Below are 72,089 nucleotides of genomic sequence, written 5' to 3'. Positions count from 1 at the left end.
CAGAAGTTTCCATCAAGGAGGTAAAAATTGTCAGTGGATTGTGCAATGAGGTAGGATAACATTGCTTAGCAATTTACTTCCCTTAAATCTCCATGGCAGGAGTTACATCAGCAAAAAATGCTTTTTCATTGCACTGTTCTCCTTTCTTTTCCTTCTCTTAAGTTTCTCTTAGAGAAGCCTAAGAAATGGCATGCAAAGCATTCAGAATAATGCAAATGTACTGTCACATGCTGATGAATACAAATCAGATTTTTTTTTTCTTGCATTTGAGCAGAGTGCATTTTCTTGTACTTTGGAAGTTCTTGTTTTGCAACATTTTGCGTAACATTTCTCAGGGTAAGTAGACTTAAACCAGTATGGTCATTTCTGAAAAAGAGGCCCATGACAATTCTTTCCGAATTTCCCTTTCAAGAGTCTTCTTGTGTTTAGTCTCTTGGAAAGAAATGTTGGTTGCACAGAGATCTTTTAAAGAAGGAAAACAGTGTATAAATAGCAAGTGTTATTATGTCAACCCAATTCTCCACTCCATGAGGCAGAAAACAAGCTTTCTTGAAAAGTGGTGGAAAGTGTTTATAGGTTCAGAGGAGATTGGGAATGGAGGAAGGGAGAAGGCCTGTCTCCTCTTTCCTTGCCAGGGCATTGACTGAGGGATGAAATAATCCTGATAGTAATAGCAAACATTTACATTGCATTACCTTGTGCCAAAAATTTTCTAAGTCCAGCTTTCTGTGGGTGACTCAATGAATCTTCCATATCCCACAAGGTAAGTATATTTTTATACTGATGGAAAACTCAGGTACAGAGAAATTGTAAGACTTTTAGTGATCACACAAAGAAGTAGGTTTAGCCAGTTTTGCTTATACACATAGACAAGAACTCAAGATGTGTGATACATAGTTTATCAGAAGAGAATCCTTGATAAAAATATATTTCCATAATGTTATGTGAGACTGTTAGGTCTGAGATGTGACCAATAAAATCTTCATTTATGCTGTTTATTCTAGTCAAAGGAAAGCATCAGTATAGTTAATTTTAGCCTTCTAGGCTGGGGAGGAGAGCAGTAGGGATGGGCAGCCCATGTGCAGTAACCTGCCCTCCTCTCACCATGAAGAGGCATTGCCCAAGGGAGAGAAAAGAGGTTTGGGAAATGAGCTCGAGAGACAAGCAGTTCTAAGTTTGAGACCCCTTCCTCACTTCCAAGGCTAGTTTCTTTACCTGTCTGAACTTTAGTTTTCTCTTTTGTTACCTGCTGGTAACAAAAGATTTTAGACAATTAAATTTTAGACAATTTAATTCAACCACAGGGGCAATAATAGTAATAACTGAATGTTAGGCTGCCTTGAAATTTCTTCCACCAGATTTTTAGTATATAGTGGTGAGGTAAAGTGAAGGGTTAAGTCCCAGATCCTGGCTACCTAGGTGTGAATACTAGAGCCTCATCCATTAGCTGTGTCTTTGGATACACTATTAAAATTTTCTATAACTTGGACCCTATTATAGTACCTATTGCATAGTGTGGTCTAGAAGGTTTGATTGAGTTAATATGCTCACTTAGTTCATTTTATACTGCTGGAACTGCATACCTGAGACTGGTTAATTTATAATTTATGAAGAACAATGATTTCTTTTTTTAAAATTAATTTTATATGTACATTTTAGGTATACAATATAATGACATTCATTGTTGGAGATTTGTACCTTTACATAATATATCTTGATTTTATTTTTCCCCCATTCCCCTGCTCTCCCTTCAACCCCTCCACCCCTCTATATTTACAAAGACTTTGTTTCCATTTTTTTCATTTTCTCTTATTAATTCCATTCCCTTCTTTCCTTTTCCCTACCCCTCCTACTTCCCCTTCCCCTTTGCACATTTTCTTCCTATTTCATATTATCTATTATACATTTTGATCCTTATTTACACTTTCAGTTTCTCACACTATTTCTTATTGTTCTGTAGGCTGGCAAATCTAAAGTTGAGGGACTGGTATCTGGCAAGTTCTGCTTGCTATATCATCCTGTAGTGGAAGGCCGAAGGACAGCAGAACTTGTTTGAGAGACAACAGAAGGAGGTTGAATTTTTTTCATCTGGAAAACACTTCCACAATATCTACCCACTCCTGCAACAGTGGCATTAATCTACAATGTCCTCCTGACCTAATCATCTCTAAAAGATACTACCTCTCAACACTGTTACACTGAGGGGATTTATTCTCAAACACATGAATTTTGGGGAATGTATTCAGACCATAGCTATTATGGTTTAGAAGTAAAATGTTGGGCTGGGGATTTAGCTCAGTGGTTTCGCCGCCTGCTGCACAAGCGCAAGGACCCAAGTTCAATCCCTGGTACCAAAAAAAAAAAAAAAAAAAAGAAGTAAAATGTCAGTGTTCAGAGGTGGCTTTTGGAGGTGATCCTGGATATGCTATACTTATCAGTGTATTTGTCTATTAATGAGTTTATAGGTGACTATTTTTTTTTTTTTTTGGAGGTGGGCTCTGGTCAGAAGAGGCAGGTCACGGGGGTCCTGACCTGGAAGGGTATATTTGTGTCCCTGATTCCCTGGCTGTTCCCTTTGGTCTCTACTTAATGGTCACCATTTGAGCAGTTTTTCTTCACCAGGCCCTTCTAATAAATCATTTCTGCCTTAGAGCCAGCCAACTATGGACTGAAACCCAATCTCTCCTCCTTTAAATTGAGGGTGTTGAGTATTTTGTTCTGACAATGATAAAGCTGGCTAATACAGAAAATTGGTACCAGAGAAGCACTTGTACCTGACCATATGGCTCAGAAGGTTTTGGAACTAGTTTGTAGGAGGAGTTTGGAGATTTGGGTTAGAGAAATTTTGGAATATTGTGAGCAGTGCTTGGTGGGTGATACTGGCTAGAGCTCAGAAGATCACACTACTGATAGAAATGAGGGCAGTAAAGGCCAGGCTCATGAGGTTTTAGTTGGGAACAAGGAATCTTTTGGAAAGTTGACTAGGGACTAGGTATATTGCTTTCTGGCAAAGTTTGTCAACCTTTTTCCCATGTCCTGAGACTTTGCTGGAGAGTGAGATTAATAATGGTAGACTAATCTGGTGGAGGAAATTTCAAGGCAGTCTAACATTCAGGCTGTGGTATATGTACTGCTGGATGCTTTTAGCCATATTTACAGTGAGAATTAGGAGAAAAATGCAAAGCCAAAAAATTTGAAGTTTTTCCAGAAAGGAAATATCTGCAAAGCTGGGGAAAAGGAGAGCCTGGTTGCTGAAAAGAATTGCATTTAGGGCCGGGGATTTAGCTCAGTTGTTCTGGCGCCTGCCTCACAAGCTGGGGACCCAAGTTTGATCCTCGGTACCAAAAAAAAAAAAAAAAAAAAAAAGAATTGCATTTAAAAGAAGCCAATTTTTTTGGATCAGAACAATAGGAAAAATATCTGAGGGCATGTTAGAAATGAACATGACCCCACCAATTGCAGCTCAAATATGCTAAAGTGTAAATCTTTCATTTGAAAAGAAAGCCCCTGGGTCCCCTAATTGAGAAGGTTCACCTAGGAATGGTTTTCTTGTGATTCACTTTACCTTGCTCAACCATCCAGGTACTCAGAGGCCATTTCAGCCATGGTCCAAGGGGTCCTAGCTATTGCTTAAACTGGTGGCAGACCTTGGTGTGTCAGTCATGTAGTGCTGGTTTTACAGGCATGAAGAATGCAAGAGTTATGCGGTCTGGGAGGCTTCCATCCTGAGGTCAGAAGAACACTTGGGAGACCAGGTAGTGTGACCCTTGGAAGCAGAATATGAAGCTGTGAGAGTGAAACTGAAAGTGCAGTGGAGACCTCAGGATGTTGGAGATGCCAGGAATATGGAACACTGCTGAAGAAAGCTACAGGCATCCAGGAGAGCCAGCCCAAGAGAAAGGTCATGTGGGCCACAACCAACAAAAACATAGGAATGGGACTACTCAAGCTCTTTGGAACTCACATTTTATCACTGCCCCCCCAGATGTTAGATATGGCTGTGTTTAGGTCTTGTTTTCATCCAGTTTCTTTGTATTCCTCTATTCCTTCCTTTTAGGATGGGAATTCTTACTTGGTGGCATTTATTTTGGAAGTATTTAACTTTCTTTTTCTATTTTTACAGAGGCTTATAGCTAAGAGTTTGTCTTGAACTTCAGAGGAGACTTTAGACTTTGTATTTTCAGCAATTCTGGGACTATTAAGACTTTGGTGGCTCTTAAAGATGGGCTAAATGCTTTTTGGATAATAAGATGTCCATAAGTCTTTTGGAGGCCAGATGCAGAATGTTACAGTTTAGATCTAAAATGTCTCAAAAGTTTTGGGTTCAGAGGTGGGGCTTGAGAATGTGATTGGATCAGTGGATTAGTCCATTGATGAGTTAATAGTTAATTGGGCTGTTTGGAGATAGAACCTGATAGGAAGAGGTGGGGTACTGGGGAGTGTGTCCTGGAAGAGTGTATTATTATTATTATTATTATTATTATTATTATTTTGGTACCTGGGATCAAACTCAGGACCTTGTGCTTGCAAGGCAGGCATGGTGCCACTGAGCTAAATTCCTGGCCTGAGGGAAGAATGTATTCTTGTTCTTGGATCCTCACCTTACTCTCTGCTTCCTGGCCACCATAGGTTGAAGAGTTTTCCTCCACCCATGCCTTTCTACTTTGCCATTTATACCAGCCAGACATGGACTAAACCTATTGGAAACTGTGAGCCAAATAAACTTTTCTCCTTTAAGTTGTGGATGTTCAGTATTTTATCCTAGTGACAGGTAAGCTAATACAATAGCAATGCATGAAGTGCTTAGAACAGTTCCTAGTCTATAGTATGCACTGTATAATTACTACATATTTTCATAGTAAGCAGCCCTAACATAGCAACTTCTATTAGTAAGTAAAATGTAAATTAGCCTCCTTTGACATTTTCTAGCATTTCTCTGCCATGCACTGGTATATTGCAGCCTTTAACAAGCTCTCCTTATTGGCATTGCAATTTCTTATACCAACTGTAGACAGTTTGTGTGTTGTTTTTGTTAAATTGTATTCTTATTAAGTATAAAGTTGGTTCAAAAGTGCAATTCAATGAGTAATGAGGTAAGATTTTATTCTTTCAGGTTTTGAGAAATTTTTATTGAAGAAATAAAAAATTCAACCTTTTTGTTTGGGTTGACAACCAAAGGAGGAGTGTAAATTGTGTGTGGTCTTGTTGTCCATGTTATCAGGAAATAGGATATGGTTACTTGTTTAGTCTCCTAAACTATGTGTCCTCTGACATAAATCTTTGAACCTGGGTCCATTCCAGAATTTTTTCTGTGATGCATAAACCAGGATTCAAGCCTGGTTGTCCAATATATGACTGACACACCCATTTTCAAATTCACATTTTTATTATTTTCTAGGAACCTTTTAAAATGCTCTTAGTGCAATGTCCAGCCTTTTTTTCAATGTATACTGAATGTCTTTTCACCCAAGGACAATGGGAACAAATGTGAAAAGATGGCAAGCATTTTTTCTTGGTAGTTATTCTTTATCCATCTATCTGTCCATTCACCACCTAAAACATATTTAATGAGCATTTATTATGTGCCAGGAATCATTCCACCCACTGCATATTCAGCAGTGAACTAATCAGACATGAATTTCTGCTTCCAAGATGCTTGCATTCTAGGGAAGGGTGTGAGATAATAACCCAGGTAAGTGAAGTATGTGATGTTGGGTGGTAAGGTAGCAAGGAGAAAAACAGGATAGATTGATAGGGTGCAAAGGTGGCTAGGTGAAAGGTATCTTGAAAAGTCACTGAGAGAGAAATGATGATGTATGAACAGACCTGAAGGATTAGGGACACAAGCAAAGAGGGAAGAACATCCCAGGTAGAGGGAACACCAAATTCAATGTCTCAGAGGCAAACAAAAACCATTTGTGCAGGCAAAGCAAGGAGGCCATTGCAACAGATGAAGAGGAGTGAGTAATGGGGAGAATAATTAGAAATAGAATCACAGAATGGGGACGAGACAAACTACGGAGGTCTTTAAGGTCAAGGCAAAAAATTTTGCTTTACTAAGTGTGGGTTGGGATGCTACTGTATGGTCTCAGTCTGAAGAGTAATACAACTCGATTTTCATTTTTCCAGGATCATTTGGGCTGCTGGATTGAAGGGGTAGGGAGAAAAAGGATGAAGGAGGGACACCTGTTAAGGTGTATCACAGTGATCTATGGATCAGGGTGTTGGCCCAGTGGTAAGAAGTGGCAGGATTCTAGAAACGTCTTGGAAGTAAGACGATACAGCCGTTCTGAAAGAAGTTTGGAATTTTCTAAAAGAAAAGCATGCAAACAAAACTAAAGGAAACCTATGCTTACCACACAATCTTTCATTCTCACACATAGGTTCTTAGAGAAGGAAATGTGTGTTCACACAAAAACTTGAACGGAATAATTCATAGCAGTTTTATTTGTAATATTCCTGAACTGAAAATAACCAAAATTCCCTTCCAGTAACTTCTACAGGTCTCAAGAGTATTATAAGGAGTGAAGAAAGCAACTCAATAAAAAAGTCATGTATTGAAATTCATGTACTGAAATTACAAAATTGTAGAGATGCAAGTCCTTTGTGGTGAGGGAAGGTTCTGCGTATAAACTGTAGAAATGGGGACAGGAATCCATACAGGATTAGGTGACATAGACCTTATGTTAAACCAGTGTCACTTTCCTGGTTTTGGTATGGTGCTAATATTGAATCATGTACGATGTAACCATAGGAAGCAACTAGGAAAAGGCTACATGGAACTTCTCAACATAATTTTGCAACTTGCTGTGAATTTGCAATTCTTTCAAAATAAAACAGTTGAAAAAGCATCATTAATGTGTGTGGAGGCATGGAAGGAGGAGGTGTCTGAGATATAGGCAGAGATGTGACTTATGGTTGGAGTCTTTTGTGTTCTTTAGCATCCTTGATTGTATTTGTGGCATCTTTAGAATTTGTGTAGCTGCATGAAGCTATGTTCTTTAATAATACTAGAAGATGCTGATGATAGCAAAAAATAAGTGGAGCAATTGAATTTGCTGACAGTGCTGATGTGGAGGTATAAAGGAAAAAGGAACTAAAGATGACTCCAAGAGTTTCAGCCTGAAAAACTGAAAAAAATGAGCTGCAATTAATCATCAAAGGTACTGGTTGGGAGTGTATAGCAGAGTTGTTTTCAATGTGATAAATTTAAGAGACCTGTTTGACATCTTTGATAGTCATTAGCATGAAAATGATATTTCAACCTATACATTTCAGTGAATTTATAAAAGGAGCAAAACAGAGAAGAGAATGTAGCTAGGGATATAACAACGTTTAGAGATTTCGGAGGTGAAGAGGAGCCCGAAAAGCAAGCAAGATGGAGTGTCCAGAAAAGGGGAAAAACTAGATGAGGGAGAAGTTAAGGGAAGATAGATATGATCTGCCTGAAATGCTTCTGAAATGTCAACAAGATGAGGAGGGATTGGACTATGTGTTTAGCGGGGTGGAGGACACTGGAGACCTGTGTGGAGTTTTGAAGGTGAAAGTGTCACTAGTGTGGATTCCAGAGACAGAATTAAACTGAAAAAAACAAAAACAAAAACAAAACTCTGCTCATGAGAGCTCTTGGGGGAATATCCTTTTATTATAAAGAGGAGAATATTGAAGAAACCTGGAGATATTTTTTTTAAGACAAGAAGGAAAGAACATGGTATAGAAGGAAGATTTTTGATGTGACAGGAGAAAGAATAACTGCAGAAGTGTCCTTGAGAAGGCAAGAAGGGCTGAGATCTAGGAAACAAGTGAAGCACCAATCTCCTCCAGGATGGAAGTCAAGCTGAAGGCTGCGTATTTGGATGGCTAGGACCAGGTGTGGAGGCGTAGGCATGTGGGGGTTGTATCTGAGTGGATTCTATCTTTACTGTTCTATGTGGATGAACTGTATCTTCCAGTGAAATAGTAAGCAAGGTCTCAGTAGCAAGGGTGAGAGTGGGTAGGTGGGGCTGGAGGCTTGAGGAGATAGGAGGAAGCATGAAAGCACAGAAAGAACGTACTGGGGAAACCTGGTATGGTTTCAGGAAGCCCAAAGCTCCCACCTGCATGAGCTACGGAAAGCATGGATATGTGGTTTTCCCATGCACTTCCTCCCACTGCAGCAGGTGTGTTGTGTACAATGAAATCTCTTTTCTTACTTGTCTATAGCTATCATTACAAGAATTGTGCTTGCCTGTTGACTCAATGATTAGGCAGTTCACACAACTCATATCACCTCCAGTCTCTTATAAGCCCTCCGGTGGGGAGGTTATTTTTGAAATTGTGACTATTGAAAGGAAGACAAAGAAGGGGAAGGGATATATAATGAGAAAGGGTATGGAAATCAGAACCACAAAGTTAGTAGAATAGTTTTTTGTTTCATCATTGAAAGGGCTTCTAAAAGGGTTTCAAGCCATTAACGCCAAACAATGACAGTTTTAGCTAAACAGAATAGCTTGGATATTTTTACTTGTATTATCTCATTCAAACAAATATTTATTGGAAGACTGGTGTTGGGTCCTGCTCAGTGTCATAAACTAGAATTGCAAAAGCAGGTGAGTCTTGCTGTGTGGGTGCAGAGATGTATACACTGGTAAGTGCTAGGTTGCAAGGGTGAACAGGGAGTGAGCATGATCTAGAAAGATGTTCCTTACTAGGGATCCTGGACTTGAGATTTTTAGAGGAGAGAGGGAGAGCCTGGTAACATAGAGTTGGAGGAGGGATAGCTTGGTAACACGGAATTGGAGAAGGGAGGCATTTCATATAGGTAATGAGAACCTAGGTGGTAGGGTAGAAGGGAAGAGAACCAAGAGGAGGCTGAAGCTTGAGAAATGCATCATTCTTGGGGTTCTGTGGTAAGTTCCCAGGTATCTAATGCTATCTGCAATTATCTGCCAATGAACTCTCAAAAAATTTTAAAGGGCTAATATGTTTTAAAAGATAAAAATTGTGACTACGGAAATGAAATAGCAGTCCAGGGGATAAGGCTGTTCAGCTCAGTTGGTGGGAAGAAAGTGAAAACCTATACCTACTCTCTTTCCTTCCTCCCAATTCTAGGGAGCATCCTCTTGCCTCTTCAGCTGCCTGTGGACAGACAGGAAATTCTCCATGACATGACATGTTTTGTCATACATGTCTGCTTACAGAAAGGAAACATGCTATTTGGGAGCAATTGGAAGCAGATGGTTTATTTCTGTCATATAAGGGCAATGTTATAACCTGTATTGGTGCCATACTTGACAGTGTGTAAAGTGCTCTCAGATTATAATTATGTAAACACTTATGGAACACCTATTATGTGCCAGTACATGCTAGACTGTTTTATATGTGCTGTCCCACTTCATCCTCATGAAAATCTTTTGATATTGCTTTTGCTCTTATCTCCACTTTGCAAATGAGGAGCCTGAGACACAAAGAGTTGTTTAAATTCACACGGCTGGTATACCAGGAATTTCACTTTGACTAAACTGACCCACTTTAAGCAGGAATCAGATTTCCTTTTTGTTACAAGGAAATTTTTGCTCTATTTCAAATTCAAGATGTGGTAACTAGGGCTATTTTTAGTTTTTGGTTTTACTAGGGACTCTACCTACAATATGAATGACAAAAAAGATTTTTTAATGAAAGAATCAAAACCTCTTTTAAAATTCTCTACCATGCTGTGAACCATTTCTGTAAACAATGATCTTCTCCTTTGCAAATGTCCTACAAAACAGGTCAATGGGTCAAGGGGAGAAATGACACATTTCCAAAGATCTGCTTTCCTCTTTCAAGTTATTTTCTGGCCACTTCTTTTTCCTGTTGTGTCATCAGACAAATCTCAGTCTGATGAGGCAAGTCTAAGTCGTCACACTATGGAGTTTTGGTGCTTGGTCTTTGTTGATATTTTGGAGCTGAATTTAGGTCAGAGCCTGCTGGGCAGCTTTAGGCTCTGCTTGGTACTTAGTGTGCCCTTGGTGTTTGGTAAATGCTAATTACCAGTGATGGTAGCAAGGTATAAAAAATTAGTTTTTGCATGCTGCTTAGCTTCCCTCTTAAGGGAAGGGACAGCTCAGCATAAAGCAGAAACAGTGCCCACTTCCCTGTTTAATGCAAGGTTCCTTGGGCACTGTCTGCAGCCATCCATTACAATTTAAATAATCTATTGTACTAAGAATAGAGTAACTAATTTAATTTCTACAGTGCTACTAGGATCTGCTTCAACTCATTTTAGGATGATACAGTTGCTTGCAATTGTCTTGCTAGAAAATGAATAACCTTTTGGCAAATTTAATCCCTCCTGGTGTTGCTGTTATATTTTGTTTTTAACTGCATTGAATGACATTCCTGTCCCTCAGCTTCTGAGCTCTTGATGAAGGTGCTGTGGCTAGAAGTGCTGCAAACTCCTGGGAAGTGAACACTTGCTGGCTCTACCTCTTATTTTGTTTTGGGTATTCTCTGCCTCTTAACTTACCTTGGGGTTTCACAGACTCATTCACATGGTTCTGAACCTGGGATGTATCATCTGGTATCTGGATTCTCTCACTGCTATAATTTTCCTTATCAAATGCAGTGGGGAAAGGAAATTAAATGTAATCTTAGAGATTAAGTTAGCATATGTAAATATAAATTTAAAGATATTTAAATACAGAATATTTAAAGTTAAAGTAAAATGCTCAATTTTTAAGTAAAATGATAACAATCTAGTGTTCTCTGAGTGACCTCTGGGTATATCAAAGTATCTCATTTGATTGTTTAAGGGACACAGTCTAGAAGTATAAAAAAAGTGGAATTTGTGATTGTATGAATCATTCATTTCAACTCCTGCTCAGGGCAGTGGTGAGATGAGAGGTTTCTGCTATCCATGCAGGAATGTAGGGAATTAGCATCCCATTTTTGATGTTCATGTTGGGCAGGGTGTTGTGTTCTAGAGAGGAAAAACCTATCACTGGATCAGGAACTCCTTGAGCACTGGGATTTTCCATTGATGTTTGGATTGGAGCCATGAAAACTGACTTCCTACTTGGGAAGGATGGATCAGTCCTAAGCATGATGCCCTGGAGAAAGGGGAGTAGCACTTAGAATATCTTGATGATGGGTAATGTCAGACTTCTTGGGAACTGTGATAAGTAATTATATGTATCAACTCAACTAGACCAGGATGCCCAGTTGTTTGATCAAACATGTGTGATTAACATTTGTGTTACTTAGTTCTCCATTACCTCCGTGATGGAAAAAATGCAAAAAATACCAGAGGTAAATTAACTTAAATAGAGGAAAGGTTTATTTTGGTTCAGAGTTTTGAAGGTTTCAGTCCATGGTAAATTGGGCCCATTGCTTCTGGAACTTGCAGTAAGGCAGTGCATCATGGTGGTAAAACATGGAGGAGCAAAACACTCACCTCATGGCTAGGATATAAAACTGTAAAAGAAGGGTTTGGATCCACTATCCCCTTTCAGTGCCTTCAGTGATCTAACACCTTCTACTAGGCCTTACCTCTTAAAAGTTCTACTACATCCTAATAGTGGCCAGTGGGGTATCAAGTCACATGGGCCTTTGAGGGACACTGTAGATCCAAACTACCAATATTAAAAACAATCAAATTGGAATAAAGCAGATTATCCTCCATATGCATGTGGTCTCATCTAATCTGTTGAAAGATGTCAGATACAAAAATGAAGTCTCTCAAAGAGAAAAGAAATTCTGCCAATAGACTGATTTTTGACTCCTCAATCTGGAAAAATATATCAAAGAGAGATTCCCCAAAGAACAATGATATTTATTTGGGGATAGAGAAATATTGCAATGGGAATACACTTGCCCCAGAAAATTACAGGCATATTCAATGAGGTTGAGGCAAGGGGAAGTTTTCAGAGTCAAATTTGAGGAAGATTATATCAGATATTTTGAAGTAATAATATTTGGCCTCAACAATTAATAGCCAGAGTGTGTTAGTCTGAGGTTGAACAGAAAGTTGCTGGATGGATGTCCTTGTAGAAGTACTTTTGGTGTAAGGTACAAGCTTGTTAGGGTTTGAGTCTAGATGTCCCCTCAAAGTCTCATGTGGTCAGAAGCGGCTGAATCTAGAGTGTGTGATGCTGAAATTAAGGGTGTGTGATTACTAAATCAGTACACAGATTGGGTTTGGCACTGCCCTAATCCCAGTAGCCTGGATACAATATAAGGGACAGAAAGGCTTGCCTTCTCACGTGCTTGCTTTTTCTCTGCCTGCCATAAACTGTCTCTCCTCTATGTGCCACCCTGCCTTGGAGCCAGCCAATTACAGACCAAAACCTCTACAAATTGTGAGCTAAATTAACTTTTTCTCCTCCTTTCACTTTGGGTGTTGGGTATTTTGTCTCAGCAGCTAGAGAAAAGTAACTAAGACACTTGTGGTTCTGGCAGAGTCTTTGTGATAGTTACTATCAGTCAATCATACCTAAGAAGCCTTCTTTTATAACTTCCCACCTTTATTTAGAAAAGTAACTAAGACACTTGTGGTTCTGGCAGAGTCTTTGTGATAGTTACTATCAGTCAATCATACCTAAGAAGCCTTCTTTTATAACTTCCCACCTTTATTTACTTTTTTATTAGGGATGACACAAGTAGCAGCATTTTCATTCTGACAGCATTCATATTTCTTTCACAGACTCAAGACTGCAACATCAACTCCTGCAGGAATTTCCAGGTTTTGCAAGTCTGCTCTGTAAAATTTGAATTTGTCAGGCCCCATACTCCCTAAAAATTTCCCTCCCTCTTCCTCTTCCTCTCCTTCTCCGTCCCCTCCCCCTCTCCTTCTTCCCCCTCTCCTTCCCCTCTCCTTCCCCCCTCTCTCTCTCCTATTGCTTCTCCTATTCCTACAACTCTGACCAATTCTGAAATACTGAGCTCTACTGGACCCTGTGTTGAGACATCAGCATGCGTTCCTGGGGTCACTGGAGGTAAGCTCAAATGGAGCTCTGGGCAGCCATGTGAATTCATGGAAAGTAAATAAAATTTTATGTAAGCCATAATATTAACTCCAACATAAAAGCAACTAGGCAAAATTATGTACTTAATGTAATATACAATTATGTTGGGATATATGCAGGTGTTTTGTCAAAATATGAAAAACACAATATTGCTATTATACATGTTGTGTGAAAACAATTGACCTTTCTCAAAAACATTCACAAGCCTCTCTCTCCACCAAATATGAAATAACATCAAACACAAAAGCATCTTGTTACACAGAATATGGAGTATATATACCAAAAAAATTCAAATCAAAGCTAGTGGGAAATCCCAACATTAAAAAGCAATTACCAAACTTTACTTTTTAATGGTCTATTCCTCCAAATTGTAAAAACAAAATAAAATAAATACTGCACAAATACTCACCCTACTTGGAAGTGAAAACTACACTTCAATTCACCTTTTTAATTAGGAGACACCATATGTTAAGTTCAGAGACATTGGCATACACAAAAATATATAATTATGTCAACTCATTTTTTTTCATACTAAAGACCACGGATACATCAGATATTTACAAGTAATTTACTGTAAAACACAGAATAAATATGTTTTAGGATATTTCCATCTGAGAGTATATTTTCTAGAAAATCAATGAAGAATGATATCAAAATTTTCATATTATTTCTACAGGTTCCATTACATGAGTAATTTTCACAGAATTTTCAACATACGCATATATATATATATATATATATAGTTTATATACATATACATATGTAGGGTTTCTCCCCCATGTGACTTCTTTCATATATTTAATAATACCTGTATAAGCCAAATGCTTTCCTACTTTGCTTACATAGGCTTTTTCTCCAGTGGCACCTTGTTCATGTGTTTAGCAGTGGATCAGATAAACTTTTTCACACATTTCTTACATAGTTACTTCTTAATGAGAATTTTTTGTCTACAAAATGAAGAGATTGCCTCAAATCTTTTCCCACTCTGCCTACATACATAGTTTGCCAAAGTGTGCCTTCTTTCATGTATTTGATGGCACTTTAATGTACTGAGTGCTTTCCCACATTGCTTACATACATAGAGTTTCTTCCAAGTGTGAATTTCTTCATGTGTTTGACCAGAACTCCATTAGCTGAAGATTTCCTACATTACTGATACACATAGAGTTTCTCATCATTATGACTTCATCCATGTATTTGAAAATATTTTTGTGTAGGGTATGTTTTCCCACATCATTTACATACATAGGGTGCCCATGTTGTGAATGCTTTCATGTCTTTGACAGTGACTGAATGTGCTAAATGCTTTCCCACAATGCTTACACACAAAGGTTTCCTTTGACAATCACTCTTTCAGGTGAAAGATTTCCCACAATGCTTACATACATAGGGGTTCTCCCAGTGTGAATTCTTTAATGTATTTGACAAGCACTGTTTCCATTGAAAGATTTGCCACAATGCTTACATATATAGATAGGGTTTCTCACCTGTGTGAATTCTTTCATGTATTTGATAATCTCACTTTTGGTTGAAAGATTTCCCACAGTGCTTACATACATAGGGTTTCTCCCCAGTGTGAGTTCTTTCATGACTTTGACATGGACTGTATGTGCTGAATGCTTTCCCACATTGCTTGCATATATAGTGTTGCTCCCCAGTGTGAAATCTTTTGTGTATTTGACAATATCTCTTTTGGTTGAAAGATTTCCCACAATGCTTACATACATAGGGTTTCTCACCAGTGTGAATTCTTTCATGTATTTGACAATCTTTCTTTTCATTGAAAGATTTCCCACAATGCTTTCATACATAGGGTTTCTCCCCAGTGTGAATTCTTTCATGTATATGACAAGTGCTCTTTCGGGGGAAAGATTTCCCACAATGCTTGCATACATAGGGTTTCTCCCCAGTGTGAATTCTTTCATGTATTTGACAATCACTCTTTCAGGTGAAAGATTTCCCACAATGGTTACATACATAGGGTTTCTCCCCATTGTGAATTCTTTCATGACTTTGATAGTAACTGTGTGCTGAATGCTTTTTCCACATTGCTTACATACATAGGGTTTCTCCTCAGTGTGAGACCCTCTATGTCTTTCAAATGAGAACTTATAACCAAATCCTTTTCCACATTGCGTACATACATAAGGTTTCTCCCTGGTATGAGTTCTTTCATGGCTATGACACTGAGTGTGTGTGCTGAATGCTTTCCCACATTGTTTACATACACAAGTTTTATCTCTAGCATGATTTTCTTCATGTATTTCATAACAAGCCCATGTAGTGAATGCTTTTCCACATTGCTTACATACATAAAGTTTCTTCCCAGTGTAAATTATTTTTATGTTTGTGAAAGGAATGACTATGAGATAATGGTTTCACACAATCCTTAGTTACATAGGGCTTCTCTCCAGCATGTATTCTTTCATTTACTTGAATATAGTATGAAGACATAAAAGGTTTTTCACATTGTTTATACCCATATAGATTCCCTACACTATGATTTCTTTCCTGGATTTGAACACAACTGGGTATGCTGGAGGGTTTCACATTTTTCTTACCTAGAAATGTTTTCTCTCCAGGATGAGTTTCTTCACTAAGATCAGAGTAGGGTTTCCCACATTGCTCATACTGACATTGTTTCTCTCCAGTCTTTCTCATTTCATATTTCTGAAAGGACTGGGAATCACTCCAGTTTTTTCCATGTTCACTACATTTATACAGCATCTCTTCAAATCTCAAACACTTGTCTGCATCATTTCTTAGATTTCTTGAACAAGTTTTGTCTGTTCTTCCATTTGCTGGTTACCACAGGTTCTTCCTATAGCAGTCATATGCATACAGGTTTCCCACATCACATCTCTGTAGAGCTTCTTTTGGGGTGGATTCAGCAAAGCCCATTCTGCCTTGGTAAAGTTCACAGCTACATCTTCAAAGTCACAGTCTCCTAGATATTGATATGTTTCTCATGGTGTACACTTTGGTGCCATGATACAGGGAGGCTTTTTGTTTTGCCTGAGCTGCATGATGTATATTAAAATTTCTGGGGTATGAATTATAAATATGCTTGGACACTAGACATTCTTGTTTCCTCTAAGAAACTAGTATAAGAAGCTTGCCAGGGATTTAACTCAGTGGAGCTGCACCTGCCTTGAAAGTGCAAGGTTCTGAGTTTGATCCCTGGTACCAGAAAAAAAAAAAGGAATTGAAGAAGCTATCCAAACTTGTCCCAATTTTGGCACCAAATCAAAGGGCAGGTTGGCCAATGGAAATGGCCAGTGTATCACCCCCTAAGGGCCAGGATATGGAAGAACCACAGAGTGACCCATAAATCCAGCTGCATGTTTAATCTAGGATCAGATTAGTCCTCAAGGTTAAAGATTGACCCCAGCACTCACAAGAGTCTTTAAAAATCATATTCTCTTAGGTTACTTGGAGCCAATTGGGAATTTCCTGGAAGGTCCCAGAAACTATTCTTAAGGTCATTTTTCTAAAAGTTCCCCAAGTCATCATGAGTTTCTAAGGCAAAGTTTATAGTGGATTGTAAAATAATTGCAAATTTCTTTTCTTTTCTTTTTTCTTTTTTTTTAAAGGAAACCATTATTCCTCTTATGCTTTAAGGCATTGTAATTACATTTACCTGAATATATTTGACAGAGTCAAATATAAGTCCTAGTCCCAAAGAACACAAATCCAAACCACATGATCTCTAATAAGGCGTAAGAGTATGTTTAATAATCCAATTTCTTTAACATTATAGCATTTATTTTAAATAGAACAGTGTGCTACCTCCCTCTTATTGGACAAACATCACTAAATTACTGAGATCTCTTCATTTCAGTGGCTCCCAAATGATGGGGTGGGGTAGTAAGGTTGACTGATGCTTAAATATATCTCAATTAGACCATAATGCGATGTGCTCTCATATTTGTACTTCTCATGAAATAAATCCAAAATTATTTCCATATAATCTTATTCAAAGACCATTCACATGAAAGTTGGGATACCCAGCAGATTTTCCATTTTATACAGAACAAACATGACAAAAACCCCAATGACAAAAGATAAAAGTAGACATAGACTTGACTTAAAAAAAATGAACTGGTTCTTCTCTCATGCTTAACATCTCAGGAAATTACATCAATTTACCCAGTTGTCCAAATTAGAGGAAAAAGACTTACTTTGGCATTCTTTTATCCTTCTACTTTCACATCCAATGCTCCAGCAAGCTTTCAGCTGTCTATTCAAAATATATCCCAATTCAGGCCTTCTCTTCTCACCTCATCTGTTACTATCATGACGTGAGCTACAATAATTCTTTTTTTAAATTAATTTCTTTTATTGGTACATTGTAGGTATACAACACAATTACATTTCTCATTGGGAATTATACCTTTACATAATGCATCTTGGTTCTTATTTTTTCCCCATTCCTAGCCCTCCCATCACCCCCTCCACCCTTCCCTATTTACAAAGACTTTATCTCCATTTTTTCCATTTCTCAGCATTTTTCCTTTCCCTTCTTTCCTTTCTCCTGCCCCTCCCACTACCCCTACTCCTTTGGACCTTTTCTTCCTATTTTACATTATTGATTATTCATTCTAATAATTGGTACATTTTAGGTATACAATATAATGACATTCATCATTGGAAATTTGCACCTTTACATAGTCTCTCTTGGTTCTTATTTTTCACCCTTGCCCAGCCCTTCCTTCAACCCCTCCATTCCTCCCTATTTACAAAGATTTTGTTCCTCTTTTTCCATTTTCTCATATTAATTCCATTCCCTTCCATCCTTTCCCCTAGCCCTCCCACTTCCTTCCCCTTTGCCCCTTTTCTTCCTATTTCACATTACCTATTATACATTTAATCCTTATTTACACTTTCAGTTTCTCACACCAGAGAAACTATTCAGTATTTATACATATGTGTCCTATTTATTTCACTTAAGAGTATTCCCTCAATGTGCATCCACTTAGCTATAAATGTCTCTAATTTCTCATTTTTGATGGCTGAGTAGTGCTCCATTTTATAAACAAACCACATTTTCTTGATCCGGTCTCCAGTTGATGGGCATTTGGGCTGTTTCCAAGTTTTAGCTATTACAAACTGCGCTGCTATGAACATGGGCACACATATATCACTGTGGTATAATCCTTTGAATTCTTTGGGGAAGATCCCCAGCAGTGGAATAGCGGGGTCAAATGGGACTTCCAGTCCTAGTTCTTTGAGGTGTCTCTATACTGATTTCCACAGTGGTTGCACCAGTCTACACTCCCACCAGCAGTGGAGCAGGGTTCCACTTTCCCCACAGCCCTGCCAGCATTTGTTATTGGTTGATTTCATGATAGCAGCCATTCTTTCTGGAGTGAGGTGGAATCTCACTGTTGTTTTCATTTGGATCTCTCGAATGACCAGTGAGGTTGAACATTTTTTCATGTATTTATTTGCTATTTCTACTTCTTTGTCTGAGAAATGTCTGTTCATTTCAGATGCCCATTTTTGGATTGGGTCTTTAAATTTGGGAGGTCTGATCTTTTTAAGTTCTTTATAGATTCGAGATAGAAGACCTTTGTCTGAGGAAGAGCAGGTGAAGATTTTTTCCCACATTGTGGGTTGTCTCTTCACACTGCTGGTGGTTTCTCTTGCTGTGCAGAAGCCTTTTAATAAGAAGAGATCCCACTTGTTGATTGTTTGTGCTAGTTCACGGGCAACTGAGGTTTTGTTCATAAAATCTTTTCCTACACCGATGTCTTCAAGGGTTCTACCTAACCTCTGTTCCAACTGGTTCAGCATTTCTATTTAATATTTAGATCTTTAATCCATTTTGATTTTAGTTTAGTGCATGGCGAGAGATATAGGTCTAGTTTTAATCTTTGGCAAGTTGAAACCCAATTTTTCCAGCACCATTTATTAAAGAGGCTGTCTTTCCTCCAGTGAGGGTGTTTGGGTCCTTTATCAAAGATGAGATGGCTGAGTGTGTCTGACATTGTTTCTGCATCTTCTAATCTGTTCCACTGGTCCTCAGCTCTGTTTCTTTGCCAGTACCATGGTGTTTTTATCACAGTAGCTTTGTAGTAGAGTTGCAGGTTGGGGATTGTGATACCCACTGCCATGTCTCTGTTACCTAGAATTGCTTTTGCTATTCTGGGTCTCTTCTTGTTCCAAATGAATTTTTGGAATGTTTTTTCAAGGTCCATGAAGTATACTGCTGGGATCTCAATTGGAATTGCATTATATCTATATAGCAGTTTTGGAAGTATGGCCATTTTCACTATATTAATCCTTCCTACCCAGGAGCAGGGGATGTCTGTCCATTTTCTGATATCATCTTCAATCTCTCTTTTCAGAGTGCCATAGTTTTCAGAGAAGAGGTCTTTGATTTCTTTCATTAGATTGATTCCTAGGTATTTCAGTATTTTGGATGCTATTGTGACAGGAGTTATCTGCCCTATTTCTCTCTCAGTGAGTCTGTTGTTCGTGTAGAGGAAAGCTATTGATTTTTGTGTGTTGACCTTGTAACCAGCTACTTGACTGAATTTGGTTATTAAGTCTAGAAGACTTTTGGTGGACTTCTGTGGGTCTTCTATATAGAGTATCATGTCATCTGCAAATAATGATAATCTGACTTCTTCATTTCTTATCTTTATTCCTTTTATTTCTTTCTCTTGTTTAATTGCCGTGGCTAATGCTTCTAGAACTATATTGAACAAGAGTGGTGATAATGGACATCCTTGTCTTGTTCCTGATTTGAGTGTGAAGGATTTCAGTTTTTGACCATTTAGTATGATATTGGTTGTTGGTTTTTCATAGATGGCTTCTATCAGATTGAGGTAGAGACCATCTATTCCAATTTTTTGTAGGGTTTTTATCATAAATGCATGTTGGATTTAGTCAAATGCTTTTTCTGCATCTATGGAGATAATCATATGGATTTTGTCCTTGGCTCTATTGATGTAATGTATTACATTGATTGATTTGCATATATTGAACCATCCCTACATCCTTGGGATGAATCCCACTTGATCAGGGTGTATGATCTTCTTGATGATCTTCTGTATTCTGTTTGCCAGTATCTTATTAAGGATTTTTGCATCTATGTTTATTAGTGAGATTGGCCTATCATTCTCCTTTTCGGTTGGGTCTTTCTCTGCTTTGGGGATCAAGGTGATGCTTGCTTCCAGGAATGAATTTGGGAGTATTGCTTCCCTTTCAATTTCATTGAAGAGTTTAAACAGTAGTGGCAGCAGCTCCTCTCTAAATGTCTTGTAGAATTCAACAGTGAAGCCATCAGGGCCTGGGCTTTTCTTAGTTGATAAGTTTTTAATTACATTTTCAATTTCATTGGTTGATATTGGGTTGTTCAGAATTTTTAGGTCTTCTTCATTCAACTTTGGTAATTCATATGTATCTAGGAATGTGTCCATTTCTTCTGTGTTGTCCATCTTATTAGCGTACAGGTTCTGGAAATAGGTATTGATGATCCTCTGGATTTCTGCTGAGTCTGTTGTAATTTCACCCTTTTCATTCTGAATTGCATGGATTTGGGCCTTTTCTTTCCTTTTTCAGACGAGGTTGGCTAAGGGTTTGCCAATTTTGTTGATTCTTTTGAAGAACCAACTCTTGGCTTCATTGTTTTTTTGTATCATTCTCTTAGTCTCCATTGCATTGATTTCTCCTCTGATCTTTATAATTTCCTCCCTTGTATGAGCTCTGGGGTTGTCCTGTTCTTCTTTTTTCTAGAAGCTTAAGGTGCAGCATCAGGTTGTTTATTTGGGCTCATTCTGTTTTCCTAATATGTGTATTCACTGCTATGAATTTCCCTCATAAGACTGCTTTCATTGTGTCCCATACATTCCGATATGTTGTATTGTCATTGTCATTTAATTGAAGGAACTGTCTGATTTCTTCTTGAATTTCCTCTGTGACCCATTGGTTATTCAGAAGTGTGTTGCTCAATTTCCACTTGTTTATGTACTTTTTTGAGTTTCTTTTGCTATGGATCTCCAATTTCATCACACTATGGTCTGATAATATACAGGTGAAAACTTCAATTCCTTTGCACTTACTTAAACATGTTCTATGTGTGAATATGTGGTCTATTTTGGAAAATGACCCATGTGCAGCTGAGAAAAATGTGTATTCTGATTTTGTGGGGTGGAAGACTCTGTAAACATCTGTTAAGTTCATTTGTTCAAGAGTTCGATTGAGTTCTAGTATTTCATTACTTATTTTTAGTCTAGTTGATCTATCTATTTGTGACAGTGGGGTGTTGAGGTCCCCCACTACAATTGTATTAGTGCATATATGACTTTTCATGTCCATTAGTATTTGTTTTATATAGTTGGGTGCACTAGTGTTTGGTGCATAGATATTTATGATTGTCATCTCTTCCTCTTGGATTCTTCACTTTACAAGGATGTAGTGTCCTTCTTTGTCTCTCTTAATCAGTGTTGGTTTGAAATCTACTTGATCTACAAAGAGGATAGCTACTCCTGCTTTTTTTGGGTTCCTGTCACATGGAGTATTGTTTTCCACCCTTTAACTTTCAGTCTATGAGTTTCCTTTTGAATGAAGTGTGTTTCTTGTATGCAGCATATTGTTGGATTTTGCTTCTTGACCCTTTCTGCCAGTCTGTTTCTTTTGATTGGTGAATTGAGACCATTAACATTGATGGTTATAACTGAAGCGTATTGACTTGTTATTGCCATGACTTTTTCTTTTTGTTGGGTTCTCCCCCTTGACATTTAATTTCTTGCCATGCCAGATGGGTTCATTCTGCTTTGCTTCCTGGGGTTGTGATCCTCAATGTCTGTTCCTAGGATATTGTGTAAAATTCTTTGGAGTGCTGGTTTTGTATTCACGAAGTTCCTAAGGTGCTCTTTGTCATGAAAGTATTTTATTTCTCCATCCATTTTGAAAGATAGTTTTGCAGGGTACATCAATCTGGGTTGGAGGTTGTTTTCTTTTAGGGCTTGGAATATGTCACTCCAAGTTCTTCTTGCCTTGATGGTTTGTGTTGAGAAGTCTCCTGTGACTCTGATGGGCTTTCCTTTGTATGCGATTTGTTTCTTTTCTCTAACTGCTTGTAATACTTTGTTCTTCTGTTGAGTTTCTGGAATCTTAACAATTATATGCCTATGTTTAGATATTTTTTGATCAAGGCTATTTGGAGTCCTATATGCCTCACTTATCTGTATGTCAAGCTCTTTTCCCCTGCTTGGGAAGTTTTCTGCCATTATTTCTGTTAAGAGATTTTTTTATGTCATCTGCATTCTCTCCTGTTTCTTCCTTGTCTCCAATCAGTCTTATGTTATTCTTTTTTGCATCATCTAGCAGCTGCCGGATTGATTTCTCATGTTCCCATATAATTTTGAAGCAATTTTTCTTTTCCTGGTCACTAATTGCAATCTTATCTTCTATATCTGAAATTCTGTCCTCACATTGGCTCATTCTGCTGTGTAGACTTTCAATGGAGTTTTTCATGTCCTGGAAATCTATTTGCATCTGTTTTATGGATTCCATTAGTTTCTTATGTTGGGATTCCATTATGTTCCTGAGCTCCTCTCTAGATTTATTAATCATGTCTTGCACTAGGGGCACAATTTCTCCTGTTATCTGAGAAATTATTTCTGATTTCATTTTTTCCAGATCTCCTTTTGTTGCCAGTTCAGTGGGTCCAGGTTGTTGAGTATCAGAGTGTTCCATCTCATTTCCCTTTGGAGTTGCTGTAGGTGATCTGAAAATCTGGTTTTGAGACTTATTTATGTGTTTTCTCATTTCAACAGGTGGGGGGCTGTTGGCGCCTGCATGAATTACCTCATCTGAGCTGGGAGAGGTGGGACAGGGTCCGGGAGCAGCGGTAGAGATGGTGGCCCAAAAGCCTTTTCCTGTGGGCTGGGAGCAACGGGAGGGATAGTGGCCATGTAGCTCCTTCCTCTGGTCCAGGAGCAGTGGGATGGTGCCTCAGAAGCCCCTACCTCTGGGTCGGGAGTGGTGGGAGGGATAGTGGCCTGGAGGCCCCTTCCTCTGTGCCAAGAGCAGGGGGACAGAAGATGGCCCAAAAGCCCTTTCCTCTGGGCTGGGAGCAGCGGGAGGGATGGTGGCCGGGAAGACCCTTCCTCTGGACCAGGAGTAGTGGGACGGCGGCTCAGAAGCCCCTACCTCTGGGCCGGGAGCAGCGGGACTCAGTACCTTGGTCTGGTGGTCTGGTGTCCTCTGTGTCTTTGTAATGTGGAACCAGGTGGCTGTACAGAGGAGCAGGGAGGGGGGTGTCCAGTGGATTGTTGCCTGTCTGCAGCGGGCTGATTCGGCATGTTCCACGTGACTCCATTTGCAAATTTCTTAAGGACAAAATCATGTGCATATGAGGTTAGTGTCTAAGTTGGTTTAGCAAGGATGTCTCAACATTCAGTGAATTATAACTTATTCCTCTGTTAAGTAACAGCCCAGAAGTAAGCATATCTACCACCAGGGTTTTCAATAGACCAAGTTCCATTGATCTTGTTGTCCCACCATTCCCTAGAGTGATGCTCCTGTGTGAATGATGAAAGTTGGCTCACTATTATGGGAAGGGGAAATGCTTAGGGAGTATATGATCAATAGTTTAAGGCATGTCATAGAAATTGCACATATCACTTTTGCATACTTCCCATTTTTGCTCAAAGTCATGTGGATCCAATTGGCTGCAAGGGTTAGTCTTTAGCTGGGCTAAACTTTTGGAGCTTCTGTTATTAAAAGGAGGAAGTGGAAAATGGATACTAGTGAATAATTTTCTATCACTATCACAATTTACCTTGGAGTGATAGAAAACTTCAAGTACTCATGGCTTAAATAGGACACAATAGGTTTTTTTTCATTCATGTTAGAATAGTTAATTTCAGAGGGTTTCTCATTGTTGTTAGGGACCCAAGGTCTTTCTACTTTTTCTTTATCACACTTAACTTTTAGTTTTTGCCTCATGGTCCAAGATTTTGTTATCTTTTAGCCAGCAGTAAAACAAACAAACAAAGGCTGAAATTGAAGATGTATACTTTTCTCTAGAAATACCTCTAAAAGTTGTTTATAAGGCTTCCACTTCCATCTCACTGACTAGAATATGGTCATAAGGTCATAACCAAATCCAAAGAGATCTAGGCAGGTAGCTTAGAATCAATGGTTGTACTACTAGGAAAGAGAGAAGAACAAATGCCAGGAACACTAGAAGTTTCTGCCACATCTTGCCCTTTGATCTTTTAATTATTTCTTCTTTATACACTTACCTTCTCCCCCAAAGAGATAGAAGAAGATAACCTTCAAATTTCATTTGCATTAGTCTGTTAGGACTGCCATAATAAGAGACCACAAGCTGAGTGACTTAAAAACAGTCATTTGTCTCATAATTCTGGAGGCTAGAAGTCTAAAATCAGGTGTTGGAAGGGTTGTTTCCTTGTGTGGGCTGGGAGGAATACTTTGCTCCATTCCTCTCCTGTAGCATCTGGTTGTTTGTGACAATCTTTGGCAAGTAGAAGCATCACGTTGACCTCTGCTTTCATCCTTATATGACATTTAGTCTATGTGCCATCTGTGTCCAGATTTCTGATTTTATAATGACATCTGATATTAGATTAGGGCTCCACTCTGCTTCACTAAGACATCATATCAACTAGTTATATCTTCAATGACTCTATTTCCTCACATTATCAGGTACTGGGGATTAGAGTTTCAATATATTAATTTTTAGGGGCATAATTCAATCAGTTGACTTCATCTAATAATAAGTGTATTGAACTACGCTTTTAGAAAATCCATCTGGTATACATGCAGCCTTGTGTAGCTCTATAGCAACATAAAAGCTAAACTATGTAGACTCACCCAATATTCTAAGGTAAAGTAGGAAAAACAGAACTGTGATAACAAACCTTATTTAGAAAAATAAGGGGAAATAAATGACTGTAATTGTTCCACAGTGGTTGTCTTTTGCTGGGCATAGGTTGGTTTTCCCCTTTGGAAGCCCTTCATGAGAGAATATCTCTTGCTCTTTCTTCCTTCTGACAACTAGTTTTGCCATCTAGTTCTTTCTTCCTTGTTGATTTATCTCTATGTTGATATTGAGGTGAGATTGAAGAGAATTCATAACCTTTCTGGCTGGTGTAGGTCCTGCTGTCTTTGGTATAGGACTGAGGCTTTGCTTGGAGGATTCATTTTTCCCTGGATTTTTATTGTTTAACCTTTACCCTACTTTAGCAGCATAAAAAAGCTTCAGGTCAGTTTGCCTCTGGTCAGTTCCATGTGTGAGAAATCTCTATAGAGATGATTGTCCCTGAGCTAAACTAAGCAAAAATGGTGGCCAGAGGGCCAGGGATTTAGCTTAGTGGTGCTGCTGCCTGCCTTGCAAGCACAAGGTCCTGAGTTCAATCCCCAGTACCAAACAAAAACAAAAACAAAACAAAACAAAATGGTGGCCAGAGAGTGAGCTTTAAGGAGACACACTTTCTCAGGTGTCCACTCTACCCTTGCCTGAGCCTGAGAAGAATGCTACAACCATTTAGATATGGTTTGACCCCCAGAGTTCATGTGTTTGAAGTTCATGTGGTCCCCATTGGGGCAGTATGAAAAGTGGTGGAACCTTTGGGATATGGGACCTAGTTGATGGTGCTTAGGTCATTGGGAGTGTGCCCTTGAGAGAGATTAATGTTGGTTTTACTAAGTGAGCTAGTTCCTGCAAGAATGAGTTGTTGCAGGAAAGCAAGACTAGTCTTCCCCACTCTCTGTCTCACCCTGTCATCTCTCCTTCTGACATGTATTCTCACTCTGTTGCAATCTACCATATTGTAATGTGGGTAGACAGGGTCCTCAGTAGAGCTGAGTAGATGCTAATGCCAGGCTCTTAGACCTCCAGAACTGTGAGTGAAACAAATCTCTTGTCCTTATATATTACTCAGCCTTGAATATTTTTTTAAAGCAGTGAAAAATGGACTAAAAAGAGGCCTTCTTAAATTTTGTGCCCTGGTCATACTTTTCTGGTACTAAGAGATCATACTTAAGCCTGAAGTCTCTGCTTTAACTTTTTTTGTCTCTTTACTCTGCCTAGTCCATCCCTCTTCTACCCAACTAAGTAGTGGCTTTAACAGTGGATTTATTTGGGAAAAGAACACTGCTGGTTTTGCTAGCAAGCTTATCAAGTTTGTAGGGCAGGACAACATTCTTAGTTCTTGCCAAGGCTTTGCTAACACTGCTAAATCCTTCTTCAGTTTGGGGTGCCTATGATGACTTTTTCAACTCTGCCAAATTTCAGATTATGATTTCAGTCAACTTGTAAATGAGACTGAAAGGAAAGACTGCTTCCTTTAGGCAAGTGATATTTTCTTCCATCTCTGCTGTGGACTCTTTAGCTCTAACCTTGAAAACTTTTGCTAAAGGTGGGAAGAAGAAGCTATCAAATATTACATTTTTTCTACACTGTTGGATGTCTGCCTTTTAAGATCAGAATGTTTCACTTTAACCAAATGTTTTGCCACTACAAAATAAATGCCACCAGCTCTTTAGTCTTCTGTATGTATGCCTTCAGTGTTTACTGTTTGATCACATCTGCTAAGCCACTGCAATATTTAAAAACTGTAGCATACCTCTCCAATTTCAGGTACTAAGTTCTGCATCAGATGTTATTACATCTAGCTGGACTTGATAGATAACTAAAATTTGCTTAAACATGTAGAACATTTTCTCTCAACTATAAAAGGTTAAGAGGGAGGCAGTTTGCAGTAGGTATAGGATACCCTAAAGGTCACGGGTGTGGGCCACTTTTTCATCTCAGCTCCATATATCTTAAGGTGCAGCCTTTAATCACATGGTATAAAAGAGTGATGGCTGTTCTAGTCCTCATTTCTGTATTTTGTGCAGTAGGATGTAGGACAAATGAAGAAGCAAGCTTCCTTCCTCTAAGGACACTTCTGAGAAGTCACACACAACACCTCTGCTTAACTCCCATTGGCCAGAACTTAAGTATCCAAGCAAGCTGAATTTCAAGGGAAGATGGGAAGTATTATCCTTAGTCTTGGTAGTCATGAATCCAGCTAAATATCAGCCGGCTAAACAAGTGGGGATAGTGGCTATTTTAGGCAGCTAGCAATCCCTTTCTTCACATGTTATTTTGTAGTATTTCAGAATATGAATTCAATGTAAGAAATACTGAGCCTCTATTGTATGCCCCAATAAGATCTGATACTAAGAGAGAATTAAATTTGACCACCATATACTGAGGACTGATCAGACCCTCAGGTACCTTTTGAGGGGAATGACGAAGAATGAAAAGAAAGAGATGGAGACAATTTTCAAGATATAAAGGGAGAACTGGGAGAAGACCTGCCTCTAGTGGACAGACTCAAATAAAACTCCACAGTTGGCTCACTTTTATTAGCCACTGAGAAGCACAGGGGGAGAGGTATTTCATGAAACAGCAACTATAGAGAATGGGTGGATAAGGATTAAATTAATGAGGAACCAGATTTTCTCTACACTCAAATGCCTATATATTGACAACTGTCCTCAGCAGATGATGTCTTGCCTCAGGAGTTCCCAGTTATCAGCATTCGCCCCATAGCCAGGGAGTATCTGGCCTTCTGCATACTTCTCTGTTCCTGAGGAAAGATAACACAGACCTCAAGACAGTGAAATCTGTCATGTAGACTAGTCCCCAGCAACCTTAGGTGACCACATAAAGTTATAAAAATAAAGATGCCATAAGAGGTTAATGCAGTGTTATTTTATAAACCATTAAGAAAGAAAAACTATCAATTTTTGAGTCAGATGTGGTGGCACACAAGTATAATTTTAGTACTTAGAGGCTGAGGTAAGTATTGCTGCGATTTCAAGGCCAGCCTATGCTACAGAGTGAGTCAAGGCCAGCCTTCACTATATAGTGAGCTCCTGTCTCAAAAAGCCATAACCAAAACCCAAAACACCACCAGCTTTAGTTATAATAAGGTTTTTGTTTTAGATATGTAAACAATTTCAAAGATGTTTAAATGTGAAAATATATGCCTCAGAAATAATATGATTACATATGTTGGAGTATAGACTGGTATCAGAATTTGGGGGTTTCTTTTTTAATCTTTCTAAACCTCAGCATCCCTATCTCTAAAACAAGGATAATAGTAGTTTCAAACTAATAGGGTTTTGAAAGGATTGAATAAGATAATCCACATGAAGCTCATAGCTTAATGTCATAGTAAGTGTTCTTTACGTGCTGGCTTTGGTTTTAAACAGTGGTTCCTATCCTCAAAATAGCTTACCCTCTAAAATCTCCAGCTTATGTGTTCTGAGTGAGAAACACACTGTGTTTGAGTGTTGGCTGCTCTTGCAGGGAGGCATACTTTGTTTCAAAGAGGACAGTTGGGAGAGTACTTTAAATAATTCAGTTTTAGAGGGCTAATGTGTGATAAATATTATGTCAATTTAAATGGTCTGAAGACAGTTTTTTTTTTTTTGCTTAAATTCTTTTATTGATACATTTTAGGTATACAATACATTTGAATTTATCATTGGGCATTTGTACCTGTACGTGATGTATCTTGGTTCTTATTTTTTCCCCCATTACCTGTGTGCCCTTCACCCCTTCCACCCTTCCCTATTTACATAGACTTTGTTTCCATTTTTTTTCTTTTCTCAAAATTTTTCCTTCCCCTTCTTTCCTTTCCCCTTCCCCTACCACTTCCCCTACCCCTTTGGACCTTTTATTTGTATTTCAAATTATCAATTATTCATTTTAATCCTTATTTACACTTTCAGTTTCTCACACTAGAGAAACTATTCAGTATTTACACATGTGTGTCCTATTTATTTCACTTTAGAGTATAGCCTCAATATGCATCCATTTAGCTATAAATGTCTCTAATTTCTCATTTTTTATGGCTGAGTCGTACTCCATTTTATAAAAAAACCGCATCTTCTTTATCCAGTTTCCAGTTGATGGGCACTTGGGATGTTTCCAAGCTTTAGCTATTACAAACTGTGCCACTATAAACATGGGTGCACATATATCACTGTGGTATGATTATTTTAATTCTTTGGGTAAGATACCCAGCAAGGGAATAGCTGGATCAAATGGGACCTCTAACCCTAGTTCTTTGAGGTTTCTCCATACTGATTTTCACAGTGGTTGCACCAGTCTGCACTCCCACCAACAATGGAGAAGGGTTCCTTTCTCCTCACAATCCTGCCAAGCATTTGTTAATGGCTGATTTCTTGATAGCAGCCATTCTTTCTGGAGTGAAGTGGAATCTCAGCATTGTTTTCATCTGCATCTCTTGAATGACCAGTGATGTTGAACATTTTTTCATATATTTATTTGCTGCTTTTACTTCTTTTTCTGAGAAATGTGTGTTCATTTCAGATGACCATTTTTGAATTGGGTCTTTGAATGTGAGGGGTCTGATTTTTTTCAGTTCTTTATATATTCTAGATAGTAGTCCTTTGTCTGAGGAACAGCTGCTAAAATTTTTTTCCCACATTGTAGGTTGTCTGTTAGCTCTGTTGGTGGTTTCTCTTGCAGTGCAGAAGCTTTTTAATAAGATGAAATCCCAGTTGTTTATTCTTTCTGTTAGTTCCCATGCTACTGAGGTTTTATGCTACTGAGGTTTTGTTCATAAAGTCTTTTCCTCTGCCAATGTCTTCAAGAGTTCTACCTAACTTATCTTCCAGCAAGTTTAGTGTTTCTGTTTTAATATTTAGATCTTTAATGTACTTCGATCTTAGTTTAGTGCATGGTGATAGATATGGGTCTAGTTTTAATCTCTGACAGGTTGAAATCCAGTTTTTCCAACACCGTTTATTAAAGAGGCTATCTTTCTTCCAGTGAGTACGGTTGGCTCCTTTGTCAAAGATGAGGTGGCTGAGTATGTCTGGAGTTGTTTCTGCACCTTCTAATCTATTCCACTGATCCTTGGGTTTGTTTCTTTGCCAGTATTATGCTGTTTTTATCACAGTAGCTTTGTAGTATAGTTTCAAGTTGGAGATTGTCATACCCCCTGCCATGTCTCTGTTGCCTAGAATTGATTTTGCTATTCTAGGTCTCTTCTTGTTCCAAATGAATTTTTGGATTATTTTCTCTACTTCTGTGAAATATATTGTTGGAATTTCAATTGACATTGCATTAAATCTATATAGCAGTTTTGGAAGTATGACCGTTTTTGATGTATTGGTTCTTCCTACCCAGGAATAAGGGATGTTTTCCATTTTGAAGACAATCTTCTTAAGTAGCAGGGGACAAATATTAATCTTCAGACAATATTTGTAAGTCTTCCCACCTCAGTTTCCACATCTTCCTTGGGTAGAACCTTCTTGAGAAGGCTACCTCCTCCATGTTACCTCAACATCATTACCTCTTGAGTGTGGCTAGAGCAGAGAGAGGCTCTTCTTGCTAGACTTTCAGAATTTTTTTTCTGCAAATTTCTCACCTTTGCATCAAGAACTAGACACATACATTCCCAAGGGACATTTTCTTTTGACAGCAAAATTCCCACTGAGAGAGAAAATCTCTCTCTCTCTTTTTTTGAGGAAATGTTGACTATTGCAATAGAATGCAATCATTTTCCCTTTCACACACAGAAAATATTAATTATAATAAGCTTCATGATTCTTTGAGAAAGCATTTTTTCCCAGTGCATTTTCTCTTTTTGCTGTGTTTGATCTAGAGCAGGCACAATTCATCTCAAGTGTATTTATTCCTTCTGGTTAAGTGGTGTCCATGACATTTATGGCTTTGGAGAGTAACATATATGTGTTATGTCTTGAAGAAAACAACCACCTGAAGCTCATCAACTTCTCTCCTGAGACTTTTTGGCTTCTTAAATTAGCTCATGTGTTATTTCATTGAAGTTTGGGGCAAAAATGTTTTATTCACATTTTTTGCAGTCCAAATAAAATTACAACATTTTTTTTTTATTCTTTAGGTTGAGGTTGTGAAGAAGCTAAAATTGTGATAAGAAAAATAAAATGGAGTTTAGATATGTAAAATGCTAAGAAAATATCGACATTTTATTGTGAGGAGTGGATATTTATTAAGGAAGGAGGATATGTTCTATATAATAGATCACTTTCCCCAGCTGGCTTCTAGTCATGGAGAGATGATCCCACACAGATCATTTATAATAAAAGTAGTGAATTTAGGGGCTCACATTTTTTATAGCTGTGCCCCGGCACTTTGCTTTCTTTGTAGGTATTTTTCATCAGTTCTAAGCTCTTTAATCCTGTTATTCTTTTCAGCCACTCTTTTTGTTCAGAGTGCTGCATGAGTCACTTTGAGACCAGTGCCATCTTTTCAGTTTCTCCTCATGCATTATTTCATATGCTTCTGTAACTTATTTTTCTCCCTTTCTCTATTTTCCACATTGATTTAGGTGTGGTAGTTAAGGGTAGACCATAGATCCTAGTTCTATTACTTGCTAGAATGTGACTTTGGGGAAATTACTCAAACTCTCTAAGCTTCAGTTTCTCCATTTATAAAATAAGCACTATAATGTCTATATTGTATGATGTGGAAAGGATTATACGAAATAATACAGATAAATCCCTCGGCAGAGCCAACAAATGCAAGATGATCAATAAATGGTACCAACTTTTTTTTTAAAGTTTCTTCCTTTTATTTGGGTTGCTTCACACCTTTACACGAACTTTGGCTCAGTGGAATGGGAGATTTACAGGGAAATTCCAATGGTAAACACCAGAAGGAGAAGATTTACAATAATTTGCATGTTTGAACACAAAAACATAGGGCACCTCTTCAGAGATATACTTCCTTAAGGAAGATAAGCATTCTTTCATGGACATTACCAAACTTTAATGAAGTATACGTTATCTTTTCCATGTGTGGATTTTGGTACTATTTCCATTTTCCAATGGAATTGAAGTAATTATTTAGAGCATTAACTATGTATAAAATACTTAACAAACAAATTTCTAAAATACTACCAAAACAAGAAACAAGAAATTCAAGCCCAGTCAATCTTCATTCAATAATTTGGGCATTCTGTACTCCTGCTTCCTTCTGACTCCTCCATTATAAGTTTGAGCAGATTTGAGATTAAGAAGATTTCCTAATGTTATGTGGTTTCTATAGTGAAGAAGTCAGCTTGAATATTAGGAAACATGACTTTAGGTCCTTCGTGTAGTTTATTAACAAAGAAAAATGAAAAAGAAAATAAATCTGTATTAAAGAAAATAGAACAAGTGAAGCAAGCACAGAGGATTTTTAGAGCAGTGAAAATATGCTGGATGATATGATAATGATGGCTATATATCCTTATATATTTGTTTAGATTCGTAGATTCTGCGGCACCAAGAGTAATCATAGTGTAAACTATAGATGTGGGGACATTATGATGGGTCTATGTAGATCTATCAATTGTAATAAATGTACCACTTTAGTAAAAGACATCGATAATAGGAATGTATGTGTGGAGGCAGAAGATATATGGGAAGTATCTGTGATTTCCTCTCAAGTTTATTATAAACCTAAAATTGCTCTTCAAAATAGTCTTTAAAAAATAGAGCCTGAGATAAATGGAGAAAAAAATGAAAGATCCATTCAAGGCATTTATGTCCTAAAGAGAAAAAAATCAAACTTTTCATAGAATTGAAATAATGAAATTGTTCTAACATGTTAAGAAAGCAGATTTTTTTTTTTTTTTTTTTTTTTTTTTTTGCAGAACCAGGGATCAAACCCAGGACCTTGAGCTTGCCAGGCACGTGTGCTGGAGCCACTGAGCTAAACCTCCAGCCCTGTTCTAACATGTTAATTGCTTTCTGTCCTTATTCCTTGTTGCTCTACTTGGTATTCTTGAAATTCTCACAGCATTTCCTTTCTCACACTTTTAATCATGCTGTTTTCAGGCCAGAGTCTTCTCTCTACCTCTCCAGGAACTTAATTCTTCAAGATCTTGCTTCCACATTTGGTCCTCCTGAGAACTCCTTTACTTCTGGCCCCTTCACTGCTTTTTAAATTGTTTCAACTAAATTTTGTACTGTGGAGGAATAAGTATTTCTTATATATATTTTATAAATGCCATATTTTTTTACAGAGCCTGGTTATAGTTCTGGATACATAGTAGGTATAAACTGAATACATATTGACTATTTCAAACCTTTTAGACTTGACCAGAAAACAAGAAAAACAAGAAAATTTTGCAGTCTTTTTTTTGTTGCTTTCAAAATATGTCCAGTAAGTGGGTTTCTGATGTTTAAAAATGTTTCCGCTCATTTTATTCTTGTGTTAATTCAGAGTAGCCTGACAGACTAAACATCAGGTATAATGTTCTATACAACAGGGAATTTCCAATGCAGTTGAAAGCCATCTGGAAGAGTTAAGGTGGTAGAAACACCAAACTTGAAAATAAATTTATAAATAGTCGAGGTTTTGTTGTTAGCCCGGAGTACTATCTCAAATACATTAGGTAACAGCCTCAAACTCTTGGGATGCCAAGCCAGGAGAATGCTGGCAAGTAATAACATTTTTTTTTTTTGGTACCAAGGATCGAACTCAGGTCCTTGAGCTTGCACAGCAGGCGGCGAAACCACTGAGCTAAATCCCTGGCCCAACTAATAACTTTTGATTTGCCTGTTTTTCTTGACTCAACAAAGAAAACAACATGTAAATGGAATGCATGGTAGTGGCCAAAGGAAAAAGAATGTCGCAAATGTAAAATGACCTATTAGTTCCTCTTTTTTTATATGCTGCTGTTTTCAACTCAGGAAAGACAGCTTTATATGTTGTCACTGCTAAACCTGCAAAAATGTTTGTGTCCTTTAAAAACATCTCTCAACAGTTGTTGTCTCCTGGAAAACAAAACAAAACAAATGAAATGAAACAAAATGAAATGAAATGAAACAAAACAGCACAAGCCCACTGATAACTCTCCTTGCCCACAGCAAACTAAGCATACCCTGAAATCAGGAAAGAACAATTCTTTCTTTGTATTTCTGCATGCACAGTGGTAGATTTGGGTGTAAGTTTATGTCTCTTAAGTCCTCTTGTTTTTAGGGTACTTATACTATATTCTTTTCTTGCCAATCCACATCTGATAGTATGGATAGGAAAGTTTTCTGCTAATTATTGTGTAAATCATCACAGTTGCTACACAACAAATATGGATTTAAAAGTGAAACTATCATTATTTGTTATTCCCTTGGAGAAATTTTAGTTACTTGAGATAAATAGGTTTGGTTTCTTGAGTCACTGATTTAATCCCTCTTTTTCCTTTCTTTGCTCCTTACTTTCCATTTCTCTTCTTTTTCAGTCTGCTAGGCAGTGCTTCCAAAGTTTAATAACCCCACAGTGTCTCATATTTGACCACTCAATACAAGAAGCAGTGCACTGGCCTGGTCTTGCTGCTTTCTTTAATATCTACTTGTAGGCTGCATTTTCCCTATAGACACATAATAAAAAATTTAAAAAGTTTGCTTCCAATGTCTAGCTACACTCAGTGTGATCCTCCTTAATATCTGGCTTATTGTGTCATTAAAATTTTCATGTATTTTAATGTACATTTTTATCCAGATCTTCTTAAATTAATTTTCATTGCTCTTCAGTTCTTGATGATTCTTCTTTTCAGGAATGGTATCATGTGAAGTTAAAAAATAATCTGAAAAATAGTTTGACATTTATAAAGTATGCTTTGAATTTACAAAAAATGGATGCCCCCGTTCCTCACTATTTGTGAAAAATTAAGAAGCAAAATAATAACTAGTATGTGTTCTAATATGTGATGAAGAACCCTCAATATTCACATCTATCCTCCCTGGCATTAGCCTACCATGATGCCAAAAATAATGTATTCATAATATTGTATAAATACAGTAATTTTAACTAGAGTTAGTGATTTTGAAAATAGCTTTAAAATTCAAGTAGAACAAATAAGAGAATGAAGGCCCTACAAGATATATTAAATTGGGAATGAGGGAAGAAACCAAGGCAGTTTAGCTTGCAAAAGAGGAGACAAAAATGAAATGTGAAAGAGGAAGCTGACTCTTTCACATTGTCCCCCAAGGCCTTCTAGAAATAGTCCAGCAGAGATTAGATTGAACTTCAGGAATGTTGCAAACGGAATTCTTTCCTTGGGTGAGAGTATGGAACAAATAGTATCTATGGTCTGACAATTAGACATACAGAGGATTCTGAGTTGGATAAAGTGCAGAACATTTTTGGGCAGATGATAGAAATTTGACACTGAGCTTTTCCTGTGGCTTGGTCTCTATTTCACCAGGTGGCACTGCAGCTTCCTGTTTGTTGTGAGTTAGGAGCTTGTACTTCCTGGTGGTTGAAGAAGTTTGAGGCCTGCAACGGAAGAGTGGGACCTCAGGGAGCTGGGCAGGAGCATTCAGCAACATGGGCCCGATCATTTTGACTGGCCAACTGAGGAGACAATTTGTTTATTGCTACTAAGCCTATATTATTCTTTTCTTTTGTTAATTTTAGAGAAGTTGGAAGTGTGAAAGTAAAAGCATTATGGAGGTTGTTAAAGAACACACTTACGCAAGCTTCACATCCTCCTAGCGAGGTCCAGAGCACAGTGTGAACAGAATACAAAGCATTATTTGAGACCTTGTGTGTTATCCAGGAGCACAGCTTCTGTGGAGATTTTCACTGCATTTTCAGTAAGATGTTACAGAGCTAGCCTATTCTTGTCATGGCTTTGGCGTAGCAAGTTAACAGGAAGTGAAGAAAAGCCAAAGGTGAGCTTTGGAGAATGAGAGAAATGGTATGAGAAATACACAAATGTACTGGGGAAAAAAATCATTGTAGGATGGGACTATAGAAAATGAAAATAGAAGGAACATAGAAGTTTTCTGTATGCTAACAGAGCAAAGAACAGGACTAGAAAATGAGATGGACTTTTAGAAATATAAGTTCAGATTGACTAAATAAGAGGAAAAGCAATGAAAATGATTCTGTCCCTTGTACAATAGAAATCTTCATCAATCCTTGCTATGCCCCATCTTCCCTGTGAAATAGGATTCTCCTTTGGCAAAAGTCTAAAAATAATGCACAAATACCCAAAGAATGAACATCTAATGATGATTAGTTTTACCCTTGTTGGCAGCTGGAAGGGCAGCCAGTGTAGGATTTCTGTGAAACATATGGAAGAACTAAATTTAAACCTGTAGATTCCTGGGATCCACCCTAATGACTCAAAACCTTGACCAGTTGATGTGAAAGGATCACCGGCCAGCTTCATACAAAGAGATGCTGCTTTGATAGAGGAAGAGAAAATGGATCTATATGCTTCTAGAAGTCTGCTGCAGACCCATCCCATCAGAAACGAGAAGTGAGGAAAGCTCTGGCCCCTTCTAATGTATTTGTGCATTATTTTTAGAAACTCAGGTTGGCTTTACTCTCCAAAAGAGAGAAAGAGTATGGGTTTCAAACTCCATTCTGAATCCCCAGTACACACATGTTATAGTGATTAAGAATTTAAGTGAACTGAAGTCAAATTTCAGTGCTGCCCTTTGTTCACTGTGTGAGCTTTGTCAAATTAAATAATCTCTTAGAGCTTCAATTTTCTCTTTTTCAAGTATAGGAAACAACATTGTATCTTCGTGGGTTTCAGTGAATATTACTTGAAATGGAACAAGTAAAATTAATAGGGTACTACATTGTACACAATAGCTGTTCAGGATAAGGTAATTGTTAGCAGCTAACTGTCTGGAAGCAAACAAGCTTTCAATTTCAGTTGCTGTACTGCTTAAATTTGAAAAATCTGAAAAGTATTTTTTATTTGTTCTAGGGATGTTGATATTTGGAGAAGCAATTCTTTTATAATAGTAACAAGTAGTTAACTAGATTTACAACACCAACAAAGGTTGTTATTTGTCTCCCTATCATCTCTTTAGCGAATCTTCCTTCAAAAGTCCTAGTCTGTGAGGTTTGAAGGAGTTGGCCTTATGCTTGCCTTAAGACGTTGGTCCGAGACCCACATTTGGTTAAATAGACTTTGCCATTGGCATATGGTACAAGCCATTACACACTGAATTGTGTACCTGAAGTTCATATCTTGAAGTCCAAGTACCAGGACCTCAGAATGGGGCTGAGGTAAAGGGATAAGTTAACAGCTAGTTATTAGGATGGATAGTAATACAATCTGACTGATATCCCTATGGAAGGGGAAATTTGGACACATAAATGTATAGGAGGAAGATAATATGCATGAGGAGAAGGTGGCCATATGTAAACTCAGGAGCAAGGTCTGGCTAGGACAGATGTTTCCTTTGCAGCTATCAGAAGGCACCAACCCTGGTGACAGCTTGCTCTTGGACTTACAGCCTCTGCTACTGTGAGAGAATAAATTTCTGTTGCCTAAGCCTCCTCCGTATGTGGAACTTTTTGTATGGCAACCTTTGCTAAATAATGCATACAGACAATTAAAACCTTGCCTAGCCTGTAATCCCAGGACTCAGGAAGCTGAGGCAGGAGGATTGCCATGAATTTGAGGCTAGCCTGGCTACATAATGAATTCAAGGAGCAAGCTTGAACTACACAGCAAGACCTTGTCTCAAAAAATCAAAACAAAAACAAAAACAAGAAACCCTCAAAAGAACCCAATCTTTTCTAGAAACTTTCAGGAGTGAGTTATGATTCTTTTGCCAGGAAGTCTAGCTAAAATGCATGTACCAAATATCCAACTCTATCTCTCCACCATATCTTATCTTTGATCCTTTATCTGACCATGAGTTTTATCCCATTCCCATTATGAAGGCTCTATATCGATATTATGGTTTTTCTGCTATAAAGAATTTAACATTCATTCTTTATTCCATGACTTTAAAAAGTTGTCTTCTTAACAAAGAGATCACTGTATAGTTTGTGTGATAAATATGCAGATCCTTCTGTATACCATACCTCATCTTTATCTGATCTAGGAATTATTCTTGTAACTCACTCCGTCCTGGCCTGCTCTGTATCCTACTATGCCCACCTCAGAGGTGGAGAAGCATTTAGGGATGATATCTTTACATACTCTTTCTCCTGTTCTTTCTTCAAGAACAATTGTGACACAGGCCTGAAATCACAGCACTTTTGGAGGTTGAGGTTGAGGTAAGATGCAGGCCAATCTGGGTAACTTAGTGACTTTGCTAGATCCTGTTTCAAAATTTTTAAAAAGGGCTGTGGATATAGCTCAGTGCAAAGGCCCTGTGTTCAATTCCTACTGGCCCCCACCAAATGCATATAAGCTAAACTTCTGTTGTCTATCTTTTGTATTTATTACTTTTTCTTTTTAATTTATATATTATTAATTTCCATTTAATTTTCTCAGACTTATTTATTTTGGCTCATAGGGTTTTTCCATTGTGTGTGTTCCTTTCTTCACATTTCTTCTAGAGTAGTTTTCATCTCTGGAGGGCTTTTTTTTTCTTGTCTGTTTCCTTACCTTTGCCTACTTGCATATAATATTCTTCTGAAGTCTAACAAGCTTTTTTATGAACTATTCTTTGGTAGGAGGAAGGTTGGGGGAAATTCTAAATAATTTTATGGATCTTTTCTATGAGATCAAGGAGATCTTTTTGCCTCGTATATTATAGATAGCTAAGTTAGATAGAAATTAATAGGCAGTCAGTCAGCCCTGAAGGGAGTTAGTGCAGAAGATGAAGACACATTATATTGTTGCTGGAGGTGCATCTGAAAAAGGTCAGACCCTTGGAGATGGAGATGCAATAGCTAGGTCTGCAAGCCTCCCTAGAGATAAACAGGACTTTGAGATTACACTGTAGTTAGCACCATCTGGTCCAATAAACCCAGATAAGGCATCAGATGTGTAGGGTGGGTAACCAGAACATCTGGGCCCATACTCCAAACCCTTTCCAGTTATGGCTTTGTTCTTTTTATGATAGACATTATAGATAAGCTAAAATAATGATGCTAGCCATATACTCTTGTTATGTGCCTCACTTCCCTATTGGATTGATATTAGCTAAGTGACTGTACTTGTAATCTTATTGGTTGATTATGGTTTTACCCATGTTGTAATTTTGCTGTATAAAATATTCTTGGAGAAAAAGCCTCTGCAGCAACCCACTTTAAGGATCCCTTGTGTCTCTTAGGAGCTTTCTATCAATAAACCTTTCCTACTCTTAACCTTCTTTGTCCTTGAAAATTCATTTTTCAATATTTGGAAGACACGAACTCGGCATATGTGACATCTAATGGGTTGGAGTTATTTTTCCTTGTCACATTATCTCTTCATCTTTTTCCTTTCTTGTATTGATTCCTCATTTTTGATGGGACCAACTGTTAGTTGACAAACAGGTGTGTGTGTGTGTGTGTGTGTGTGTGTGTGTGGTGAGGTGATGGGGCGATGCATTTGTGACCTTAAGGTTTCTTGTCTTGAGATCTTTCTCTCTCCCTAAAGTTACACTTCTTTCACCAACAGCACAATTTCCCTTTGTTTTTCAATATTCCAAGGTCACAATAGTCCTGTTCACTGATCTCTGCCCATAACTATTTCCTCCCCTTTCCTCACTTCTGGCTGTTTCCATTAGATAAGAGGCTGGATCATCCCACAGGAAAGACAAGATGTCATGCTTGTTCCTGTAGCTCTTTCTGCTCTCCAGTCTTGTGATGTGATGGTGTGAATGTTCAGGAACATTTCCTGCCTCTCCCTCATGTTAACAACTCAAGGTTTCAGTTCAGAGATTATTGGCTTCACCTCTGCCTTACCGCAGGGGGCGTCTTCTGAGGAGCAGGGCTATGCTCTGAGACTGGCTACCTGGCACAATGAAGACTGTGTAGTACCTGGTGGGTTAGCTTCTTGGTATTGGTTTTGTGGTTGTGACAATTTCCATGTTTCCCTGAAGTGGGAGATTTTCCACTGAAGTTTCAGATTTATTTTTGTGTGTGATTTTTAGGGAGACAAGCTGAGGAAATATGCTTTCATGCTATATTCAATGACAGTACATTCTTAGGCACATCGTAGGTACACAGTGGTTATGTATTAATTGTGGGTATAAGTGTCCGAACTGTAATGGTGGCAGAGTGAGAAAGTAGATGGGGTGATTCAGAAGGAGACACTGTTGCTGTCAAGGCTGTGACTTCCACAGAGTACAAACATTTGCTTTTTCTGTATCCTCTAAGCTGAAATCTTTAGGGGACTGATAAAGAAGTCAGGGAACTTCAATTAGCTTTTCATCTTCTCTCTTATAAAGAAGTAAGGTTACAGAGGGCTTTCCCAAGGCCAGGGCTAAGGATTCAACTATTGATAAAGCATATGAGTTACTCTTATGTGACTTTTTGCATTGCCATTTCCAGACATAGATTAGCTGGGGTGATTCACCAAAACACCCAGTCACTTCATAGTTTGTGTCCAGCTAAATATGGTCTCCTTGGAGCCAGAGTGATGGTGGACTGTATCTTTCTCAGTCTCCTGTTTGGATCGGCTAGGTGCTTAATAATTGAAATAATTTTTGTTTTAGTAAAATAGGTTACAAATAATTTAACTTACATTTTTAATCAGAAGAAAGATGCAATTAATCAATATAACTTCAAATCACAAAATATTCAGGAAAAATGTCTTTCTGAAAGTTGGTAATTTTAGTTCTATTCATCTTTTTTGGGTTTTTTTTTGTCCTAAATAATTGTTAACAATTGACTGACAGGCCTTTTGTCAACAATGTGGCAAAAATTAAAGAATTAGTACTAGAAAAAATTAATTTTTGCCTGCTTTAGTAAACTTTTTCTTGTCTTCTGTCACTTTTCCTTTTTCCTTTCTCCATATATTGCTTTAATTACTGTATTTTAAAAAATGGTTCCTCTTTTCCTTCTCAAGGAACACCGAGCCTAGGAGTTTTTCTCCTACAGTTCTTTCTTATGAAGCTCAACCTTCATCATTCTTGAGATGGATTATAAAAAGAGCAGATTTATAATTCATTGTCTGGTCATAAATAAACATTGCAAAGAGAGTTGTTATTTTTTGGGGGGGGGCACTGGAGATTGAACTCCAGACCTTGCACTTGAGAGGCAGGGGGCAGCACCACTGAGCTAAATCCCTGGCCCTAAAGAGAGATTTTAATGTAGTTATATTAAAATATTTGTTTTAAAAACTCCATCATTTTGCTTCTATGGGAATTTCTCTATTAAATTTGCTTTAGCAAATAATGACATTGATAAAAAAAATTCTCAGGTATTTTAATAGAAAGGAAGAGCCAACACATAGCATTTTGTATCCCAATAGCAACTGCTTCGTGTTGAATTTGCTCCTTTGGTTTCCAGTGCTTCCCCTCCTATTCTGTGCATACACCCACACAGCGCACAATGCATAAGGCACACACACTGATTAGAGTTTGGTTTATTTTGACTTTCTGATTTTGTTTTGCTCATCAAAGTACTTATTTAAAATAATAAGGTTAATGGCAGTCACTCTCCTATCATTCTGTCCCATTTCCCAATCTATATTTCCAGTGTAATAGGAACTTGTTGTTCCTCTCAAATAATTCAATTGTAATTGGTAGTTGCAGTTGGAGATAGTAGGTTTTCTTTGTGACTCTGAGTAAAAGACAACTACTATAATGGCTTGTACAGACACAAGAAAATCGTTGTTTATTGCCTTTATAAAGTAGTAAACTCTGTGGCTCTCTTTCTAACAGTCTTTTGAAATTCTTCTCTAAAGGATCGGGGATTTAGCTCAGTGGTTTCGCCACCTGCTGCGCAAGCACAAGGACCGGAGTTCGATCCCCGGTATAAAAAAAATACAAAAAAACAAAAAGAAACTTCTCTAGAAAATCTGTTCTGAAGAGCAGAATAGTAGACTAGTAGACAATGTAAGAGTTGATGCTCTGGACTTAGATCTGGGATTAAATCCTGACTGCATCATATACTGTGGGGCATCAAATAAATTACTGAATCTTTCTATTTGCTCATTTATCAAGCAATTATTTGTGAAGACAAAATGAAGCAGTGCATGAAATAACCTTTGTCAAAAATAAAAGTTTGGTAAAATGTAACTCTTATTGTTATTGTCCTACTAATACTAATTTGTATTTTCAAGCCAATTTACTATTTCTAAGGTATTTAATCTTTTTAATTTTAGAAGTTAAATTTATTTTTATTTTTACTAGATTTCTACCTCTATCTTACAAGACCAGTGCCTTTGTCTACATTTAGCAATCACAGATATTTTTTGAGTGTTATAATTGAAACAATATAGGATTTGGCTCTTCAGGTGTTAGTAAAAAAAAAAAGAGAAGCATCCATCTATTCTCTTAATATGCTAAATATCTGCCCAGTTGAACTTGAAGGGTGTGGATTTCAGTAGAGGAGAGAAACTTCTTGAAGAAAAGAGTGTATATTTTGAATTCTAAGAAGCAGGGAAGTCTTTCCTCATTTCATGAAATTGACCAAGAGTTTGCAGACTTGTATTTTAGTCCCTTCTCCAACACTAACTACATATCTTAACAGTTAATTTTTTGAAATGTAGGTCTTTCCATTAATCGAGTTAATTTTCTAAGAGACCTGCTTCAATCGCATTGTCCAACTACTTAAAAGTCTCCCTTTTGCTCACTGAATTGCTCATGAAACTCTGTTCATGGCATTCATGGTATTCCAGAGAGATGGAATCAATGAGACAGACAGACAGTCAAAGTTTATATGAAAGGGATTTATTAGGGGAACTGACACACACCATTGTAAAGTCTGAGAAGTCCTATAACAGTCTTCATGGGAAAGCTTTGGTAGTGTGGCTCAGTTCAGGTCTGAAAGCCTCAGAACCAAAGAAGCTGAAGGTATAACTCAGTCCAAGGTTAAAGGCATAAGAGGCTCAGGGGATGCTGGTGAAAATCCTGGAGTCCCACACCTATAAAACTTGGAATTCTGACATCTGAGGGTTGAAGAAGTACTCAGGCTAGGAGAGCAAGAGCACAAATTTGGCCCCTCCTCCTCCTTTTTAGTCCATCTGAGCTCCCAGCCAGTTGGACAGTGCTGCTCAGACTGATACATACACAGAAACAATGCTTCATCAGTTCTCTAGGCATTCCTTAGTCCAGAAAAGTTGACACACAGAGTTAACCATCACAGGTGTTCAGCCTACTTTCTCAGATCCACCTGCCATGATGCACTGGATGGACCCTACCCTCTGTCACAGTGGTGTCCTTGTGCACTGAGAGCTTCCCATGCTCTTCTGCCAGGGCCCAGCCCAAATGCCAGTCTCTATCTCTGCATTGCTCTCCGACTCCCTTTACATCCAGCTGCCAATGGCAAAAGTTTTGTTTTCCCTATCACATTCACTTAATGTTCCTCATCAGTCAGTCATTTGTCACCCAGTTCTATTCTTTTTTTCTGGTTAAAACGTTTTTATGCATTCTCTGCATTTCCTTCCTTAGGTTAGACCACTTTCATATCTTGCCAAAGTATTACAGTAGCTCTGTGATGGTTAATTTTATGTGCCAACCTCACTGGGCTGTGGGAGGCCCAGATAGTGGTCAAACATTGTTTCTGTGATGATGATTCTAGAATTAGCATAGACTTAGTAAAAAGGATGGACCTGCCCAGTGTGGGTGGAAATCATTGAACCCACTGAGGTTTGAGTAGAACAGAATTGCAGAAAGTTGAATTCTTTGTCTCTGCCTGACTTCTTGATCTGAAATATTGATCTTGTCTTACCCCTAGACTGTAATTTCTCCAGTTCTCAGATGGCAGAGCATAGCCTTATTAGGCTCTGTAATCATATGAGCAAATTCCTTAAAATAAATCTCATAGCTTCCTTCCTTTCTTTCTCTCTCTTTAATTTATTTTTATTTTCACTAGATTTCTACCTCTATCTTACAAGACCATTGCCATTGCCTACATTTAGCAATCACAGATTTCTTTCTTTCTTTCTTTCTTTCTTTCTTTCTTTCTTTCTTTCTTTCTTTCTTTCTTTCTCTCTCTCTCCCTTTCTTTCTTTCTTTCTTTCTTTCTTTCTTCTTTCTGCTCAGCTCCTTGCCTTATTTGAATACTTGACTAATATATCTTCTCTTGCTTTTTTGCTTTATTTGTTTTCCTTCAGTCTGCTGCCATCCTACTAGTTTAGTGAGCTTTCTAAAATGCAGTTACAATCATGTCACTTTCTTGTACACAATCTTTCAATGCTTTTCTGTTAATATGGATAACAACCAAAATCATTTCTTAGACCTATTTGTGTTATTGTTTTATGTACTTTTGTTTTGTCTTTCCTTTTTGATTAAAAACCACCAGAAAGCAGAAACTATGTGTTGCTCAGCTTTGTATTTCTCAAATCTGTAGCTGAATAATTACTACAAGATTCTACCAAATGGAGCTAATACCATGTATTTTACCTTTCTCAGGTAGAATGTGATGATTAAATAATGTAATATGCAGAAAAACATTGACAAGATTAAACTACCTCATCCTCAATAATGACATTAAACAAGAAAAGATCCTGGGTGATTTACATGTTCATAAGTCCATCTAAGAATATCACTTGCTCAACAAACTATTCAATAAAGATTCATCTTCACATGGTTAACGTTGGAGAGGTGATAGTCTATTGGGACTCTAAAAGACAATAGCATAACTTTATAGATAGAGGCCAAAAAAGATAGAGGTGGGATGTAGTCTCTAAAGCTTTCAGCCTCAAATAGAACGGCATAACTTGATGAAGCTTACGACTCTGTACAGACAATGAATGAGCATTTAATGAGCATCCCAGAGGGGTTTAATGTTCCATAAAGTTACCCAGGGACCTTTATTTATTTTTTCTTGGCTAAGATTACTTGGTAAACTTACACAGCCAAGTGGCCTATTGCCAGGGTTCAAATAGTCTCTCTCTTGTCAATTCTTCCCTCCCTTTCATTGTCACAAGGCATGGAAAAGAGGAAATGAGATGAGGCAGCTCTCTCATCCTGGACTGAGTCAAGCACTGTTTCACCATAAAAATAAAACTCTCCACTGCTCCTCTTAAAGAGATGAAAACTTTTCTGCTTAGAATTCACTGACTCATTCCACTTGGACACAACCACATTCTTTCTAGGGTGGAAACCCTGAATTCAAGTACAGCTGGCCAAGTTGTGGAAAGAAGTTCAAGCTAGTTCTGGGAAAGAACTTTAAGACTTCTCACTGATTATGAGAAATATGTTTTGCTTTTTGTAAAGGATTGGAAGTATAAGTGTGCTAACAGTGAGCAACAATCTTGGACCTAGCTAAGGAATGCTTGGGAGGTGTTTGATTACCGTTAAGTTTTTTGTTTTTGTGTTTTGAAATGTCAGCTTCTAAGTTTCCACATTCTTTTGATCAGTTTAGCTCAGGAAAAGCTTCAAAGGAAGAAGTACAGACTGGAGTGAAAATAGAGGTAGATTGCCCGATATTTTTATATACTTTTATAATAAGAAAAGTATCTTTTTGCAAACTGTTTTGTAGCTCAAGTTAGCATTTTCAATGCTAGATGTAGTTGGGGATAGTTACCATATGTGAGTGCTTATTGTATGCCAGGAAGCAAGCTAGGCACTTAGCCTGCAAAATTTTATCATTCCCCTCATACACCCTATATGATGAGTGGACTATAATTGACAAACTGAACCTACATCTTCCAGAGAGTCCAAAGGACATTTATTTAACACTGTGTAGTGACTAACATGAAGCCATAGCAAAGGAGAAAAAGTACAGCACTTACAGTAATCCAGCATTTAATAGAAGCCCAATGAGAAAGGATATTGAAGGAATAAGCTCTCTTAGGCATCTCTTCTTTTATATATGCAAAATATGTTTAAGTTGTTCTGGTTTGCATGCTTCTATAGTTTAGAAGTCTTTTAGCATCACTTTTGCTATGCTCCCATCCAGGTTAAAGGGAATTTAGAAAGAATTAATTAGTCACATTTTCCAACCTTTTGAAGTGGATCTAAAGGCTCCTATCATTTAAGATCCCAGGAGGCTATAAATGAGTAGCTAACCAAGGCATTCTTTTGTGTATATCTTGCCAAAATCCCTTAAGAGCATCCATACATCTTGACAGTTTTCAGGACAAAACCTTTTCTAGTGAAAAATAAACAAAGATTTAAAAATCTTTCCTTCTGTTCAGACAAAATTCCAGCTGTCTGCTTCTTGCTTCCCTCTAACAGAAAGAAAATAGGAGATTGCATCCACATATAGTCTACAAAGTTTAATCTTTATGTTATCTCACAAGATGTGCTTCTTCTTCTATATTTTCTATTTTATGAGCTCTTCCATCTTCTGCATGATCTCTTGTTTTCCTCAGTGCTTCTCCATACTTCTTGCAATGCCAGTAGCTCCAGCCTTTATTAGTTTCGCCATTGCTCTCACTTACTAAATGATGTTCCATCTTGCTGCCAGTTACCTTTACAAAACATACAAGTGTTTCCTGCTTTAGACCTGCTCGAAAGTGGTAACAACCCATACCATGCTCTAAGACTTTCAGGATAAAAAATCAATTCCTTGGAGTTGGAATACGAGATAGAGTTGAAATTCTGATCCTTCTTCTTTCCTTGGTTCTGCATCAATTATAAATTCAACAAACAACCCAGATGAGTATGAAATGGCAGTTCATACTGATTCAATTTTGACAGTGTTGCATTTGGGGCTTGGGCCAGAGACAAGCTAAAATGTGGCTACTGTAATCATTCCCCTAAACTTACCCAAGTTCAGGAAGAACTGCTGGGCACTGTGCCTCATTACCTTTTGCTGCAGGTTTGGAGGTCTAGGAATTGCATTAGAGTTGAATAATCAATCATAAGATTATTTTTAAGGCTTGAGGGGTATATTAGTCATTTTCTGCCACTGAGGCAAAAATACCTGGCATCTACAATTTAAAAGAAGAGAGGTTTATTTGGCTCACAGTTTCCAGTGAGTTCAGTCCATGGTTGGCTGGTTTCAAGGCAGAAACAGCATGGTGGAAGGACATGGCAGGGAAAAGCTGCTCATCCCATGGCCGCCAGGAAGCAGAGAGCAAGAAGAAGAAGGGAGGAACCAGGACAAGACCATACCTTTCAAGATATGCCCCCAATAATCCACTTCCAACCAGGACCCACCTCCTAACAGCACATCCAGCTAATTTATCAGTGGCTCAATTTACTGATGAATATAGCACTCCTATGATCCAATCATCTTCCACTGTGGTTAAGAAAGGCATCTTTCTTCCACCTCTTCCTCCTTTGTGCCCCAGAGGTAAACACATGACATAAGTCTCAGACCTGAATAATAGAGCAATCTATCCTTCTGGCCACTGTAATTGGTCAAGGATATTAACTGGCCGCCAAATTCAACCAATCAAACTGATTGGCTTCTCCATCAAGCTCTCTGCAATATAACAGATATAAGATCTCTGGGAAAAAAAAGAGTTTTTCTTTCCTTACCTCAGAAATAGTTATTAAACTATAGTTTGTCTAAAACTAATGATCACTGGTATCAACAGCCAAGATATGGAGAAAGTCCTCATAATGTAATTTATACCCCTGGATGCAGCCAAGCCTGAGACCAAGCCTAAGGCCTGAAACTTCTTGGACTTAGGTTGACCTGGATTTCTCTTACTTACACCCAAAATAATCCAGATCAGTACCCAGAAGTGGGATGTTGGAATTAATAGACATTAAAATATGGATTAGTGTGAAGACAGATGGGATCCTGGGCAGTTCGCACTGCCTTTCTTCGGTGGAGCAGGTCAACAGTGATTGTTTTAAAAATGGTAGCAAACAAGCTGAGCAGATTTTTCCTTGTAGTGTTCTAAGACTCAAACCAGTTCACTTCCATATGTCTGGAACTCTGGTAACAAAATTCAGATGAGTTGACCACATTTTCCAGCCTTCAAAATTCAAGAAGCTGATACTACATTGCCTGTAACCAAAGTCCTTTTTAGTTACTCTCAGAACTAATTCTATGATGCCAATAAACTAGTTTGGTAGACTGACTGGACTAATGGTCTGGATTTTTCATCCTTTCTTGTACATATGCTCCATGCAATGTGAAATTTTAGTATTTCCTATGAAGAGGTGGAGTTTACTTCCTTACCCTGAAATCTGCACTGACCTGGAATTTACTTTAGCTAATAAAATACAGCAAGTAGGAAGAAATGCCCATTTTGAGCTTGGGTCCTGAGAGTTCCTGTTGATTCTATTTGATCCTAGTCTCTGACACAAAGACAAGGCTAGAATGGTCTGCTGGATTAAGGGCTGCAGGAAGCAGGCAGCAAACATCCCAACTGAACCTTGAAGCCAAAGGACATGAGCCAGTGCCCTCCTGAACTCCCAGCTGATGTAGACTCATGAGTGAGACCAGCCAAGGTGAGGTGAGTCTGTGGCTGAGCAGCAGGGCACCAAGGTAGATTGTTGACTTGTGGACAAAATAAATGTTTGTTATTGTAACCTGCTGAGGATCTGTAATTGTATTTATGTGGCAGTGTTTTAGGAACATATAACTGATACTGCTGGGTCAGGGTAGATTGTGATACTGGTCATCTGGTGGCTCAGATTCAGTTTCATTTCTTCAAGTTTTCAGACTGTGCATTTCAGGACTTGTGTTATATTTTTGCAACCAGCTTTAAAGAATATTTCTCACAAGAGCCATCTTACTTTATCTGAGTGAATTTGAATAGCATCCTAAATGTGGAAAATTATTTCTCCTATAACACATGGTAGTCCTGGATGTTTTTGTAGCCCTTGGAGTGACTCTTTTGGGCATTGAATGCAGTGGGGGTCACCGAATATGTCTCCAGGTGTTTTTGTCTGTAATTCCTAGGACAAGAAGTCTACAATTATTTGCTCCAAGATTTCGCTTCTGTGGATATTTTCCAAATAAGCTGTCTGTATTGGCAGGGTTTTCTGCTGACTATGGTGGGTACAAGTCTGGAATTTAAATTTGATGTCTTCAGCCATCTTAGAGCTAAAAGAAAAAAACCCCTTTTTCCCAGGGTATACAATGTCATTTTTAAAAAGTATTCTCAAAACTGTGGGGTGCTGCTTTGGCAATGAAAACAGTTTCAAGGGGGCAATTATACTGAAAATATAGTGCTCATTAATCAACATTGCCCTTTTGATTTTGAAGCTAAGTTCTGGTTTCTCTGGAGAATGCTCTGGTCTTCTCCTTTAAGTGGCCTTATGTTTATCTTCCGTCCTTTGCACTCTCCTGGATTCTCCCTACTTTTTCCAAGGACAGTGCTGGTTTCTCTAGGATTGCAGAGATGCACGTTACATTAATTCGAAACTTTTCTTCGTTCTTCTATCAGAAAATACCTTGCTTCTAATTCCCTTGGAGGGATGTTTCCAAATCTTGTAGATGGTAAAGCAAGAGAAGGAGCTGCTGTGTGTTTCTGAGCTCTGACCAGTAGCAACTGCAAAGCTTGATGCCATCTAGTATTACTGCCCACTCTACTCCAGACTTCAATGTTTTAGCCCCACTTTGATAAGCACAGAGGTAAATGGACAGCTCATAACGCAGACCAGAAAAGCCCTCGGTTCCTGATGCAGGTCAGTCTGTTTAGAGTAAGAAGTTATCTGATTTACATAAATTCAAAATTACCATGGGTCAGACTTTAAACAGGAGAGCTATGTTCTTTTCCTCTTGTCTATTTTACACATCACAACGTTTTAATCTTCCCATTTTAAAACAAAGAATTTGATGGAAATGTCATACATCAGAACCAAAACTTAGGCAAGTAAACTGCCAGTTCATTTGATTACTTCATCCAAGACTTCAACATGATTCATAATATGACCCTAACGTATGATCAGAAAGAACAACCACACACAGTGCTGTGAGATTTTGCCCATGACATAAGACGAACACTTTACAGACTGTTAGTCTGGCTGCCCTTTGTACTTTTTTTCTTTTGCATGTCTTGTATCCTAGTCTGCAATGAATACATTCCCAGTCCTTTTAATTCTTAAAGTGAGAGGTGGCCTGACTCATGATTCTTGAGAGGTTTAAACACAGAGGACATCACTAAATTGGAAAGGTTCTGTTGTACTTCAGTGTCACATGTTTTCTGAGATCTACCTTATCTCCAAAGGAAAAAGGTTGTGATATCCCAAGCCAGCATTAACCATGGGACAAGGTATGGAGCACCTCTGAGGTCTTTTCACGGTTTTCAATCCTTTCCAGATTCTCTTTAACTAGGTGAACATGAGAATGGTTCTCCTTTGGGCTGCAGCTCTCTGCACTTACCTACTTTCTCCAGCAGATGTGGGTAAATCCAGAGCCTTTTTTTCTGGGATTCATTAGGATTCCTCTGCCCAAATCCTTAGCACTTTGCCTCTGAGTGGCCACTACAAGAGTGCTGACAATGGCTTTTGGAAGCTCCTTGTGTCTGTGGTTCTTCCAGGGTTAAATCTTCACCAATGGCTGCTGCTTAAGCCTTCAGGGTGTAAGTGTGCCGTTCAGCTACTGAAAGAGATTAGAGAGTTAGGGTTCTCCCTAAGCCCTGTCATTCTGTGTGCTTAAGCAGGCCTAACTATTCTTCCTGGATTTATTATTCCATTTTTTTCTTTTTTCATATTTTCATCTTGTATAAAAAATTCAAAAGACACTTAATCATTACAAAACATAATAGAAATGTATAAAATATACCAACCCCCCCCCCCTCTTTCCCAGAGGAATTCTTCTGTGTACCTGAATGACTGTTCTCAAAACATTCTTTCTTAAAATAGACATACTACAATTATAAATGAATGTGTACACAGATTCAAAGGTCAAATAATTTAAGAAGACTTGTAACAGAAAAACAGCTTCTTTTGCTCCACTCCTCCCTACTTCTGAGCACCAGTTCTCAGAGGCAACTTCACCTGGCTGTGTGTCTTGCTTTCTGATTTTTAAGTTAGAGTCTTTTCTTAACTGTTTATTTTGGTTTATAGCTAGATGTCCCCCTGCCCCAAGCCTCCTGTGCTTGTAGGCAGGGCTTTTGAAAGGTGATTGGATTGTGAAGGAATTATAGCTAAATGTGATGTTAGGAAGGGGTCCTGGTTGGAGGAGACAGGCCACTGGAGGTGTAATGGAAGGGTGTATTATCTCCTTCCCTCATTTCTTCCTCCTCTACTTCCTGCCCAGCACAACATAAGCACCTTTTCCTCTGCCATGTCCCTCTGCCATGCTGTCCTGGTTTGGAGACAGCAGACTGTGGACTGAAACCTCTATAAACTGTGAACCAAAATAACCCTCTTCTCCTTTACACTGTGGGTATTGTCTCTCAGTGACAGAGAAAGTGACTAAGACACTGTTCATTGTATTTTGGCCATGCTTAATTAAAAGTAAGGTACTCTAAAGATGATTGGGAGCCTTTTGACCACGGATGGGGGAAAGGTCTTATAGACCACATGCAGAAATTAGGTGAGGTTCAGTTGTTTTGCTGGGTTCTTCCAGAAATTTTCATATACTGATTGCTCTTTTCTCTGGGGCTCTTCAGTTTGTTCATGAAAGAATCAAACATAGGCACTGGGTAGAAAGGAAGATTGTGTACATGTCTGATGTCATTCTGGGGGCAAAGCTACACAAGAGACAGGGAGTTGCTGCTTAGGTGGAGACTTTCAGTCTTTTCAGTCTTGTCTCTTCCCATCTTTTCTCCAGCATCTGCCCCCACCCCCGTCACTTTTTCATCTCTTCTTCCAACAAACTGGCCCTCACTGGGCCTGTGTTGCCATGTCTGAACAACCTTTTTCAACCTACGTTTTCTGAGACTATTAATCCTTGTAGAAAATTATTTGACTGTTTTCTCAATTCTCCAAAGAGTGGTGCATAATTATTACTATTTTCAGGTCCGTGTACTATGTGCTGTGAATGCCATAAAGCATCAGGGCTACATTTTCTCCTGACATTATTGAGAAGGGATGATCTTGGGTCCTTTGACTGAGTTTCTTCATATGATAAATATCTAGTCTCCTTGAGACCGGGGAAGGGTAGTTGCCTGAATAAGCCAGGTAGGGAAAGGAATTTAGAAATCTACCTCCCTCTTACAGACTCTCAGATACTCCCATTGCAGGCCCTTGCCCAACTTGTGAGTAGCTGGTGCCTCCAGCACCTGAATCTTTCTGAGTTTGATGGAAAGAAATAACTTGCTTCATATTTGCCTCCTTATTCACATAATTGGTGTTCAGCTTTCTCAGTTCCTTATCACTTTTTCATTAGTGTGTTTATATCTATTTTCCACTATGTGTCCTCTTAACATCTTACTAGTCCTTGGGGATTTGGATGTAAATTTTGTTCCTCTTGTTTCATGTTAGTGGGTTTTATAGAAAAGGAACACCCAAATTTTATCTGTAATGAAGGCTGAAATCTTCAGGCATTTTAGGTTTTTATGAATATATATATTGCATATCTCAATAATATATTCTTTAGGAATCTTGTCTTGCTCTTAAAAATTACATCATGAATTATTTTACTATAAAAAGAAGTTGGAGCTAAGGATCTTAGAATTTTAAAGCAAACTTATTTTCTTTCTATAGGAATTTCAGTTAACTCTTCTAGGATTAAGAATGCTGTTGGGCCTAGTGGCACATACCTATAATCCTAGCTACTCAGAGACTGAGGCAAGAAGATCATAAGTTTGAGGCAAACTTAGGCAACTTAGCAAGACCCTTTTTCAAAAATAAAATAAAAAGGACTTGTGAGATGGCTCAGGGATAGAACACTTTTCTAGCATGCATGAGGCCTTCAGTGCAATATACAACATTGAAAAAAAGGCAGTAATATTTAAACATCATTGGGTACACCTAGGATTTGATTGCATACAGTGTTTGTTCAAGAGAGTGTCTTTTTTTCTTATCACTGTCAACACAGCTCATATTGATATCACATTGATAGCTCATTTTTTTAATTAATCTGATAAACAAAGCAGGAAGTCAGAGAAAGGGAGCTGCTCTGGGCTGCAGATTCTCTTCTATGAGCCCAATCAGCTGTGGTATCCAGGGTAGGATATGACCATCACATCACATACCCTGCTCTCACATGCAAATATTATTTTTAAATATAAACGGGATCATAACACATACTCTGTTTTGCTGTTTGCTCATTTCTCTTTATAGCTTATGAACCCTTTGTATGTCAGTACATAAAGAGCTAACTCTTCTTTTTCCTAAAACATCTTTTCCTGTTCAGTTTTAATTTTTCTGGCTATTTAAAGCAATGTTATAATAAACAGGATTCAGTATACTCTCTTGGTCATTTGTTTACAGATTTCCATATGATTTTTCTTCCTGGAAGTAGAATTCTAAGTCAAAGACTCTGCACCCTTCACACTTTGATAGATAAGGCCAAATTGCCTTTCAAAAAGCTTCCATCTGTTCATGCTTTCCCACCAGTTAAGTGTCAGAATGCAACGCTTTTATTTTCTCGCCAAGATTGTACTTATCTTCTCCTTTTGATCTTGCCTATCTGATGCATAAGAGTATTGTCTTAGTTCACTTTCTGTTGATTATTGGGGAGACAGCACTGCTCTTCGGTACAAATACTTTCTTCTCATTTTTGATACACAGTTGAGGGGTGACTTGCTCAGCCCTAAAGCTTTCACTTATTCCAGATGTGTGTTCTTTAAGAGGTAGCTGTCTTTGATAACACAAGTGACTAGAATACCTTATCTGTCTCTTGGTTGTGTCATTCTTTGTAGTATCATTGAAATATACCAAATCAGGGGTCAAAGGCTCTCTCCCTGACTCCACTTTCTCCAGGGTCTCTGAGAGGGATTTGATCTCTTAGTAATAACTGTGTTTAGCTATGTGGAGAATAACCTCTTTAGTGCCTTTGTTGGCACTTTGTCCAAGCTTTGGGAGGTGTGTGTGTGTGTGTGTGTGTGTGTGTGTGTGTGTTTCTGTGGGTGTCAGTTCCTTGAAGCAGCCATTAGAGATATAAACTGCCTAACCTTGTCTGTGGCTTCATATTAGTCTAGGAAAGTAAATGGGATGCCTATTATGAAATTCTCTGGATTTCACCCCAGAAACTGCTACAGTGACCAGTTGGAGGCTTCAAGGAATTTTTGAAGGTTAAAAACTGATTTTATCTTAGCTTGATCCTTTTGCTTCGTGTTCTGCAGCTCCTCTGAGGCTGTGGCTTGGGACGTCACAGAACTCTGCATGGCACTAAAGCACATGATTTCTGGGTTCATGGGGGAGTTAACACTCTGGGGACAACTTTTATAAATAGGGGATGACGCTGCCAGATGAATTTGTCCTTCTTTCTTCCTCTAGGTGGATACTTCTGAGGTTGATTCATAAGTCTATTTACCAGATCTGCAGGAATGAATTGCCCATAGCAGTAGCCAATGCATCTGCAGTGAGCTGGAAAATGATACCAGAGGAGGGCTATGTTCTGATCTCAGATATCTGCAAGTGTGCTATTTTGCATTATAAAAGGACTTTTAAAGGATTTTGAGATCGGTATATTATCCTGGGCTGTCCTAATGGGACCAATATACTTATAAGAATTCTCACATGAAGGAGGCAGTAGAGTTAGAGGTAATGAAAAGTGTGATAGAAACAAGAAGTTGAGTAATAAGAGAAAGGTAGCATTAGCTGAGGAATACTGAATGCAGAATCCGGAAAAGGCAAGGGAAAGGGTTATACTGTTAGAGACTCCAGAAGAAACAAGCCATGCTAACACCTTAATTGTAGACCATAAGATCCATTTCAGACTTCTGATCTTCAAAAATATGAGATAATAAATTTGTGCCATGTGTGATGGCACATATCTGTAATTTCAGCACTCAGGAAGCTGAGGCAGGAGGATTGTCTCAAGTTCAAAGCCAACCTGGGCTACATAGTGAATTTAAGACCAACCTGAACTACATAGTGAGGCCCTGACTCAAAAACCAAATAAACAAAACACAACAAAACAAAACAAAATACTCCAATGAATAAGTTGGTATTGTTTAGGTTTTCTACCATGTTTGTGGTAATATGATACAACAGTAACAGGAAACTGGCTGGGCATGGTGGTGCATGTCTATAGTCCCAGCACTCAGGAGGATGAGGCAGGAGGATTGCCTGGACTAAATAGTCCAAGGGCAGCATGAACTACATAATGAGACCCTGTTTCAAAAAACCAAACCAAACCAAACCAACCAAACCAAACAAAAAAACCAGAAAACTAACACAGCATCTGTATTTTATTCCCTCATTTGCCATTCTTATTTCTTGGGATCACATTTTCAAATTAAGTGCTAATGCAGAAGGCTTTGTCTCAGTCTGCTTTTGGGGGTCCTCTGGCTAAAGGCACAAAGTAACTGGGCTGTTATTAATAGTTTCTAAGTTACATTTATCCTGTGGACCAGACCAAAGACATGTGATGTTGATTTATCTTGGATCCCATCCAAGATGGTCATTGGCAGGGATAGGAAACCTCAAGTCTAAGTTGATCAAGCATTCCCAGTGACCAAGGACATCAGGAGAAGTGGTAAGTGGCAAGCCAGAATATTCTCCTGTTATGGCTTGTATCTAGATGTCTCCCCAAATCCTCATGTGCTCATAGGTGGAGATTGTGTGAGGTGGCTGGATCATGGGTGTGTGATACTGGAATTAAGGATTTGTGGTACTGGATTAGTCCACTAATATGTTTAGAATAGCTCTGGGTGTGACTGAATGGACTTACTGAAGACAGAAGCACCACTGTGGATGTGGGAGGCATCAACTAATAGGCTTGTAGCCAGGATGGAATATAAAAAAAGGGAGGCTCACTGCTTCTGCTTTCTGCCTGGTCTACCATGGACTGTTTCTCCTCTGCCATGCTCCTTTGCCATGAGGTCCTGCCTTAGAGCCAGCTGACTATGGACTGAAACTTCTACAAACCCTAAGCTTTCCTCCTTTAACTCTGTGTGTCTGGTATTTTGGCTCAGCAATGAGAAAAGTAACAAAGTCATCTTCCATGTCAGATAATTGAGAATGGGGTCCCTATTTTTTAATTAGAGAGGCAATGTATATATTTTGAATATATGAATAAAGGTCAAAAAAGAAAAACAAACACCATCAAGTATTTACAATGGAAGTTTACTGCAGGGAACTTTTTAACACATGTGACAGAGAAATGAGAATCAAACAGGACACAAAGAGGTAACCCAACGAATGGCAAAGACCAGGGAGCTCCCATATCCTTAGGTTGGAGGGGCAAAGCAGTAGGGGATATTCCTGGTTCCTGTGGGTGGGGGCCACTGGAAAGAAGGTGGAATCAGGATGGGGGTTTTCAGTAGGAGCTGAGATTCAGAAGGTTCACAGACCCTGCTGGAGAGGAGCCCAAGTGGTATGAGAAGCACTCTTGGCTGCCCTCTTTCCTCTCACATTCCATTTCTGGCTAGTGCCACTGCCTAGCCAAACTGAGAAGAAGCCTGCTTTGAAATGCAAAGATACAGTAAGGATGTAACAGAGGGCAAACAGATGCAGGACTGGTCAAGCAGCCACAGAACCTATGAAGAAACATCTGTGAAAGATACAATCCATTTTAATCATGTGCCAATATGTGGAAACAATTTCCAGACTAGCAGCACTTGAACAAAGAATTTTCCTGCCTTTCACTTCTCTCTTCCCAAGTTTCAAGCTCAGAGGGGTCAGAAGCTCCAGCTACATTTTCTTGGAGATGCTGTCAAAATAAATAGGGGAGAATCTGCTTGCTCTGTTTTTCCATGGCAGGCTTTCTATCCACTGTGGTCTTGGTCCAGGGAAGGTGGAAGCTTTAAATGAGTGCAATTAGTACCTTTGGTTATGTTAGAGCACACATACATTATCAAAAGCAGCTTGTTTTAAACACTAAAAGAACAGGATGATGTTGTATTTTCTGAGAAAAGCCAGAAAAACTGTGAGGACTGCCCTAGGTCATCTAATGTAATGGGAGTAAATAAACCTTCTCTCTCCATTCTGAACAGTTATGCAAAGAATCTATAGAAAAGGACACAATTAATTGAACCCCTCACTATCTTTTGTGCATGGAGGGTTCTAACTGGTCTTGTTGAAGCTCTTCTCAATTAACCAGAGGTGACAAGGAAGATTTCATACCCTACCCTTTATATTTACTAAGGAGTTAGGGACCAGTGGACAGCTGATTAAAACAAAAATCTACTTCTGTTATAGGAACTGAAATGTGGAAATGGTTGACTTTTGACGTTTATTGTTTTAAGGCTTTAGCCACAACCAAATGGAAGCATGCTATTTTAACATTCTTGAACACTCACACGTGGAATGATTATGCTTTTATCATGAATAGGAACAAAGAGTTATGAGATGTATTGAGTTATAAAGATATGAAGAAAGTTTTACCTATACACATGAACTTTTAATGATTGCTAACATTCATACCTCTTACACAGGCACATTTGGAATTCTTTTTCTTTCTTTCTTTTTTTTTTCCTGGCACTGGGGATTGAACTCAGGACCTTGTGTTCCTGAGGCAGGTGTGGTACCAAATCCCTGGCTCCACACTTGGAATTTTGCCAAATAGTTGTATGAGGCACATCTGCAGAGGGCAAGAACTGAAACAAGTCAGCCCAAAGTGAGAGTTGTGACCCTATGGAAAAAATGGTGTGTGGTAAGGAATCAAATTCTCATAAATTGCTGTTGATTTTGGAACAAAGTCTGTCATAAGACAGTGACTGAAAGTGTATCATGGTAAGGAACAAGCATGATAATATCCCAACTTCGGACATGGAGGTGCTGAAAGCAATGAATCCTGCTGAAGAGGGAATGCTGCACAGTCTTAGAGGAGGAGTATGGAAGCCTGCAGCATATTAAGGGAGGCTTTGCTTTGAAGGGAGGGATTGAACCCTATAACCAAGCAAGAAAAAATTCCTAAAATGAGGAGGTGGAACATTAAAGCTGACTTGGGAGAGTTGTGTGAAACCAGAAAGGGGCCAGAGAGTGTAGCTTACACTACCCCTTAATCTAGAAGGTCATGCAGAGAGGCTCAGTGACTGCTGAGAAGAGGAAATGTCAGGAGATTTGGCTGGTGTTTCATCTGACACTTCCAGCTCCTTTTATTGTGCAAGGACTTCCTGAAGCTTGTCCACTGTCAACGGAAGAATGTCAACATCTGGGCATGAGTAATATGCGTTAGATGGTTGTGGGTGAGTAGGTGACATTGAGGAAAAAGAAATCCTCTTGAGAAAACAAGTAGTGATTCTCTACTAGAAAAACATGAGCACTTCACTGGGATTTAGGTCCAAACTCCATGCTTTTAGGTATCCTCATATTCTGAAGAAATAAATTCCAGATGTTAACTGTGTTCCACCTTCTGGGAAGAGCAGTTGTACAGGGCACACTAAGACATCAGCAAATGCCATTTACAGGGATGCACGGCTTTAATGAGGGAGATGTGAGGAAGCCTCCCCCTTCCACACGCACTTAGGGAAGAAAACAGATGAGGAGGTTTGATAAAGCAGATGAGTGCAGTCAGAGCTGTGGGGTGGTGTTGGAGGAGTTTGCACAGACTGTATCATGTGAGGAGCTCAGTGGACCATGTGGTGTGGGTTACAGTCTTGGGGGAACCACACAGAGAGGAACAGCAGAACTTTGAGAACCTGCCTGGCTTCTGTCATGTGAACACAACTGGAGACGTGAGAACCTCCTCAATCCCTGATCATCTGGGCAGGAGTGATGCCTGTTTAGTTCTCTCTGAAACACCCAGTGTGGATTGCTCCCTTCTAGTGACTCTGTTGTGGTTTCTATCTGTATGTGCCCCTAAAGCTGTGGAAGGTGATTGAATTTTGGGGATTCTAAAATGTTAGTGTTGGGAAGTGGGGACTGGTTGGAAGAAGCAAGTCACCTGGGTTGTGACCTAGAAGGGCATATATGCCTCTCTGGACACTCTCTTCTCATTCTGCTTCTTAGGTGCCATGAGGTGAGCAGCTTTCCTCAGCCAGCCACTTTCAACATACCTCCGTGCCTTGGAGCTAGCCCTCTATGGGCTAAAAATGTGAGCTAGAACCTTTTCTTCATTAAGTTGCAGGTGTTGAGTGTTTTGTCTGAGGTATGAGGAAAGCAGCTGAGACAGACCCACGTACTTAAATTCCAATATCACTCCTGACCTGACGTATAGAATACAAACAAGCAGAAACTGAGATTGTTGAAAACTTCACAGATTTACTTGATGTGACTGAAAAGAAAGAATTTGAATTTTCTCCTCCAGAGTCAGAACATGTGGAAACATGAATTTGCGTGTACCATCTCAATTATAGACCAACAAAATGTCATTTTCTGAAACCATTGCCTTATCTCATAACTCACATTGCAGTTTTAATGAAGCCCAAAGAATATTCTACTTCAATTTTATTTCTAAAGAAAACCCAAAATATGAGTGTCAACAAGATTTTTTGTCATGTGCATTTCTCTTTGACATGTGAAGAGGTATAGTATACATTACTTCCCTAATCTCAGTATTACCAGATGTTATCTAGTAGTTTATAGGTGTTGCTAATGCTGTTCACAATAGGCAAGAAATGGAAACAACTTAAGAGTCCATCAACTGATGAATGGATTAAAAAAAGTGATACATGTACACCATGGAATGCCATTCAGCATTAAAAAGGGTGAAATCCTGTCATTTGTGACAATATAGATGGAAGTGGAGATTATGCTGTTAAATAAAATAAGCCAGGCACAAAAAGAAAAGTGCCACATGATCTCAGTCATATGTGGAATCTAAAAATTAATATCATAGAAGTTGAGAGTAGAATGGCAGTTACCAGATGCTGTGGACAGTTGGGAGTCTTGGGGCTAAGAAATAGGGAACAGTTGATCAATGAGAACTAAATTCGGTTAGGCTGGAGCAAGAAGTACTGGTGTACTATTGCACAGTACGTGACTGTGGATAACAGTTATGTACTGCACATTTCAAAAAGTTGTAAGAAAGGATTTTGAAAGTCATTACCACAAAATAGGATAAATACTTTTTTCCCCATTAACTTTATTGGTACATTTTAGGTATAAAATACAGTTACATTCATCATTGGAATCTTGTACCATTACATGAGTCTCTTGGTTCTTATTTTTTTTCCCCTTCCCTTGCCCTCCCTTCACCCCCTCCACCCTTCCCTATTTGCAAAGACCTTGTTTCCATTTTTTTCCTCTTCTCAAATTTTTTCCTTTCCCTTTTTCCCCTTCCCCTACCCGTCCCAATTCCGCTGCTCTTTTAGACCTTTTCTTCCTGTTACACAATATCAGTTATACATTTTTAAAATTACAATATTAAGATCTAGGAGACATTACCACAGATTTTACAGAATTTAAAAGGATATAGAAAGCATATTGCAAAAATCTTTTTTGAAATAAATTTGACAACTTCTAAGAAGTAACTTAGAAGACTAATTAATGAAACTAACTCTGGAGGAAATAAATAAATTTGAATAGCACCTATTAAAGAAAGTATATTCCTAGCTTGAAAACCTACCTATATGACAACAGCAGGCTCATAAACATTTTAACTGATAAATTTTATCAAATATTTAAAGCAGAAAAAAGAAGGAACACTTCTCCCCTCATTTTAGGAAATCAACATTATGCTAATCCTAAACCTGGATAAAGATAATAGAAGAAAAAAGTATGAACATAGATAGAAATCTGTTTAACAAAACAAGCTCTTAGAAGTCAGATCTGGCAGGATGTAGAAAGTGGTTTTATTCTAGGGATGGCAGTGTTGGTTCAGCATTGGAAGATCCACCCCCAAAAGTCATCATTTTAACAGAGGACAGGAGAAAGCCATATGATCCTGTCACTAGTTGGAGAAAGAGTATTGGACTAAATTCTACAGCTGTTCATGGTAAAAGCTATCAGGAGACTAAAAGTAGAACAGAACCTTCTCAACAGATCAAAGATATGTACTCCATACTTCCAACAAAAACTCCTTCTATGAATGGAGATGATACAATGCTTTCTCCCTAAAGTGGGGAACAACGGCGTATATGCCTACTCTTCATCTGTCCATTAGACTTTGAAACATAGGTCTAAACCAAAACAGTCTGGCAATAAAATGACACAACTAGGATAGGACTGTCACGGTGGAAGCAAAATCTTTATATGTAGATGAAATGATCATCTACAGAGAAAATACTAAGAAATCTCTAGGAGCCCCTAGAACTTGTACTTGAATTTAGCAAGATTAGAAAACACAAGGTATATATAAAAATTCAGGTCTGTGTATACTTGCTATAAATGAAGAACTGGATATTGAAATTTAAAAGTTATGTAGGAGTACAAAGGACCCAGAAAAGCCAAAAACAAAAACAAAAACAGTGTTGGAAGACATTTAGCACCCAATTTTAAGACTTCTTCTAAAGCTACAGTAATCAAGACAGTGTTGGTGTAAGGAAAGACATATAGATCATTGGAATAAAACAGAGAATCTAAAAATAGAACCACACATATATGGTCCACTGAATTTTGAAAGATTATTTAACATTAGCATTTTATAGAATATAAACTGGATTCAAGAGCCGAGGAAGAGATAGTATCTTCAGCAAACGGCACTAGAACACCTGGTATCCATATATAAAATTTAACCTCAACCCTTTTTTTCCATACATGAAAATAACTTGAAGGGATCTATGAACCTAAAGAAGAAAGCCTAAAAATAAAAAACTTTGAGAAGAAATTATAAGGGAAAATGTTTATGAGTTCAGCGTAGGCAAGAACTACCTAGGATACAAAAAACATGATGTATAAAAGAAAAAAATTGATAAATGAGATTCCATCAAAATTTAGAACTTTAAATGACATCATTAAAATGAAAAGTAGTCCTTAAACAGACCATATTTACAATGCATATAACCTATGACCAGAATATATAAAGGATTCTTAGAGCTCATTAATAGACAACCCAATTAAAAAGTAGACATAAGAAGATGATAAATAGCCAGAGTAGCAGAAGGAAAGGTGTGCAACTCTAGAATCAGAAAAATTCTAATCAGTACAATAACAAGATTGAATTATAAACTCATTAGGGAGATGAAGTCAAAAGTTTTAAAAGCCTTGTCATGACTTTTTCTTTTTGTTGAATTCTCCCCCTTTGCATTTAATTTGTCACGCCCAGTGGATTCATTCTGGTGGGTTTCCTGGGGTTGTGCTTCTCATTGTCTTTTCCTAGGGTATTGTCTAAATTTTTTTGGAGTGCTGGTTTGGTATTCATGAAGTTCCTGAGGTGCTCTTTATCATGAAAGTATCTTATTTCTCCACCAATTTTGAAAGATAGTTTTTCAGGGTACATCAATCTGGGTTGGAGGCTGTTTTCCTTTAGGGCTTGAAATACATCACTCCAAGCTCTTGCCTTGAGGGTTTGCATTGAGAAGTCTGCTGTGATTCTGATGGGCTTTCCTTTGTATGTGATTTGTTTCTTTTCTCTCACTGCTTGTAGAATTCTATTCTTCTGTTGGATTTCTGGAATCCTAACTATTATATGCCTATGTCTAGATTTTTTTTGATTAAGGCTAGCTGGAGTCCTATATGCCTCACTTATCTGTATGTCAAGTTGTTTTCCCCTCCTTGGGAAGTTTTCTGCCATCACTTCTGTGAAGAGTTTTTTTATGTCATCTGCACTCTCTCCTCTTTCTTCATTGACTCCAAACAGTCTTATGTTATTCTTCTTTGCATCATCTAGCAGCTGCTGGATTGATTTCTCATGTTCCCTTACAATTTTGAAGCAATTTTTCTTTTCCTGGTCACTAATTGCAATCTTATCTTCTATATGTGAAATTCTATCCTCACATTGGTTCATTCTGCTGTGCAGACTTTCGATGCAGTTTTTAATCTCTTGTAAATCTGTTTGTATCTGTTTTATGGATTCCATTTGTTTCCTATGTTGGGATACCATCATGTTCCTCAGATCCTCTATTTTTTTTATCTGTGTCCTCTCCAGATTTATTAATCATGTCTTGCACCATGAGCAAAATCTTTGCTGTTATCTGAGTAATTATTTCTGATTTCATTTTTCCCAGATCCTCTTTTGTTGCCAGTTCAGAAAGTCCAGGTGGTTGAGTATCAGAGTGCTCCATCTCGTCTCCCTTGGGGTTGCTGTAGGTGATCTGGAAGTCTGTTTTTGAGGCTTGTTTATGTGTCTTCTCATTTCCACGGGGTGGGGGGTGGTTCTGGTGCCCACGTGGCTCACTTTCTCTGCCCTAGGAGCTTGGGATGGCAGTGGGGGAGCATCCTTCTGGGTGCTGGGACTGGCTCAGGTTCTCTGTTCTAGGAGCTTGGGATGGTGGCGGGGGAGCTTCCTTCCGGGTGCTGGGACCAGCTGAGCTTCACTGCCCTAGGAGCCTGGGATGGAGGTGGGGAGCTCAAAATAGGATAAATATTTGAGGAAAGAAATATGTTTAACCTGATTTAAACATTATGGAGTATATACATGTATTGAACATTGCATGGTACACCACTAATATATACAACTTTTATGTTTTTGTGTATCAGTTAAAATTTTAAAATATGGGTTTTGCTAAAAGCATATGGTTTCCTCTCCCACATCTGGCTTGAAGTATAGTTGATAAGTAGTTGAAAAATTTACTTTGAATGATTCAGAAATAAAGGCAGTAAAAAGGCAAAGATTATTGTGTAATTATTATCAGTTTGTGAATATTTAACATAATACCACATTGGACATAGAGTTCCTTTTTTGTTTTAAAGGTGCTTTCAACTACAAATCTAGAAGTACATTTGGCCCAACTCTAGAGCATTTACACTGAAGACAGAGCAGACAGCTCTGCAGTTGTTGAATGTGAGCACTGTCTTGGGCAGAGAAGGGAGGAGCTCAGGTTCTCTAGCGTGATCTGGTACAGAAAGACCAGTGAGATGATCCTTGACAAGTGATTCCACAGAGGACTCGCTGTCACTGTGCGGAGGTGGGTGTTCTATGGTAACCTCTTGGGCTCATAGTGAAGATAATTAGGGAAGTGCTGAACTTGGAAAACACCAGAAATTCTCTGTATCTACTTGTTTTTGTTGTTTAAGTAGATAAATCAATTAGGCTGCTGATAGAAGTAACTGGCTTGCCAGTTTCAATTTTTCAAAACTAATCTCTTTTAAGCTATATGAATACAGACAAATATAAACTTGCCAAAATATTTTTAACTAATTTAAAAGTTAGCTAATTTTTAACTAATATTTTAAATTTGAAGTCTCTTCAGAGTGAACATAAACTTTTAAATTAGGTCTTAGAGAAAGGAAGAAAAATCTTGGTGAGGTCTCAAATAGAAGAGATAATTTTTTTAAACCCCCAAATCCATCTGTCTTTGTAAGCAGAAAGAAAAAGAATTTCCTTTTGGGAATTTCTATCTGAAACTATTCTTATATTACATCTTGCCAGATTTTTAGATATATTATGGCAAATTTGGTGAAGTTTCAAAGGAACTAAATATTTTTAAATTTGGGGGAAGGAAAAGAGGGAATTTTTATTTTTATGTCTATATTCTTATTTCCCTCAAATGTAATTCCAAGGTTATAAAGAAAAATGAACAGATCTGAAAATCAGAAGTGAGGTCTTATGAACTTGGCAATAGACACCCCTCTAGTCCCATGTTAGGGTGTATTGGTTGCTACCAATGGAGACAAGTTCCTTCAAACTTAAGCAGGTGAGAATTTAACTGCAGCATATGAGGAAGTCTGGGTAGCTAACAGATTCCAAAAACTTGCCAAAGCATCATGCTCTGATAGGATTTTCCAGAGAATTGGGGGGAGTTCACTGACAGTGTATTCTTCAGGCAATGTCTTTGGAAACACTCAGCTCCAACAGTTTCTATATGTTTTTCCTCCTCTTATCCATAGATACAACTTCTTAGAAAAAAAAGTCAGTTGGTCTGGCATGGATCAAACATCTTCCTTTTAGAGCAGTTGGGACAGACCCATGGAACCAGAAGAAGTGGTAGAACTGAAGTTCTTATCAGAAGAAGAGGGGAGGGAAACTGGGTGAGCATCCACTGTACAGTGGCAAAGCAAAACGATCAGATAAAATTTTATTCCCTGTTTCCTTACCACTAAAGTCAACATGAATTCAAGTAGACAGATAATGTTAGATTAAGAATCTGCTTCACTGACGTATTCTTTGTGTTCTTCTGATGTTGTTGTATGTGTTCCCAGGGGAACATTCTGGAAGGAAAAGCACTGAGTTGACCTAAACACAGAGATTAAGGAAAGTTCAAGTGTACTGACAGCAATAGTACCTCTCTTCTTTTTCAAACACACATCCGTCATTGTCAGAAGAACCAAAAGATATTACTTTCTATTTTCTTCCATAATTATAAAAGTAATAGTGTGCTCTATAATTCATGCAAATTTTTGATAAATTTTCATATGGGTAACTGGAAACCAGTGCAATCAACATTCTATATATATTTAACTTGACACTGGGAATTACTGTGTATTTAAATGTAATGACATAAACTGCTTCTGTCTGATTATAGTAACATAATGAGATGGCTTCTATATCAGGCACATATTTAATTAAAAGAATGTACCAGTAATGAGCACATTGGAAATTACTTGGATAATTAATGATAAACACTGACTTTATAAACAATTTTATTTTTATAGATTCCCATCCCCTCTCCACTCTACCCAGAATTCTGGGGTTCTTATCATGTGATGAAAAGTCTTGCATAATAACATGTTATTATTTATTTTTTTGGGAAAAAGTCTTCACAATTTGACTGTTTTATAGGCAGACTGTTTTATAGGGTTTACTTTGAAGTGAATGAAACTTTAATTTCAGTATCCCTCATTTTTTTTCCACTCTTTTCAAACTCTTGTAGCTAATTATATTTTTGTTCAACTTTTCTTAAAGATAATGTATCAAACTGTATCAGTTTTAGGGCTTACAGAACCTAGTCCTGCTCTACTTAGAGATTTTGTATATATAACTAACCTAATTTCAGCTGTTGCCCCCAGCCACACCTAGTGTGTTAGTTACTTTTATCTCCTTGCTGAGACAAAATACCAGACACCCAAAGTTAAAGGGAAAGGGGTTTATTTGCCTTACAGTTTGTAGAGGTTTCAGCCCATAATCAGCCAACTCCAAGGCAGAGATGACAAAAAGGCATGGCAGAGCAGAAACAACATGGCACATAAAAGGCAGCAAAGGTAACAAGAGTGTTAACAGTGTCTCCCTTTCCCTTTTATCCAGGATATTTAGGGTGGGTAGCACTTACACCCTTAATCCTGGTGACCTTGGGCCTAGCATTGCATCATGAATCAATTCCAGCTTCACACAGTCTAGATCAAGCCTATGACCACATGGGGGGGTCATCTAGATCTGAACCATAGCACCTAGTGTTCATCTTGCATCAATGCAGATTTGGAACATTATATATTGAATGGTTTTATCAAGAAATCCAATAAACAGCAAGGATTTTGGTGTATGTGTGTCTTTTTTGTAGTGCTTCTTGTATATACAGTAGGACATGAGGTAAGAATTGTGTAGGAGTAGGAGTCCTGCCTTAAGAAATGTAAAGCATTAAAAGAAATGTGGTAGATATTTATGTTCACTGGACTTCTTCCTTGGGCTTACCTCCACCAATACGATACTGCTCTATACAAGTTATTCCTAATAGCCTGACCTATTATAATGAGACTGCTAATCCATCTTTTATCTCCTCCCTAAAAACATTCTCCTCCTTTTTATACTTTTTCCTCACTCTTTCTTCTTTAGATACTCTTTCTTCTGAATTTTCCCAGAGGTCTTCACAGTTGGACTGATTTACAGGCAGGAGTGGATTTACTTCTATTACACAGAGTGGCCAAACTCTCTCAAGACTCCTCCCTCCAGCTTGCTTTCTCATCTGTCATAGGACCTAAGAAAACATGGGGACATTTAATTTGATTTCTCCTCTAAAGAAGACACTTTAATGAGTTTGCTGTAAAATTCTTAAAATGTTTCAGATCTCACTAATGTGACTATTATAAGTGTTTTCCAAAAATGTCCAATTTCTCTTGAACCAAGAAGAATTTTGGGAACGGAAATTCACTAACTCTATCTTTTTGCATGTGTGTTTGTACACTTCACCTGTAATTTATCACCAACATATGGGATTGTATGATATTCTGCCATGCTACTATGGTGTCTCTTGACCCCTAGTCTTGTTTAGTAGGACACAGTAAAGGCTCAATAAATTAATGTTGAATGTTTATGGAATGAAATTTCTATTTCTATAAAATATACATATTAATATCCATATTTTAAAAATGGCTTGATACAAGAAGCTGCAGGAAACACATTCACTGACTGACCTTTTCCTTAGAGGGTTTACAGAGTTTGCATAGGTTGGAAGAATACAGAAAGGAAATGCAGTAAAAACCAAACCTAACTAATGTATTTATTTACAATTAAAGTGATTTATAGTGGGGTATTTTGCACTAATTAATTCCTACTATATATAGATTTGTGCCTTCCAAATATTTTATAAACAATGTTTTACAGGCTTTCAAATTTTCACAAAAAGATGAATTATATGGAAAACTAACTTTTCAGAGAGTTTTACAAAAGTTTCACAAAAGAAAATACAGAGATAGAATATGTAAAACAACAAAAAATAGAATAAGTCTGTTTTTTTAAGCATTGTGAATCCAACTGAATATTATCCTTCAGGGAACAACAATTTTCAAAATAGCAACTGAACAAGTGAAGTATTTTTAGGTCCTTGAAAAGGACTCTACTTTCTAGATCTCCTTTGGGGCACCCAATTTTGACATATTTCTCTTTAATTAGTACCAATTCTTTTCTCAAAAAGACAGATTTTCTGATTCTACCAAAGTGGTCCCTTGGTATCATCTGTCACTGTTGTCTCATCTTTTGAATTTACTTGGACTATGTTTTTTATTGATTAGGAGATGTCCACTACTCAGGGACAAACCTTCTGATTGATGTGTTGTGGGATTCCATCAGGTATTTCTTAGACTAGGATTTGTCACATAGCCCCTTAACTGAGATGAAGAGAAAGAAAGCCACAAGAATGATATTATTATGCTGTTGGGTAGAAAAGAGTATCTCATTGGGTCTATGGAAGGGCTGAATAGTGGACCCACTCAGTATTTCAATGGAGCTCTTATTATCAACCATTCTCTTAGATAAACTTAAAAGACTAATTAAATCTGCTCTTAGAGCTCAATATCTTTATTTCTAAAAGACAAAATTAACACTAGAATTTTTCATAATAAATCTTAACTTGGTTTTCTTTTGGCTTAGCTTATTGAGTCATGATTTAATAGAATGAAACAGAGATCAAAAGAAAATAAAACATTGTTTTATTTTTTTTTACAGGTTCCCATGACATTATTTACTGTAATTTCATTTCCCATTCTGCCTGTGGAAATTTAGTCATTGTAATTTTTCTTAGCAATAGACACGAGCTGAAAATCTGAACCTAAAATATTTTTAGGGACAGATTGACAGGAACTGGATTCAGTATTAGGAGACACTGTTAGTTTGGGACAAGATGTTCTGTTAATGAAGTACACTTGGCCCAGAATTCTGTAAAAATTAATTTTGTAAATTTGAAAGTAAATAAAGTGAACATAAGAAAAATGTCCTTTTAGCTTTTTTCCTTGTTATTACAGTTTTTTTTTTTTTTAAAAAAAACGACAGCTGTTTCAATTTATTGCTTAACCTGTTGATGTACATTATAGTGGTATCATTGATTTCCAATCTTCAGGCAACCTTTTCTTGCTGCTGGAAGCCCAAGCCTATTCATTTATTATTGTGTGTACTCAGAGGAGGGAGATGAGCCCATTGATCCAGAGGTGCACCAGCTGGTAAATACTTAATGTTTATTCCCATCACTAAAATTATTTTAGATTTGGATAGTGACAGACATTTGCATGCACATATTGGTATGCCCTGCAGTATACAGTACACTCATTTCATCTTTGCAGATTGAATTACTTCTGTGTAGTGGATTTGCAGTGTTGTGCAGATAGCTGTTCTACAGTCTGTTTGAAATTCAGTTAATCTTGATGTCTTTTGGTGTAAGGACTTGATCCCAACTCTTTCTCAACCATTAAACATTTCTAGAAATATAAATTCTGAAATACATTTGAGAATTGTCAGCGTTTTTGATTACCATAACATTCTGTATTTTCTCATGTTATTATTATTATTTTTTGGTACCGGGGATCAAATTCAGGACCTTGTGCTTTGCAAGGCAGGCGCCAGAACCACTGAGCTAAATCCCCAGCCCCTCTCATGTCATTTCTTACCAGAGATCTTCTGCTGCACTAAGAATAAGGTTCTGCTTTCAGAATTTTCACCACATCAATAAATGTTTTGCTTTACACCGTTACGGTGTAAAGTGTTTAAATCTTGGCTTTTATTTTGAGATTACTGGTAATCTGCTTGCCTGTCTTTGAAGCCATTGCCATCTTCCTCGCAATCATATACCTGCTGGGCCCTACAGGAGGTCATTTGAGACAGGTCTTCTGGAACACATGTCCTGCTGGGCTGGTTCCAGTCAGCCAGAATTTTGACTTCAAGATCACTTGGCTTCTGGTTTGGGGGGTTCACTCCTGGCTCATACCCTTGGATTTGACACATGGCTTCGGTCTCTGAAAGCTTTGAATTTCACTTTTATTTCCCCAGGGAAATTTGCTCTGGCTATCTTTCTGCCTTTGAGTGTTAAGTACTGCTATTGTTCCCATTCAGGCCTGGGTATGCTGGTTCTCATTCCAGCCAAGTACTTGATCATCAAGCTAGTTAAGTGAGACCAGCAGTCCTTTAAGGTGAAAAATAATTGATTTTATTTTTGCTAGATCGCCACAAAACAGGTATAAGGCTCCTGCGTTTGGCTAGGGGGGCCAGATGTTCCGTGTTATTGTAGCAGTGTTCATACTTTCATTTAAAAATTGTGAATCAATATTAACTAGAGCATCTTCATTAAAAATTACACATTCCACTGGTTTCTTGCAAAATTAGTTCTATTATCTTGTCTTGTGTGCAAAGCTTTAGAGAGTCTGAGAGAAATAGGGCCTCTAAACAAATTTTAGGTTACTTGTGAAATAGAAAATTGGAGAACAGTATAATAATTTACCCATTATATGTTTAATTCATCAAACACATTTTAAAGAAAAGTACTATTTTGTATAATTCTGGTAAAAGTTATACCAACATACTGTATACTGGAAGATAACATTTTGTTTAAAAAAATTATGGACCCTGGAGGAGCAGAAGAGGAGGTGCTCATCAGAATGAGCTGGCTGGCCCCTTGTCTCAGACTTCCAGTTTCTAGAAATGTGACAATGGAATTTCTGTAGTTTACCTGCCACCGAGCCCATGGCATTTTATTGTAGCTGCCTCCACTGACTAAGACACTATTTCGTCTTGCAGCTTTCTTTTAAGTTGGTATACTTTCTGTAGAAACTCCTGGGAATATGTCTTAGAAGAGAATTATTTCTTTGGTCTGAGCTGAGTCACAGCCTCATACTGAGCCAATCAATGACACAGAAGTGAGGTTTCCCTTTAGACCTACCAGGTGTATTTTTGGTTCTGAAAATGGGTTCAGCTTTTGCTGAAAGGAGTAGTGATTCTCAGATCATATGAACAACTTCAAATGTATCAGAACTTCTTCAGGATCTGTGCTTCAGAGTAATGAAAAGTTGTTTTTATTGTAACTTTGGGACATATATCATAGTGATATCACTGAGGAAAAAGTACCAAGGAGTGGATCTTCCTTGCTAATCCATTAGGATGATATTTAGAATCCTGATTTTTGTAGAATAAAAATCTTCAATATGGAATTTTTGGCAATTGTCACATTTTCCTGTTTAATTATTTTATTTATTTTAAAGTGATACATAAACTACCTTTTGCACTTAAAACAGGATAGTCAATAAAATATTGATTCATTGTGGTCAGTCTTTATATTAAATAATTTTAACTGTTTGAGAATTTTACCTTTTTGATTTGAGCCTCAATGAACTCATGTAGGAAGTCAGGGAAAAATATAAATGCTTTTATTTCACACATGTAATCTGGACTAGGAAGACAAAATGAAATTACTTAATGTCATTCTTTTGACACTTAACCCAGGCCTTTGCATGATACCATGTGTCTCTTGGGTTTTTTTGGTGTTCTGTTCCCTCAACTAGAGGATACACTGTTTAATGTAAGAGATATATAGTCTATGTATTCCAGAGCCTAATATTTTAGGACTCGGGAAATGTTGTTGAATGTAAATTATCTGTTGAATTAAGTCATGATGAAAAATCTTAAATTTGAATATTTTCTTGACAGTTGTAGACTTCAAGACAAAGTGATTAATCTCTTGGCTGAACCCAGGTTGAGAGGTTATTTACATGCAAACAAGCCCATTCTCCTATGAAATAAAGAAAGGCAGTGTGGTTTTTAATTTTCTCTTAATTTTTCTGGCTATTTCATAGAGTTTCTCACAAATTAGACTATCTTTTGAATACAAAAAGCCATTAACATAGCAGAAAACCTGCAGATTGTAAAGTAAGTTAAAAGTAGATGGAAGTAAAGTCAAACTCAACAAAAACAAACAAAAAAGAAAAACAGAAACTATGCCACTGATACAAATAGAATTACACACCAACTTCCAAATAGGGCTTTTCTAGAAGAGAAGAGCACAATCAATTGGAAATCAAACCAATATATGCAGTTTAGGGTAAGATAACAAAATCAACACCAACAAAACCCACCTTAATAAGTAGTTTGGGATATGAGAAAACAAATATTTAAAATGAATTAAATTGAATAATGCTGAGTTTTTGTTACAGCTTCTGTTACAGGATCAAGGCCCTCCACCAGAGGACCATATGTATAGGCAGTTTTATTTTGTGGATTATTTCTTTAGTACTAGAGATGAAACCCAGGGCTTAACACAGGCTAGCCAAGCATTCTACCACTGAGGTACATCTCCAGTTCCCCAAAGTCCATACATAAGGCTTAGTTAACTAGTGGTAGTATGCTATGGAGCTTTAAGAGCTGCGGCCCTGTGAAGGTCCTTAGGTAATTGTAATTGTGCCCTAGAAGGTGATTCTGTGACCCCAGTCTTACGTTCTAGCTCTGTTTCCTGACTAAGATGTGAACATTCACATTATTGCCATTTACCATCCTTGCAAGAAGCCCAGAGCCAGGAGGCTGCCTGATGTTGGACCTGAACCTCCCAAACTGTAAGCTAAATAAACCTTTTCTTTGTAAAAAATACTGTCTCAGTTATTTTGTTGCAGTAATGTGAAGCTGACTAATACAGCCTT

The 72,089-nt window shown here is 38.0% G+C and overlaps 1 pseudogene; it reads right to left on the bottom strand.

Moving 5' to 3' along the window:
- Positions 1 to 15,361: 15,361 nt before the first annotated feature.
- Positions 15,362 to 35,357, bottom strand: LOC147823510 (zinc finger protein 791-like; annotated as a pseudogene).
- Positions 35,358 to 72,089: the final 36,732 nt, after the last annotated feature.

Source organism: Heterocephalus glaber, unplaced genomic scaffold (assembly GCF_053883595.1).
Source record: "Heterocephalus glaber isolate CG9 unplaced genomic scaffold, H.glaber_assembly_v1.0 deba00001577, whole genome shotgun sequence".
Classification (NCBI taxonomy): Eukaryota; Metazoa; Chordata; class Mammalia; order Rodentia; family Bathyergidae; genus Heterocephalus; species Heterocephalus glaber.
Note: the sequence above shows the minus strand (reverse complement) of the source record. Positions and strands in the feature narration are given on the sequence as shown.